This window comes from Meles meles, chromosome 14 (assembly GCF_922984935.1).
Source record: "Meles meles chromosome 14, mMelMel3.1 paternal haplotype, whole genome shotgun sequence".
NCBI classification, from domain to species: domain Eukaryota; kingdom Metazoa; phylum Chordata; class Mammalia; order Carnivora; family Mustelidae; genus Meles; species Meles meles.
The window spans coordinates 27,036,530-27,108,618 of record NC_060079.1 but is presented as its reverse complement, the minus strand read 5'-3'; positions in this window follow the sequence as shown (position 1 = coordinate 27,108,618).

Genomic DNA, 72,089 nt, shown 5'->3' with positions numbered 1-72,089 from the left:
AGTGTTTTTTCCACACTAATTACAATGGTGATGACCTCTTTCATTTTATTAATGTAGTGTATTACATTTATTAATTTGTGTATGATGAATCATCCCTGCCTTGTTGGCATAAATCCCACTTGATCATGAGGAAGGATTTTTTTATTAACATATAATGTATTATTAGCCCCAGGGGTACAGGTCTGTGAATCGCCAGGTTTACACACTTCACAGCATTCACATAGCACATACTGGGAAGGATTTTTTTCAATGTATTATTGAATTTATTTTGCCAATATATGTATATATACTTTTTTTTTTAACTGGTTCCTTATAACGAACATGCTGTATTATTAGCTTCAGGCAGACAAAAACAAATACAAATGATTTCACTTGTGAAATTTAAGAAACAAATCAAAGGAATGGGCAAAAAAAACCCCAAAAACAATAAACCAGACATATGGAGAACAAACAATTGGCTATCAGAGGAGTGGTGACTGGGGCTGGGGAAGTGGGTAAAATAGATAAAGGGAATTAAAAGGTACAAACTTCCAGTTGCAAAATAAGTCACTGAAATGAAAAACAGGGAATATGGTCAATAAGTTTCTAAAAACATAGCTTGCTAATATTTTGATAACTCAGGGAAAAATAAATCTTTCAATGGAGACATTTGCCTCTGATCTTCTTAATGAAGTAATCAAACGTAACGTCCCTGATAGTGTGACAATGACCATCCTGATTAAATGAAGTACGTACATGATGTTGCCGCTAACATTTTTTACAAAAGAAGTTAGTTGAATCTATTAATGAACTATCAGTCAGACAAATTATGTGGTATATTCTGGAAGATTGTCCTGGCCTCTGTCAAAAAAAGAAAGTTATTAAAAAAAAGTCCTGCAGACAATTCTATATTGAAGAATAAAGGGAAAAAAACAACAAAATTTCTTCCCTGATCCTGAGTCAGGAAAAACAAACAAACAAACTTGAAAAAAGACTTTCAAATTCAAGAATAAAATATTTAGGAGTATTTTAGGAATTGTTGAAATTTAGGAACTATTTAGGAGTTATTGAAACTAGTCTCTCTTCCTTTCTTTTTAGTACGACTGTTGGTGTCAATTTCAATAGGTATGAGAGTTGTATTGGGATTGTGTAGGAAAATGTCCTTTGTTTTAATCTTAGGAGCTGATGCTAAAGTATTTAGTGGTAAAGAGGGGAAGTCTGCAGTTAACTTAAAAATGGATCAGGAAAATAAAGAACATCACAGGTGTGCACATAAGAGAGTGAGCAAGAGAGAATGAGAATATATTTCCATAACTGTTAGGAATTGGTGAATTTACATGAAGGGCATATGGTGCTCCTGTGCTATGCTTCCAACGACTTTGTAGCTTTGAAAATGTTTAAAACAAAAAAGGGAAAATATCTTGAATCAAAATATACATAGAGATCTAAATATGAGAGAAATTGAGTTCAGTAGTTCTTATATTAAAATAAAAGGAATTATGTTTGAACAGTTAGTGAACATTTTATGTGGATGACCCTTTCAGCCTGTAAGCGTTGCTCACTAATGTGTAGTTTCGCAGACCTCTTGAAATAACTCTAAACCTATTTAGGCTCAGCTTTCAGGTATGTCTCCTTGGGAAGGGAGTCTCTGATCTATAGAGGTTAGCTTCCTTGTAATCAAAGCTAGTCTGCTAGACCTCTGTGCCAAGTGTAAAGGTATTCTTAATTTCAAAAATAGAAATTATATCCTGTTACAAGTGCTTTGGGAGAAATTGCTCTCTCTTCAACTCTAATGATGTTTGTGTCTATTCTACCTCCGACCTGTCCTATGAACATTTTCAGTTCTATGGAGGAAAAACAACACATACTCTTTAGTTCTGCCTAAAATCAAAATTGGTCTGATTTTATCTGTCTTTCCATGGATACCCTGTTTGCCCTCAACCTTCTGTGATCTTTTATGCTATTGGGACAGATTTTACTTTGCCTTGTAAAAACTTCCTGAGTTCATGCTGTGCGCATGGTCTGTCTTAAGCATGGAGAAGGCTGTAAATGCAGTTTTCTTTTATTGATTGATTGATTGATTGATTGTGTGTAAATACAGTTTTCAATAAAATGGTAACTCCAGGAAGGGGAGTTCTTATTAAAAATGTATGATAATAAATTCATATAAACCACTGTCTGATAGGGGAAGGGAGGGAAAACTGAAGGGGGAGAAAACAGAGGGAGATGAACCATGAGAGACTGTGGACTCTGGGAAACTGAGGGTTTCAGAGGGGACAGGGTGGGGGAGATCAGGTTACCAGGTGATGGGTCTTGAGGGCATGTGTTGAGATGAGCACTGGGTGTTATATACAACTAATGAATCATTGGACACTACATTGAAAACAACATGTACATCCTGATTAAATGAAATAAGTACATGGTATTGCCTCTAACGTTTTTATGAAAGAAGTTAGTTGAATCTATTAATGAATTATCAATCAGACAAATTATGTGGCATATTCTGCAAGAATATATAGTGGCTAACTGAACATAATAAAATGAAGCGTTTTCATCAGGAACGGATGCTGGATTTTGTCAAATGCTTTTTCTGCATCAATTGAGAGGACCATGTGGTTCTTCTCTCTTCTCTTATTAATTTGTTCTATCACATTGATTGATTTGCGAATGTTGAACCAACCTTGTAACCCAGGGATGAATCCCACCTGGTCATGGTGGATAATCTTTTGAATGTGCTGCTGGATCCTGTTTGCTAGGATCTTGTTGAGAATCTTTGCATCCATATTCATCAGTGATATTGGTCTGAAATTCTCCTTTTTGGTAGGGTCTTTGCCTGGTTTGGGGATCAGGGTAATGCTGGCTTCATAAAAAGAGTCTGGAAGTATTCCTTCTGTTTCAATTTTTTGAAACAGCTTCAGGAGAATTGGTGTTATTTCTTCTTTGAAAGTTTGGTAGAATTCCCCAGGGAATCCGTCAGGTCCTGGACTCTTGTTTTTTGGGAGGTTTTTGATCACTGCTTCAATCTCGTTACTAGATATCGGTCTATTCAGGTTGTCAATTTCTTCCTGGTTCAATTTTGGGAGTTTGTAGTTTTCAACAATGCATCCATTTCATCTAGGTTGCTTAGCTTATTGGCATATAACTGTTGGTAATAATTTCTGATGATTGTTTCTATTTCCTTGGTGTTAGTTGTGATCTCTCCCTTTTCATTCATAATTTTATTAATTTGGGCTTTCTCTCTTTTCTTTTGGATTAGTGTGGCCAATGGTTTATTGATCTTATTGATTCTTTCAAAAACCAACATAATAAAATGAAATACAACATTTAAAATATTTTGTCTTGGGGCGCCTGGGTGGCACAGTCAGTTAAGTGTCCCAACTCTTAGTTTCAGTAGAGGTTGTGATCTCAAGAGTATTGGGATCAAGCCCTGAATAGGGCTTTGCACCCCGTGCAGAGTCTGCTTGAGTTTCTCTTTTCTTCTCCCTCTGCCTCTCCTGCTTGTGCTCTCTCTTTCTCTCAACTAAATAAACCTTTAAGAAAAAAGAAAAAAAAGAACTAAAATATTTTCTTATAATAAGTTTTAAAAATTGTTTATGTAAAATAAAGAATTGCATAAAACACATACAACAGTGAATTAAGGCAAGTAATTTATAAATAACCCATGTGAAGAAATAGAATTTTATATTTGCAATTCCCTATTGAAATCACTACCTCTTCCACTTCTTCTAAAAATAACTACTATATTGACATTGAAAATAATCACTTTTTTGCTTTTCTTTATTGTCTTGCCATCAAAGTGTCCAATTTCAAATACTTTGGTACCCTTCCTCCCTGTAGTCTTTCCTTTGTATGTATAATGTCTTTGCAGTACAGAATAATATAGTCCCTTTATGATCTCTTTAATGTACAGGTTTTTCTTTTGCTCTCCTCCTAACCTATTTGTTGAAGAAACTCATATATTTGATCTGTAGAGTTTCACTCAGGGCTGAGTACTCTGGTTGCATCCCCAACATGGGGTTTGGCACATGCCTCTGCCCTTTTCATTTCCTGTATATTGATGCCTGCGATAGAAACTTAATTACATGAGAATTTTTTGACAAGACTTTCATGGGTGGGGCATGTTCTTTAGTGTTGATGTTAACAGCCATTGCTGTACATTGGTCAGATCCAGGCATTTGTTAAGATTGCATAATTTGGATACTCCAATTCTATCTTCATCTATTAATTGAAACCTTAAGAAGTTTACCCTCATCTACTATTTGGTTTTTCCTAGGTGTAGCTAGAATTGGAAAGACAGCATAAATAACCCTTTTTCAGTAGTTACCAGTTTCCAAATTAATGAATGTTTCACCATGATCTCACAAGACCCATCAATTAGGCTATCCCTTTTAATAAATATCATTTTGAATTAAAGGGGTTAAATGCATTTTGTGTCTTAATCTTATTCTTATCAAAAATAAAATTGACCTCTTTTGGCTGTGGAGGTCTTCTTGGGTTGGTTCCTGAGTCTCTGGTATATGCCCCTAGTAGTCTTTAATAGCTTCTTTGCTCTCTGGTGGGATAATAGCTTGTGCTTCATCTTGTACATTTCCTGTTCTAAACATGTATATAGTTCCTTTATGGATGTAATCAGTCATTCCCCAAGGGTCCCTGGTGTTTTTTAGGGAGAAGTGGTTTTTGAGACCATAACCTCAGTGGTAGGGCTCTTCACTGCTACTGGGCTGGTTATTTCTAGGCCAGGAAGAAATATCCCCAAAACATATAAATATTATGTAATGAGAAATATTTGCAAATTAAATTCATGACTAGGTTTCTGTTTAGTAGCTTCTATCTTACATATGAATCTTCTTTCCTCTATGTTGGAAATTTTGATTTTCAAGGAGATAGGATGATTGAATTAGAATATCACATAATTACCCAATTATTTTATTCCACATCATTTACACAGCAGGCTCAGAATTACACAGGACTACTATTATCACACACATAAAAAGAGTTAATATTCCTTGATGCATGTTTCCTCACTATTCCCCATTAAAAGAATTGTAGTTTCTTTATTGTGAGAACATAACTGTGAAATAGTATATTATCACACTTTTAACCATCACTGTGTCCTAGCTCTACAAGTAAGTGCATATTAATGTTCATCTCTTGTCCTTAGGTTAGTGTTTCACTAGTTACTTGGGCATTAAACTTGTTCTCGGGTTGGGCGCCTGGGTGGCTCAGTGGGTTAAGCCGCTGCTTTCGGCTCAGGTCATGATCTCAGGGTCCTGGGATTGAGTCCTGCATCGGGCTCTCTGCTCAGCAGGGAGCCTGCTTCCCTCTCTCTCTCTCTGCCTGCCTCTCTATCTACTTGTGATCTCTCTCTGTCAAATAAATAAATAAAATTAAATTAAAAAAAAACAAAACAAAACTTGTTCTCGGGTAGATCCCTCAGGAAAATCATGGGGAAAATACTGAGTTCTTAATGCATTGATACTAGGTTGATGTAGTCATATTTGCAAATTAGTTGGACTAGATACCAAATCCTTGACTTACATTTGCTTTCCTTGATAACTCAATATCTTATTTGGTTTTCCTTTGGAATAAAACATTGTTATTGAAAAGTCTGAATAAAAATATGATTTCTTGGGGTACCTGGGTGGCTTAGTCGACTAAATGTCTGGCTTCAGCCCAGGTTGTGATCCTGGGATCCTGAGATTGAGCTCTGCATCAGGCTCCCAGTTTAGAGAGGAGTCTACTTCTTCCTCTTCCTGTGCCCCTCCTCCTGCTTGTGTTCTCTCATGTGCTCTCTATCTCTCAAATAAATAAAATCTTTAAAATGTATGATTTTTTTGAGAAGTAATTAGCCTTTGATTGGATATAATTTTTTCTTCTCCAAATCCCAAAATTATTAGAATTTTACTAGGCAAATGGTAATTTCTTCTTAGGTACACTAGTTGTTCCAATATTCAGTTTTAGTATGTAGTTTCAGGGTTGTTTTGTTTGTTTGTTTTAAGAATTGATTTATTTGACAGAGCACAAGCAGGCAGAGCAGCAGGGAGAGGGAGAAGCAGAGTCCCCTTTGAGCAGGGAGCTCATTGCGGGGCTTGATCCCAGAGACCGTGACCTGAGCCCAAGGCAGATGCCTAACTGACTGAGCCACCCAGGCATCCCTGTAATACCAGTTTTTTAATTAAAATTTTGGATCTTCTCTACGTTTGGTATCTATCCCTTTCTCTCAAATCTGTGTTTCTACCTTTTTAAAAATAGACCTTATTTTTAAAAACAGTTTTAGTTTTTCAGTGAAACTGAGTAGCAGAAAGCAGAATTCCCAGATAGCCAATGCCACTGCTGCACACAGCCTTTCTAATCATCAACACCCTTCATCAGGGTATATTTGTTAAAAAAGAACCTACATTGACATATTATCACCCAAAGTCCATAATTTCCATTAGGGTTTTCTTACGTGTTGTACATCCTATGGGTTTTGACATATGTATCCAACAATTGTAGTATCATTCAGAATAGTTTCACTGCCCTAAAAATCTTGTGTTCTGCCTCTTCCTCACTCCCTCACACCAACCTCTGTGAACCACTGATCTTTTCAGTCTGTTACGGCTTTACCTTTTCCAGAATGCCATAGAGTTGAATTACACAGTGTGTAGCCTTTTCAGATTGGCTTACTGCACTTAGTAATATGCCCTGAAAATTCCTCAATGTCTTTTCATGGCTCGATAGCTTTTTTTTCCCCTCCCCCTGGTGCTTAATAATGATCTATTTTTTGGAAGTACCACAGTCTATACATTCACCTACTAACCTCTAGGATGCTTCCAAGTTTTGGCAATTTTAAGACCCTTATTAATACACATCCTATGTAGGTTTTTGTGTGGATACGAATTTTAACTCATTTGGGTAAATATATAAGAGATGCAATTCCTGGATTGTTTGGTAAGAGCCCATTTTGTAAGGAAATGTCTCTTAAAGTGGCTGGGTTTCCAGTTAGTCCCCATCTTCACCAGCATTTAGTGTTGCCAGAGTTTGGGACTTTCATCATCCTGATGGGTATGTAGTGGCATCTAAATGTTTGGTAATTTTCTTCTGGATTTTTAAAATTTCCTTTCCTTTTGCCTTTGATGTCTCTAATGTCTACTTCCTACTATTCCTTCTAGTTGAGTATTCTCTTATAAAATTACTCTTGTATTTCTAATGCCCTTCTAAATTTTATCACCTCATTTCTCTAATCCCGATTTATGTTAATCTTTCATGTCCTATTATTTATATTGCATTTAGCTCATTTTGAAATATCAGTTTCCAGATACCTTTTGGAGCTGGCTTTATGGAATGCTTTTATTCTGGGATTTTAGCAATGGGATCCCAAATGTGTTTCCGGTGAGCCTGTTTTCCAAGTTATAAATGAGGGAGATATTCTTAATCTCTTTGTGGCTAGTTCCAAATATTAGACCAAATTTTAAAATTTAGTGGAAGCACAAATCACTCAGTGAATAAAATATTTCTAAATATACAAATTATAAAAAGTCAACTCAGTGTCTTCCATGTAAACTACATATCCTCCAGGTCACTTAGCAAATCCTCTGAAGCTGTTTCTTGGTGTATAATCATGATGACCATTTTTCTGTATTTCTCAAATTACTATAATAGGAGATTCAACTTTCTGCTTTTCTGTTGCTTGGTTTTATATGAAATTTTCTTTTTCAGAAGGAGTTTTCTAACTTGACACTCTCAAGGTAGCGCTTCTAGTCTTTGGTGTAGCCTTAAAATGTCTGGTTTACTTTCTGAGATCTCCTGGCTCTGTTCTTATGTCCAACTTCTACATGAGTCTTTCCCTTTTTCTCTTGTATGTATATTTCTTAATTTGGACCTTTATTCCTAGTGCTTTATTCTCAGTGTTGGGTTTTGTCCTGCAAGGAAGCTTTGGAAGTTGGTTTTGAGGGTTCATGGTACACAGATTGTTCCAGTCTCTGCAGAACTTGTTGCAAAGGCTCTCATACTCACCTGCTAATAGTGTATGCAGAACCCAGGCAATCCTAGGTGCTATTCTCACACTGGCCTCTGAAATGTCCAGTTACTTCTCTTGGCTATTTTAGGATTCTTAGGACTATAGGATACCTAGTTGCTTACTTATATGTCTTCTGGTGTGGATGGTATGCATATCTTATAGCTATTAAAAGTTTGTCTACATCTGCCCATATTATGGGGGTACATGAAGATACTTGGTCACTTGATTTTGTTGAAGACCTGGATAATTTGCTTTTCTAGCTTGCAATCTTCTTTGTATGGTGCGATTTAAGGAGGTTCGAAAACTAAGCTGCCACTGCCACCATCATCCTGAATCAAATTTTATTATTGTATGTTCAAGAGTATATTAACAGAAGTAGTACATAGTTGAGTCATTTATGGAATTAGTTTCAATAAAAAGATGATTTTTTTAACTTTTTTTGTGGATATGGAAGTATATGAAAAATTTTCTTGAGTTAGGACCACTTATCTAGCACTGTGAACCATGAACTCTTAAGAAGTTGGTTGAGTTGTAACATAAAACAGTGGATTTTTTCTTCATTCAGTCCTCCAACTTTTGCCTTATAGCCTTTTCAAAGAAGGGTAAGAGTGGCAATTCTCTAGGACCACAAACATGGATTTTCTACCATTACAGGAATTTTCCTTTCTGAAATCATAAATCATACTCTATTTCCCAATTCTCTTCACTTCTGGTATATACTTTTTTGAGAAACTCCTTGGGATGCCTGCATGGCTCAGTCAGTTGAGCGTCTGACTCTTGGTTTCAGCTCAGATTGTGACCTCAGGGTCTTGGGATGGAGCCCCACAGGGCTCTGCACTTGGCGTGGAGTCTGCTTGAGACTCTCCACCTCTGCCCTCCTTGGAGGTATTTGATATTTCCTGCTTTAAGGCTGGAGAAAAAAACCAGGATGTGTCTGGAATATCTGCTGTCAGAAGGCAAGAATGCTTTCAAAGCACGTAAGGGGCAGAATAAGGAATGACTATATCTGCTAAAGGGGACTTCCCATGAACATCAAATAATAGCAAAAATGGTATTTAGAAATTTGCATCTGCAAAACGGCATGAATTCCTAATAACACCCCAAGTTAAAAGTTAATAAGTATGCAGAAAGTAGTAATATAAAAGACGCTGATGTATGTGGATGCTTTAAAAGTTGATTTTTACAGCAGAGTCTATTAGATGGGATATTTTCCTTCTATTAATTATAAATATGCATACTTATACTTGTTTCTGTGTAAGCAGGAAAGAAATCTGTATAAAGTAGGAACTCTACCAAGAACAGGAATTAGTAATTCACATTTGTGGATATATAAATAACCTATTATAATGAGTTGTGACCTATAATAATGCAAAAAATAATCAGACCTTTTCCTCAATAAGATGGAAATTTTGTTTCCAGTAAAACAGTTTAATCTCTTATCTCTAAGCCTAATAGCCCAAGAGGTGAACTGTTTATAGAGATTAAATTTTAGGTGCCTCCAGTAATTAAAATAAATCTGGTAAAAAATACATACTCTTAAAAATCAGTAGATTGGGTTCATACATCATACTGACAGGACATTGGATTAGAAACCAAAGTTTAGGAACATATTTCCAGAAAAGTAACCAAGTTTGAAAAAAATGAAACAAACATTTATTATATAAAGGACTCAGTTTATGATATCCTGTGTCACTCATTTGAATCATTATGGCCATTACAGTGACAACTGGGTTTCTAGCCATGGTCATCTAGCCAACAACTCAGAATCTGCCACATTAGTGTGTATGAGACTAATCTTTTTCCTTTGTGTCTGGTTAGATTAACAAAACTCATAAGCATCTAAAAATAACACTAGCAGAGTGTCAAAATAAGGATAGGAATAAGACAAAATTAAACATGTTTAGCATTTTGGTAACTAGCTTTAATGTGTTACAAGTTTTGTAATCATTGTATTTGTATGTAATTTGTCTGCTGTTTTAGATGTTTATTACATTCAAAGGAATCAACCATACTCAATTTGTAATTACAGTTTAAACTGAGGAGATTTAATCAAATTTATAATTGATGTCTAAGTCCTCAGTAAAGTGATTTTTCAGGTTTTTATCAAATATAAGTTTCATAAACTGAGTATGAAAAGACCAGAGTAATGTATATTCCTCTCCTTGAATTAAAAAATCCCTTAGTAATAATCATTGGTTCTCTGTCAAGGAAAATTTTTATTTAAAACCCATCTTTTCTCATATATGTCACTTTAACTTGCTTTTCCAATTTGCTTTTCCCTGCATTTAAGAAGCTGTGGTGGTGAAACCCAACCAGCATGATAACTCCCCACATTGTCATCTATGTTGTATCCACCACCACGCCCTGGTTATCTATTTCAGTCTTGCTAAAATGAGAGCAGGGAAGAATCAAGCACAGTGAAGAAGATGGTTGTGTAGGAGTAAAATTGTCATTTTGAGTATTAAATTTGCAGAATTCTACCTCTGTGCTTAGTTCACAGGGTCTTCAGTAATGGCTGGAAGGAGAGAGAAGTGAGGCATAGAATGTTCTGACATTTACTCTTATGTCTTCACCTGCCCGTTCTACTTGGGGAGATCTTTCCATTTTACCCACGTGCTTTTGGTGGCATTACAATCATAGCCCCTGTTTTCTCCCTACAGAGAAGAGCATGTGTCATGTAAAGCTTCAGAGCTGAACACCCTCTTGGTCACAGAGACTCACTGAATGACTCAAAACTCCTTTGGATTTTTTTTTTTTTTTTTTAATAATGGAGCAGAAGGACAAGATGTCTAACCCTCAAACTCCACTTTGGTCTCACTTTGAAAAGTACGGTTCTGAATGGTGACAATGTCCCTGAGCTCTGATATATTAAGCTCATCCATGGTCAAATGGCGGAATTAGGAGGATTCCTAGAGAAAAGCAAGGTGGGAGCTGCACTCTTGCAAGCGGCAAGAGGCTTACAGGGTGGGAGCCTCAGCTCCTAGCACCTTGAGTCCCTTGTTTTTATAGCACTTATTCCAGTTCAGGAATGTCAGTTGTTATTTATAAATCCACCATTTTTTGTCTTACTGTGATGATGAATTTGGACTTTGCGGACTTCCATTTCTCCTTTACCAACTGGCTTAATGTTAAGCTCTGCCAGTAGGTGGTGCTGTAGGGAGATAGCAAGATGGGAGAAAGAGCACCTGGGCTTTTGTTTGTTTCCTCTGTGTTGCTGTCCCTGTTTGGGGGGCTGGGGAGTCCCCAGATTGGGGGTCAGTGGGTCCTGGAAACGTTTGCTACAGCAGTAACCAGTTCCCATCGTTCTGGAAAGTAGCCTAGATCCTGTTTCCTCTTCACCTTGATTAGCAGCAACATATTTCTGCAAAGGCTAGTTTCTCCTCACATGCCAGAATCCTTACCCTGTGGAGGGAAGGAGCCCCCTCTCTTAAGTTTCCATGTCCCTTATTCACTTTTTTCTCAGTCCTACAGTGGCAGACACTTTCTGAAATTGCTATCCTGTTATACCTTGACGTTCTTTTACAACTTTTAATAATTAACTCCCTTTTACCTAGTTTATCTTTGTATTAATATTTCCCTTGTTCAAATCATTGGTGTGGTTTTGTCTTCTAATTAGACCCCAAGGGATATAGGGAACTAAATTTATTACTTCGTAATAAATACTACTTTTGCTTATGGGAACTCAGTGTGGGTTTCTGTCACTTTAAAGAGAGCCCTGACTAATCTTCCCTTGCATCAGACCTTTGCAGTTATTGTTTGGGCTCATTCATTAAATTATTACTCATTAAAAATCATTAAATCATTAAAAATATATGAGGAACTGGGCCGAGCACTATATTAGAGACTTGGAATATAAAGCTTAGTATGCTAACCTGCTCGCGATGGTAGACAAATAATAAATGTAAACAAATGTAAATAAATGTAAACAAATAATAATGATACTTAAAGTATTGGGTAGACAGAAATATAAACAAAGAATTAAAAAAAAACAATGTGATAGGTACTTCAATAAAAGTATTTACAAAGGCATGAAGAAATAGAGAAAGGAGTAATTAATTTTGCCTATAGGGAAGATGGTCAAAGAACACTTAAAAGAGGAGTCACTTTTAGCGGGAACTTAAGGGATAAATAGATACTAGGAGGGGAAGTGGCAGAGAGAAGATCAAAGCAAGATAAAGAAGTCTAGAGTTGGGCGCCTGGGTGGCTCAGTGGTTAAGCCGCTGCCTTCGGCTCAGGTCATGGTCTCGGGGTCCTGGGATCGAGTCCCGCATTGGGCTCTCTGCTCGGCAGGGAGTCTGCTTTCCTCTCTCTCTGTCTGCCTCTCTGCCTACTTGTGATCTCTGTCTGTCAAATAAAGAAATAAAAATTAAAAAAAAAAAAAAAGTCTAGAGTTGCTTAGTCTGTTGGGAGAAACCTACCTGGTCACTGGACATGAGGGGAAAAGAGATGGGGACTGTAGTATTCCAGTTTGATCAGAAAGGACTATGTTCATTATGTTAAGGAGTTTGGGTATATTGGTAACACGAAGAGGAAGACACACAGGTTTCAGCTATATGCTAGGAACAGTGCCAGATGATTACATGCATTGGTATATTCTTCAAAATGTAGGGTGGGTACTCTTTACTTCATTAACATTTACGAAAGTAAATCCAAGACCATTGAAATAAATTGCCCATGCTTGCACAGTAGTAAATGGTGAAGGATTCTTTAACCCAAATAGACCTGATGCTAAAGCCTACCTTTTTGCCATTAAGCTGAACTGTCTCCGTGGACAATAAATACATGGTAGGGGTATTTTTTTTTTTTTTAACCACTAATCCTCATTATGACCTCTTATCCATTCCCTCTAATTCAGTGGTGTACCAGAGCTGGCTTTTCCCTGTCAGAAAAGCCAACTGTGCATGTTTTTTTCTGATGAGTGGTATGTTGGTAGCTTGAAGTTGGCCATAAAGCAGTAGTGGTGATGCCATGGACATACTACAAAGATTTCTTTATTCTAAAACTGGTTGTTAAATGTACACCAACACATTTCTGCTGCAGGTTGCTGGATTTTTTTTTAAATGGCATTGAATTATGGACCTATTGTTGTTCTACCCATTCTGCTTTCTTGTAAGTCAAATAATTTTTGATCTAGTGCTTAAAAAAACCTCTCCAGGATTCTTTTTCCTTTTTTTTTAAACCCTTCCAGAATTCTTAAAGTACAAATATCTTCACATATGAGCCGACTGTTCATGAGAATAAAGTCAAAATATCTAACAAAAGGCCTGTTTTCTCTTTAACTACCAGTTTGATTACTATTATTTATGATTTATTTATAAACTATTGTTCATTATGAATTTTCTATCACTGTAAAATTAGTCAATCTGGATTGCTATGGCCACTTTACGTGATCAAGTAGTATATATATATATACACACACTTTTAGTAACTGGGATTATATTTACTTTCCCTTTCTATCCTTTCCTTTAAGCCTAAGTATGTGGTTGATACATTTAGGCTCATGTCTCTTGAGTGTTCTTTGTTGGGTTTTTATAATTATATATTAACTGATTTGTAAGGAAGGAACCCCAAAGTCATAGTGGACAGCAAGGAATAACTACGTAAGTACAAAAGTACAAAGCAGCCTCAATGAGACAGTTAATGATTCAAGAACAGCAGTCTGCAGGAGTGTCCATATCCCCAAGTCTTAGAGGCAATGCAACAAGCCCACTGTGTGGGAGGTTATGCTGCAGGAGAGAAACGTAGGGCCCAAGAGCTCACGGTCTTTTAGAGCAAACAGGAAACAAGCCAGTACCAGTAATTACAGAGAGCAACAGATGTCCAAAAAACCACCGCCATCCCAATAGCAGACAGTGATGACCCACTGTCCTTAACATATAAACATCTAACCCAAAGGGTACAGGTCACTATAGTTTAGGGTTTATTCAGTCTGATTTGGATCACTATTACATGGGTTTGATTAAGCCTCATTGGCAGTGTTCCTGAGACATACAAATTGGATTGTCATACATGATATAACCTAAGATTTCTTGGGCCTCAGGAGACAAATACAAATTTTTATGAGTCCTTTTGAAACAAGGTTGTGACAGTCCATGTTTGTCCTATATGGGAGAGGGGAGATCCCACACTGGGAGCCTTTGACAATAGTATCAAGCACAGAAAAATTCCTGGTTGGTCATGCTCATAAGAATTTTTCTGTTCCCACAGCATGTGAATGAGAACCATGAAACCATTAGAGGATCAGATTCCCAGTTCAGATGTTGTTGACTCAGACTACTTCAGAGTTTGCCTAGTTGTGGTGCTAGGTCTAGGGGACAAGTTGATAATTATTCATTTTTCTCTCTCTCCATACCTCTCAGGCTCCTAAGGTCATCTCTTCTTAGGTGCTAGAGTTTTTGTCCTTCTTCAGCTATGTAGTTTTAATGTATTAGCCACTCCTTTCCTTTGCCTGGCCTGATGGGTCAGGCATCAAATGGACTGTGGCACAGTGGTAGACTTGTAATGACTTACCGTGCCTCTGTCACTTCCCAAGTGGGCTACACCAAGCAGGGATAGGGTAGAGTTCACACATTCTGCCAGCTGCTCAATTTGCCCATGATCTGTGATCTGTCATACTTAATAACTGAAACCAAGAGTAGTCCAAGCAACAGATGGGAGTCATTCACTCTAACTGCCACTCTGAGATGAAATTCTTCAGGCCTCCCAGATACTAGAGTCCGGGGGTGGGGTTAGTCCACAATGATGACAGTCTGGTGATTGATGATCTTTTTCAGTCAACTATTTAAATGTTCATTTCACCTTTTGGTTATGCCAGCAACTGCAGGACCATAAGGGTGTGAAGTACCTATTGAATGCCATGCCCATTTTCCCACGGTTGAGTCCCTTTTCTCATTAATAGGATGTCACTGTCTTACTCTAAAAGCCCAGATACCCCAAAACAAGTTGCAGTTGAATTGGTAGTGCTACTCTGTGGTCATAACTGGAGTAATTGTCAATGGTTTCCAGATAATATTGGTAGCAATAAGATAGCAATAGGGGATCAATGTGGTCTCTTCGCTAGGAATGGGTAGAGGCTTTGAGCTATGTACCTTCCCTGGGGTATGAGACTTATGTCCCTCTGGGCACAGAGATCTGGGGTCACCCCAAGTCCTCCCTTCTGATAAGGACTGTCAAATTTGGCAGAATATATGGTCAGAAAGTGGAGCTACTGAAGGAATAGTTTGTTCTAAGGAAGCTACCCAGCTCCCAGCTTCTTAATTTCTCCAGTGGAAAAACATTGACCTCCAAGGAGGAATCTTCTTCTCTAAAGGCACTTTCAGTTCCACTGGTCTTGGGGAAGTCATCCTGGGAGGGACATAATACAGTCACTGAAACAAACATTCAAAGTAGGAAGCCTTATTGCAAAGCATAATTTTGTCTCAACTGAATTGTCTGCAAATGCTGGAATCATGGTTTCCATAGTGAGCTGGCCTATGTGTTGCCATTCACCTAAGAGGATAACCTCTCTAATTCCCTCATCACAGAAATGCACTAGCCACGTCTCTAACAGATCCTAAATTTGTTGATCAAAGTGGTTCCACATTTCTCTCCCCTCCTCTCACTGTGGGTCTGTATCTTGGTATTCTGTTTTGAAGTCTGCTGTAGTGATTCTAGTGGTGGTTAAAACAGGGTGTGGTTGTACTTTCCTCCCTGATGCGGGCCCAGGGTGCTTTCTCATAGCATTATTCCATATAGCAAGAATACCATGGCACTGGTTCAACAGCTTCTTTCTTTTTATCGTTGTTGTTGTTCATAGATTTATAAGAGGAGAGAGAGCATGAGGAGAGGTTGGGGGAGAGGGAGAGAGTGTCCAGTAGACTCCCTACTGAGCAAGGAGCCTGAGGACGTGGGGCTCAATTTCAGGACCCTGAGGTCATGACCCGAGCTGAAATCAAGTTAGCAGCTCAACCAGCTGAGCAACCCTGGCACCCCTGGGTGGCCTGGTGTATATCCTATTTTTAATCATTCAACCTCTATTCATTGACCCAACTTTTTGTTCATTAGCAGTTGGGACAGTGGGGGATAACTGATTCCTTTCAGCCTCAGCCCAGCACTTGGATGGCAGTTTTATCCTAGAATTTGACCCATGAGGCTCTTGCCTTTTCTTTTCCAAATGTTATTGTCTTGGCACCAACTTTGCTATTTTAGAAGAATCCCAACCCCATAGCTATGTCATAACTTAAGTGCCCCCTCCCCCCAAAAAAGACAGTAAGACACAATGGATCAGAGCAAGACCGCTTACTACGCACAGTACATCAGAGTAGGGGATGTCAGTATGGTAGTGCTCGTTTCACAGTCCCTAAATCCTGCAGGGCATGGTGATGGGTCTAAACTAGGGCTATACTCTTAGTACGTTGTGACATGAACACTGGACCAAGGGTGCAGCACTTTTTGCAGTAAGCAGCAAACAAAACAATCTCTCCTGTGAGGTGTAACACAGTAGTCACTCTGTGTTCCCCTTAACTTAATTGCTTGTGTGACGAGCTATAGAAATTGCTCAGGGGACTATCATGACTTGTGGTTTGGCAGACTCTGCAGGGATGTGTAGGAGGGAGCACTCGGGGCCCATAGCAGATTGCCTCTCCTAATGCTTATATGTCTGTGTTTTTAGAACTATCTGTTTACACATGACAAGTGGTTACATTTTAGGGGGCTTTTATATGGATAGAGGTACAATTGCATGTGACTGTCCCTAAATTCCCAGTTACTAAGAACATTGCCCCCATTGGTAAGCAGGTAGTGAAGAGGAATTTTGAGGCCATTAAACCAGGAAACCTTTTCTCCTGTCTTCTATTCTCTTACCATTTTTCCTATATGCCTTATGACAAATTTAAAAAGATAAACTGATTTTGAATCTCTGTTGATCTCAGGAGCTTTGTTACACGTATGCCATTACTTGGACCACTGCAGTATCACTCAGCTAACTTCCTTCTAGATTGGCTGTTACACAAACTCTGGTCTAATCTTAAAGTACCTCTTGCAGTCACTCTTCTGTTGTGGACTTGCTATTCCCTTCAGAGAAAGTGTACAGACTTCCAATCTGAATATTCAAAGTTTTCTATAAAGGTAATCAAATGTCTGGCTACTGCTTTTTAGAGTAGTAAGGGGAGAGAACTCACTATCCTGAAAGATTTCTATTTCAGTTCCTTTATTCATGATACTATCTAGAGATCAACTGTACAGTTCACTAGTTTGCATTTACTCAGTTGTTCCTTATCCTTTACAGTCTAGAACATGCCCCACTTCATGACAACAAAAAGGAAGATAGCTTACAACAGTGAGTTTTCATGTCTGACACTTAACATTTCTTTTCAACTCTGCCTTTACTTGCCAACTAAATTGCAAAGTCCCTGTGGGTTGCATATTCTATTTACCACATGGATTGTCTACCACTGTAGCTTGTCTAAAGTGGTAAATACGTATTCTGTGGTGGATGGATGGATGGATGGATTTTTTTTCCTTTTGTCAATAATTGAGGAGTTTCAGGTGAGATAACTATTTGTTTCTTGATGTTAATTTCATCCTAAGTTCTACCTATTTTAAGTATTGTAGGATGAATTTTCATACTTTCCTTTAATGGATTTCAGTATGGTAGTTTTTCATATGATAGACTTCTCATAGAATTTTATATTTTCTCCATGTATTTTCTCTGAGGATTAAATTCCTAGTTACTCTGAATGGGGTCCATCTGTTCTCTCACTGACTGAATTATGTGTTATACTAACTTTGCTTTGAATGATTCTCAAAACTAACTGGTACCGCTAAGAGAAAGGCAAGTGAACTCTGTGAAGAACTCAAACGGACTTGGATATACCTAAATTCAGAGTACATGTTGTAATGGCTACCTGGTTAGTGACTACCATACAATGCAATAACCCCGGACTGACTGAATGCTTTGGGTAAACAGTGTTTTTAGAAAAACATGTTTGGCATAAACTGCTTACATTCCTTATTCACTAAATAGAGTATTTCTTCTTTTGTCAAGATCAGGCCCCCTCAAGTATTTATTTGAGAAGGAGAAAAACAGTTTATTCATTGAGTTCAGAATCATCTGATCCCTTAGCAGCCATGAAACTATTTTTATGATCTTTCAAAGTCCTAATGACATTAGGACAATAGTAAAAAATATAGACTGTGTACCATCAACAAATCAAAAAAATATTTATAGACTGTCTTCCCACACAGAGGAGAGGAAAGTGAGGCCATCTGCAGAGACCAAGATTTACTGAAGTGAAGAGGGAGGAGTGGAGTGATAAAGAAAATGATCCTGCCATTTTGCAATGTATCTGGAAAGAAGAAAGGGCACCTATGTGAAGTGTGAGGAGTGGTGAGGTGAGGTGAGACAAGGCTGGCCTGAGGAGTTTTTGTAGTAACTTCATAAGGTACTTTTTTTTTTTTAAAGTTTTAATTTTTTTAGTAACCTCTGCACCCAACCTGGGGCTCAAACTCATGACCCTGAGATCCAGGGTCATATCCTCTTCTGACTGAGCCAGTCAGGCACCTCCATGAGGCATTTTTAGGCTCAGAAAAAGCTAGAATGATTAGAAGAAGATGAACTGCATGAAATAGCCATTCCTCCTTGAATGTTAAAGCACCAATATCAACACATTTATGCAAGCTAAATTTAACTTGTTAAAACTGTGCTAATTCATACAAATGTTATAATTTATATAAAAGTCTCTGACTGGAGTGTCAAAATATTTAACAACTGACAATGGCCAGTGACTAATCAGGACCCTGGTCACAGTGACACTTTTAGGCAGTCATGTGTTAATTTTTAATTTAGGATCCTGGAGATGTCAGGGTGATGGGAAGGGAAGGCCTGATAAGGCAAGGAGGCACTGGAGATGCTGGGCAGTGATTACAGTATGAATATATTGTAATATGTTACGAACTAATATGGATATTCTAGTGTGTACTGTGTGAGTATTGATCAGTGTTGATTCTAAAAATTCTAGCTGTGGAATATTTTCTCAGGAAGTGAACCCAAATGTTTAAAAAACCTATGTGCATGCTGATACTCACTGTGATAATTTAGAACATATATTCCCTAAGGGACTGTTTACATTTTGATGTATTTAATCAGAGTCTTATGAAGTTTATGAAATTGTTATGAAGGCTTTGTGATAATATACAAATGACGATCGTATACTGTTGAGTTATAATGTGTGTTGCACACATGCATTTAAAATAGACACTATCAAGTGGCCAGTTAGCTCAGTTGGTTAGAGCATGGTGCTGATAAAATAGACACTATAGGAATGGTTTTCTGTCACTTGCTGTTTGAGGTTCTGTTAAGAATGGGCACGATGGAAACTGCAAAACTCTTTTCATATACAGTTGAGTTAAACCAAATCTTTTAAAATTGTGCAGAAGGTTTTTAAAAACCTAAATGCAGAATTTTAAAGTAATCTTCCACAAAGTTGATCTTTCATGTTTTGGTCCACATTCTACTAGCACACATATTCTACCACCCAAGCCAACAACATAGGGTTCATTCTTGTTTGCTCTTTCCCCCATCCCATCTTATCCATGAACAAATCACTATCAGCAGCCTTTTCAAAATCTATTCTTAATCTGCTCTCTCTCCCAGCCCCCATTACCACCATCTTATTTAAATAGCCACCATCTTTTGTCTGAATTCCTATCGTAGTCTAGCAGCATCCACTCCTACCCTCTCCCCAGGACCTACCAGCTTTTCTTCACATAACAGCTGGAGTGATCATTTTGACATGTCAGCCAGATCATGTCACTCTCCTTCAAATCCTCAAGTATCATGTTATCTCCTTGGAATAAATTTTGTATTCCTTTCCAGAGGCTATGTGGCTTGCCTGACCTATTCACTGTCTACATCTGCAACCTCATCTTTACCATTCTTCCCCACATATGATGGCCCTTGGGCCATCCTTTCTGATTTTTTCCCTAGTGCATGTTAAGCCCATCATGCTCCCAAATGTATGTTCTAACTACTACTGTCTCAAATGCTTTGCCATTTCTACCTCCAACCACAAACTCCTCTCATTCAGGTCTGAGCCCAAATAATTGGTGGTATTACATTTGTTAAAATTTTAGACATTTTTTATGTAGGATTCTTCACATCCTACCAAATGTTATGAAATACTTATTTTTAACAGAAAGGAATTGAATGAATAGCATGAAAAAACCCTTCTCCTTATAGGCTTGATATGCATATATATTTTTTCTGGTCAATTACTTCTGTGGCTTCTCATTTTAGGAACAGTTGGAGGGTAGAAAAAATGATTTGTTCTTTGAGCATTACAGTTGTATTTGTCAACAAGCATTCATTTACTGCTAGACTTTATTTAATCTATTTAAAAAGGGGCCAAACTGTGTGTATAATAAAAGAGACAAAAGATGAATGAAGTGTGCAGCTGCTTGACATTTCATATTGCTAAGCTTCCAGCAGAGAAAGTTTGAGACACATGTTTTCCTATCTGAGAAGCTACTAGAATGGTGAGAATGGTAGAAATTGGACTAAAGATAATGGACGTAATTAAAACTTGGCATCTGTAATTGAATATTTTCAATTTAAGTATATATACCATGGTTGCATTGGTCTTGCTAATCAACATTATAGCTGTTACAATTATCATTTTATTAATCATATAATCGCTATATTCCAAGAGAGAATTTCCTTTTATTATAAAAGTCAATTTTCTAACTTTCTAAAGTGCAAAGTAGACATTTTAATTTGTATCTACAAGTTGAAAAGGCACTTGAAAAGGATAAGCACATTTTATTCCAAAGAGACAGGATATTTTCTGAGTTTGCCATTCTTAGAAATCTCAGAAATTCATTTTGCAATGGGTTGCAATAGCTATTCCACCTTCATTGTGACCTTCTTTTTGTCTCTTCTCAACTTACATCATAGATCTTAATTTTTAGGTTGTTGGGACTTTATAACTTATGACAATCATACAGTGTAGCCTCTCATGTCATGGGAGAGGAAATTGTAGTTGAGGATGTAGGGTCATATTAACAGCTCCATTGGGAGGACATGATAGGAGTGATAGTACAAAGATGGTAGAAAAAGAAGCACCAGACTGACTTCTCCCCAAAAGAGACATTGATTATACCAATTCCCTTTGTGAGACATCCAGAAACCAGTTAAGAGACACCTGCACCCCAGGTGAATGTGAAACCAGTTGTACCAAACCTTGTAGGAGAATTCATGGCACACACTCTGTCCTCCTTCCCACAGCTCAGTGGTATTACCAGGAGAAAAAGTCCAGCCCCTGACTTCTCCTTGAAGAGGGAGAGAGAAGACAAGACTATACATCAAACATGTAGATGTTTTGAGGAGCTACTGGAGGAACTAGCTTTTGTGTTACCTGAATCTATTAACAAGAAAGGCAAGAAAGGATACAAGGTTGGGGGAAGCTAAGAACAAAAGTGATGGGTTGAAATAATACATACTATAATCTCTCCCCCTGGCTCAGTATGGAGTGAATGGGACAAAACTTCCAACTCCCAGCTTCTTCCTGGGGAGGGAAAGAGTTGGCACCTGTGTCCAACATTTCTACATTTTAGGGGGAGATTATATATATGTGTGTGTGTGTGTATCAGATATCTGTATATATACACATATATCTGATTGATCTAGGAGCCCTGATGGAACCTGGGGTACTTGCGATTTCTAGAGACCACTGAGAACAAGAGCACTATGGAGCTTGTTGCTGTTCTATATGACCTTGAGGAGAAGAGATGAGCTTGGTAGTCTCTTGGGTGGGAGAGGGGAAAGAAAGGGTAGAGCAGGTATTTCATGTTCCAGATTTTTTTGAGGGGGTGCCTGAAGAACTAATTTCTGTCTTGTTTGACTTGGAGCACTGTTGGGACTTGGCTTACTCTTGAAACCTGGAGGCCATGAAACAAAAAAATTGCGTGGTGTGGGTAGTGGCAGCTCCAGAGAAACTGCACCTTTATAGGGACACCAGAGAAAGGAAGAGATAATGAGTTCTGGGGGTGGGCAGGCAGGCATATATCTCTAATTCATAATTTACATGTAAAAATGCAGAGAACATACACTCATTGAAAAGGTTTGAGAGGTCGCCACAATCTTTAGCCAGGCTAACTGGTGAATCTTTGCCTGTACGAGGCCAGTCCCTAAAGACTAGGAGAGTTGGCTGTTCTTTTTCTCAAATGTTTGGATCTTAACACAAAGTTACAAGGCATGTGAAGAATGATGGAGACATGGCCCAAAGGAATAAGAGTAAGTTTCCAGAAACCAACGCCAAAGAAAGAGAGGAATATGAATAACCTGACACCTCATAATGACATAAAGATAGTCAATGAGCTTAAGAAAATAATGTATGAAAAAAGTAAGAATGTAAGCAAAGAGAATGTAAAAAAGAAATAAATTTGGAACTGCAGAATAGCTAAATGAAAAAATTCACTAGAAGAATTCAACAACAGACTTGACCAAGCAGAAAAACGACTTGGTGAACCAAGATTGGGTAATTTCAAATGACCTATCAGAGAAACAACAAAAAAAGTGAAGTAAGCCAGGGAGTGAAGAACATCAACAGGTAGACTAATGTACACATTGCTGAAGTCCCAGAAGAATGAGGGGGAAAGAGCAGAAAGTGTATTTGAATAAATAGTGGTTGAAAACTGCCCAGATCTGAGGAAGGAGATCATCAAATTTAAGAAGTCCATAGATGCCCACCTAGAAAACAAAGTTCAAACAAAACAAAGTTACTGAAAGAAACATAATATAATCAAGTTTTCAAAGACAAAAATTAAAAAAAAAAATTGAAAGCAAGAGAAAAGTGGCTCATTATAGGCAAGGGAGCTTCCATAAGACTACATGTGCTTGCTTTTTTAATCCCCCCCCCGCCCGAAGAAACATTACAGGCCAGAAGGTAGTGAGATATTATATTTAAAGTGCTGAGAGAAAAAAAAAAGAAGACTTTAAACAAAATATTTCTGTATGTATAGACACAATACAATGTATCACCTTTATCATGTTTAGAACACCATTATTAATTAAGAACTGTGTTAAGAATGTATTGCCTCCATCATAATATTTGGTCATTAGGAAATTCCAAACCTGTATTAGCTCTTTGATGGGGCAGGAACAGTATGGCAAAGAATTATAAAGGAAAAATGTTAAAATGTACCATTAAACTTCTTCCTCTTAAAAAAAAAAAAATAAATAAAGTGCTGAGAGAGACATACTGTCAACCAGGAATCCTGTATCTAGCAAAATTCTTCCAGAAATGGAGATGTAAAGGCTTTTCCAGAGAGACAAAACCTGACAGATTTCATCACTGCTAGATCTGCCTTATAAGATAGGCTAAAGGGAGTCCTTCAAGTTGGAACTGAGGATTCTAGACAGCAACACAAAAGCATATGAAAGTATAAAGTTCAGTGTTAAAAGTAAATAGACAAAGAGAGAACACTGCTTTACTGGTGCATAAACCCCTTCTAATTCTCATGTGGAAGTTAGAAGACAAAACATTAAAAATATAGCCATAATGTGTTAATGGATAAGATTTAAAAAATGTTATTTGTGACATCCATAACAGTGTGGGGAGAGTAAGAGCAGAAGTTTTGCACGTGATTGACAGTAAGTTACCAACTTAAAATAGATTGTGGTTGCCAGAGGGCTTACATAAAACAAAGAATATACCTACAGAAGATTAAAAAAAGAAAACAAGAATGAAATCAAAGTATTATACTACAAAACAAAGCACAAAGGAAGACTTTACGGGAGGAAAAGAAGACACATGAACTACAAGACAGAAAACAGCAAAATGGCAATAGTATATCGTTTGTTGTCAGTACTTAGTTCAAGTGTAAACGAATTAAACTCCTTAATCAAAAGACAGATTGTTTGAATGGATTAAAAAAACGAGTTCTATATATATGCTATCTACAAGAGACTCACTTTCCATTTAAGGATGCACATTGGGCTAAAAATGAAAGGTTGGAAAAATTATTTGTGCAAGCAGAAAGCAAGAGTAGTGGTGGCCCAACTCAAAGCAGGCAAAATAGACCAAATCAAAAACTACCACAAGGGACTAAAACACATTATCTAAGAGTCAATCCCCTAGGAAACTGTAAAAAGTATAAATGTACTCAACATTAGAGAATGAAAATAAATGCAGCAAATGACAGAAATAAAGGGAGAAATTAAATCTATTGTTTGATATGTAAAACTTCACTTCTGATAATGGCTAGAGTGTCCAGACAAATGATCAATGAGGAAAGAGAGGACATGAACAATGCTATAGGCCAAATGGACCACACAGACATACATAGAATATTCTACTAATCGAACATTGTCCAGGATAGTTGATATATTAGGTCACAAAATAGGTTTTAACAAGAAAACTAAAATTATACCAAGTATTCTTCCCTACTTCAATAAAATGAAACTAGAAATTAGTAGCAGAAGAAAAATAGGAAAATAAAAATACTTGTAAATTAAACAACACACTCTTGAAGAACAGACCAAAGAAGAAATCATGAGAGAAGTTAGAAGCTATTTTCAGATAAGCAAAACATACCAGAACACTGGGATGCAGCAAAAGCCGTACTAAGAGGGAAGTTTTTAGTGATAAATGCCTAAGTTAAGAAGAGAAATCTCAAATATTCTAACTTTACAATTCAAAAAAAAAAAAAAAAAAGAACAAGCTAAGCTCAAAGTTGGTAGAAGTAAGGAAATGATAACGATCAGAGCAGAAATAAATGTAATAGGGAATTAAGCAACAGAAAAGATGAATAAAACTAAGAGTTGATTATTTGGTAAAAATGACTAATCATTAGTTAAAAGAACCAAGAAAATAAGAGAAGACTCAGAATCAAATGAAAAAGACCTAACAATTGATGCCATAGAGATAGTTTTATAAGACTACTATGAAAAATTAGGACAGAAAGTTGGAAAATATAGAGGAAATGGGTAAATTCCTAGTAACAGGCAGCATACCAAGACTGATTCATGAAGAAACAAAAAATTTGAAGACACCTATAACTAGTAAGAAGATTAAATTAATAATCAAAAACCTTTCAACACAAAAATTCCTAGACCAGATGGATTCACTGGAGAGTTCTACCAAACATTTGAAGAAGCATTTATGCCAGTCATTCTTAAACTCCTCCAAAAAGGGGAGGGGTGCTTCTAATCTCATTTTATGAGTCTAGCATTACCCTGGTAGATAGCAACCTTCCCCCCACCCCCAACCCGTGACAGTATCCTTGAGGACTATTTTCTGAAAATTTTCAACAAAATACTAGCAAACGGTATTCAGTAACACATTGAATGGGTCTACAGCATGACCTAGTGAGATTTATCTCTGGGAAGTGAAGGTTATTCAGTGTATGAATATCAGTGTTAAATAACACATTAACAGAATGACAAAAATCACCTCTCAATAGACGTAGAAAAAGCAATGGGCAAAATAAACCAGGCTTTCATGTTAGAACATTCAAAATAGGAATAGAATGAAATTACCTCAACATAACAAAAGCCTTTATGAAAATCCCATAGATAATACACTTGGTAAAAAAACTGAAAGCTTTTCCACTAAGATCAGGAATGAGTCAAGGATGCCCCTTTTGCTAGTTCTATTCAATGTAGTACTGTAAGTACAGGTGGGGTAAATAAGCAAGAAAAAAATCCAAATTAATAAGACCTATGTAGAAAACCCTGAAGATCCTTAAAAAGCTGTTGGATCTAATAAATGAATTTAGCAAAGTTGAAGATAGATGATCAATATACAAAAATTACTTGCATTTCTATATACTAACAACAATTTAAGATAGAAGTTAATGGAAAAACTTAATTATGATAACATAAAAAATAAAGCATTTTGGAATAATGTTAACCAAGGAGGTGAGAGACTCCTATACTGAAAACTATAAAAGACTGTTAATAGAAAATTTAAAACATAAATAAATGGAAAGCTATCCCATATTCATGGATTGGAAGACTTAATGTTAAAATGTACATACTATCTAAAGAATGTACAGATTCAGTGTAATCCTGATCAAAATTCCAATGGTGTATTTTGTAGAAATAGAAAAAATCCTAAAATTCATGTGGAGCCATAAAAGGTCTTCAATAACCAAAACAATTTTGAGGAAGAGCAAAGCTTGACTCCTTCTATTTCCTGATATAAAAACCTGGCCTAAAGCTACAGTAATCCTGTATCCTAACATAGGACCTGAAACGATAAAACTTCTATAAGAAAATAGAAGAAAAGATTAATGGTCGTGGTCTTGGCACTGATTGCTTTGATACGACACCAAAAGCACAGGCAACAAAAAATTGGGCTAGTGGGACTATGGGTGGTCCCTAACTTAGAATGGTTCTACTTAAAATTTTTCAAGTTTTTGCAGTTAAGAAAGTGATAGGCATCCAGTGGAAACTATACTCAGAATTTTGAACTTTGTGGGGGGCTAATGACAGGAAATACAATACTCTAGCATGATGCTGGGCAACAGCAACTCCCAGTCAGCTATGTGATCCTGAGTAAATAACTGATAAACTTAAAACCATCCTGTACCAGTACAGCCATTTTGTTTTTCACTTTAAGTACAATATTCAACAAATCACATGAGATCTTCAATACCATATTATAAAATAGATTTGGGTTAGATGATTTTGCCCAATGGTAAACTATAAGTATTCTGAGCATGTTCAAGGTGGTCTAAGATAAGTTGCTAGCATTGGTAGGTTGAGTGTGTTAAATGTCTTTTCAATTGACAGTATTTTCAACTTATGTTGGGTTTATTGGGATGTAACCCCATTTTAAGTCAAGGTAGATTAGTGCATTAAACTAAAAAGCTGGTTTTTTGACAAATATTCTGCAGAGGGGAAAAAGCAGCTTATGGAATGGGAGAAACTATTTCCAAACCATCTATCTGATAAGGAGTTAATATCCAATGTGTGTAAGAAATTCAATCAACTTGATAGTAAAATATCCAAATAACTTGAATTAATAAAAGAAAGGGACTGAATAGGCCAAGAATTAGTGACTAACAGGTATAATTAAAGATACTTTTTGTTTGTTTGTTTGTTTGTTTGTTTTAAAGGTACTTAACATCACTAATCATCAGGAGAAATACCAATCTGGGGCGCCTGGGTGACTCAGTGGGTTAAAGTTTCTGCCTTCCGCTCAGGTCATGATCTCAGGGACCTGGGATGGAGCCCCGCATCAGGCTCTCTGCTCAGCAGGGAGCCTGCTTCCCCCTCTCTCTCTGCCTGCCTCTCTACCTACTTGTGATGTCTCTCTCTTTGTGTCAAATAAATAAAACAAAAAAAAATACAAATCAATACTGTGAGCTATCATCTCTCACCTGTTAGGGTGGCTATTAAAAGAAGTATTGGTTTGTATGCAGAGAAAATGGATCTCTTCTCTAATGTTGGTAGAAATGCAAAATGGTACAGATGCAATGAAAAATGGCATAGAGGTTTAAAAAAAGAAAAAAAAGCTACCCTGTATGTAATCCAGCAGTCCCACTTCATGGTATTTACCTGAAAGAATTAAAAGCAGGATTTTGTATTGATATTTATATAGTTATGTTTATTGAAGTATTGTTCACATTAACCAAGACATGGAAGCAGCTTAAGTGTCCAGCAGATGAATGGATTTAGAAAATGTGGCATATATTTACAATGGAATACTTTGACTTAAAAAAGAACTCCTGTTATTTTCTATCATACGGATGGTTCTTGAGGACATTATGCCAAGTGAAATAACCCAGTCACAGACAAAGACTGCATGAGTCTACTTCTGTGAGGTGTCTAATAGGACGGAGGTGCTGTGGAGTTCAGTGGTTATAGTTTCAGTCATGCCAGATGAAAAAGTTCTAGAGATCTGCTGTGTAACACTGTGCATATAGTTAATACTGTACACTTAAAAATTGTTGATCTCATGTTGCATTTTCTACCATAATAAAAAAGAATGTACCAATAAGTAACAGATCTATCACATTAGTCACTTTTGTCTACCAGATTTCTGGGAAAATGAGAAAGTAAGTGAGAGAAAAGTGAAAAAATGTTAAATGTGGGGCTTGAAGATTGATAGGTTAAGTATGATCTGATTTCCTGAAGCTCCTGGTATAGGCAAAACTGATTAATGACTCATGAAATAATGTTCATAATGTTAGTGACATCATTTTTTAAATATTTTATTGATTTATTTGACAGGGGGAGAGAGAGAGATCACAAGTAGGCAGAGAGGGGGAAACGGGTTCCCCTCTGAGCAGGGAGCCCAATGTGGGGCTTGATCCCAGGACCCTGAGATCATGACCTGAGCCGAAGGCAGAGGCTTAATCCACTGAGCCACCCAGACGCCCAGTGACATCGTTTTTAAAACAAATCATTGCTTTTTAAAAACAAACATTTTGTGGCACCTGGGTGGCTCAGTCGGTTAAGCATCTGCCGTCCACTCAGGTCATCGAGCACCACATTAGGTTCCCTGCTCAGTGGAGAGCCGGCTTCTCCCTCTCCCTTTGCCTGCTGCTCTGCCTACTGGTGCTCTTCTCTCTATCTCTCTGTCAAATAAATAAATTAAATATTTGAAAAAAATGAAAAAAAACCCCAAACATTTTAACATATACAGAAATGTAATAAAGAATATATAATATATATTTTAAAATTAGATATATACAGTGTATTATAATATACATACATATGCATAAACACACAACATATAAAATAGTCCCTGGGGACAATAAGAAGGGGTAAGTAAAAGGCAAATATAAAATAGTCCCTGGGGACAATAAGAAGGGGTAAGTAAAAGGGAAGAGATAGAGTCTGTCTGAGTCTGTCTGAAATGAGAAATGGGTGCTCTTTCCCTTTACTTTGATGGAGAGAGAATGATTGGCTTTAGGATGGGAAGGGGAGGTCCAGGAAGAGCGGGCCTGGCCAGGAGTGTTCATCACACCCCTTGTCCTGAGGAGCAGCAGCATGGCAGAACAGATGTTGGCACTAGGCACTGGGAAACATAGTTCTTACTCTGTAGCTAACACCCAGTTAAGGCACAAGGCGGGATGTCCCTGAACCTACTTTCTTTATTTGTAAAATGAAGATGGAATGTTCCTGACTTCTCCATGTCCTGGTCTTTTCATTACAGTGTCAATTTCAAATGTTTCCTTCTCAGACTGTCCTTGATACTGACTTGGTAAATATGGCTGTCAAACTTCTTAGATCTGTCCTAGATCAAATCTTTAATTTCAGGTCTCTTCTGTAAACTCCATGCTATTGTGGTTTCTGATAGGCAAGCTTGGCCAGAAGAATGAAGGAGCAGAGAAGTGATGAACTTTTAGGAGTGTCATTCCATTCAGGTATCAGGCTCTGTGTCTTTGGGTGACAGCATATTCTACTGAGTGGAGGCAGCATGAATGGTCTTTTGCATAGAACACCAAATGAGCCCGTAGAAGGAAGGATTCTACTATTTAACCCATTCTGCTGAAACCCATTTAATCCATTCTGCTGAAGTTTCCTTGGGATGTAATTTATTAGTATCCATCATTGATCCTTATAGGTCATTATACCAATTCCCTTAAGAATGTTATGAGGGCATGGGTAGGGGCAGAGAAACCCTGTATGAGATTTTGTAGAAATGCGGGACTTCTGATTGCCATGAACTATAAAATCATCATTAAAAAAACAGACCTAACATTCATCAAGCACATACTATAATCTAGCCATACATTCGTTCCCTTATTTGGTCACCAAACTGCATATTCATCAATTCTCTCTACCACTGCAAGTTTTGACTAGCATTCTAATGTCCTAACCTATGGCAGATCCTAAATTCCTTATATCCATCTTCCGTATTTGTTTCCATCTGACTCATCCGCAGTCCTTCTGCCTCTTAAACATCTATGTCATTTCTCTGGATTTTTAGCTTTGTATTATGGCTGGACATGCACATTTCTCTCCAGGAAGGCCTTCGGACATTGAGGAACTTTTGGGTATAGTAATGGGAACTTTGTATTGTAGGTCACACCTTCTGTGTCAGAGAAGTTCTGTTAAGGAGCACATTATACATACCCATTAACCTGAAAGTGTGTTTACTGAGTATATTTTCAGTTGCCGAATTATCATTTTAATGCATTTTAGATTAATATGCATTTGTATCTTCAAACATTTTGTAATAGGAAAAAAGTCAAATAGTTAATGCAGAAATCTGCCAACTGGCTTATCATATAATACCTTAATTCTCCCCACCTCCCTGGAGACTGTGAAATTATGACATTTATGTAACTGATGGCATTTTTCTTGGTGACCATGAAAGTAAAAACTAGACTGAAGGTAAAACTAAGATTTAGTTTTTGTGCTGGATTTAATTAGTTAGGAAATGAATTTTAGTCTCACAGTCTTTGGAGAGAAATGTATTTGTTCATTAAATATAGCTCAAATGATTATATTTTTTCTGTTTTAGAATAAGGCACAAATGATGATAATACCTAAGTTTTATGTTGCTTCTTATAGTCATCAGTGTTTTCATAGCTATAATCTTAATTAGAAATGGTCTCTTTCTCAAAAAAGCTTACATTGAATAATTTGGAGGAGAAAAACTAACAGATATGTAGCCATTAAAGTATTAGATGATGTTGAATGTGAATCTAAATATCAGAGGAGAAAGGTCAGTATAGGTTGAATAAATCTCATTAAATGAGAGTTAGCCTACTCTTGCCTCTGATTGGCTTTGCAAAAAAGTATTAGTTGAACTTCCCTTTACTCAGACCGTGGAAATGGTATCCTAGCTCACCAATCTTAGATTTTAAGAATGCTAGAGGTGCTCATATTCTCCAGATATAGAACAAAGCTGTATCTAATTACCTTTGATTAATTCATTTTAATAATCATAGACATGCAATTATGGAATAAAATCATTACCAAAAGATACATCAAATAATCTATTTTGCTTTCATTCTTAGGAAAACACAGATGAATTGTCCCACTGCAGTATATTATTTTCTTTCTGTATGCTTCTACCATGGGGCTGGGTTCTCTCCAAAGAACCACTTGAAGATCTTGCAGTTTGTTAGTTTTCCATCAGTTTCCTAACTGCAAAGCCTCATTACCTCAAGTTATACAATTTATCCTCTCTGGGAAATGTGGGCAGCAGGAGGAAAATTCAGACTGAGAATTAGCTCAGTTTTACATTAGGAAAAATGGGAATTCATTTGTGAGCTCTTTTTGCTTGAACTGCATTCTGTTAGTAAGCCCCACTCTGAGACTGTTTATTACATAGCAATCATGTTACTCACTGCAGCTCAAGGGCTAGAGGGAGAATGATGCCCCAGGAAGGGACCCTGTTTGTTTCTCCGGGTATTGCATTTGTGTAAGATTAATTGGGAAAGCAGTGCTCAGGCATTTCTTAGGCATTTAAAAACGAGTGTCTTTAAACGCAAAAAGATTTATTGTATGAAGTCTTGTTGTTTTATATAGAACAGAGGTCAGTGATGCTCAAACCTGTAGAACCCAACACACTTCGGATCCCTGGGCCTCTTAAAGATTCTGAGTCAATAACTCTGGGAGGGAGCCTGGGCATCTGCATTTTTCACAAATGCTTCAGATTATTCTAGTATAGTTGGCCCACCTTTCTTTAGAAATGCTGGCCTGGAGTCATTGAAATTTTGAGGATTAATATGATTTACTGCAATTAACCCCCAAATAAATATTATTTATTTATTAGGAATAAATTTAATTATTAGGAATAATTAAGCCCATAGTTTTGTGATATATTAAGATTGGTTAGTTGGAGTTTATTTTTTTAATTTAATTTTTTAAATATTTTTATTTATTTCTTTATTTGACAGAGATCACAAGTAGGCAGAGAGGCAGGCAGAGAGAGGGGGAAGCAGGCTCCCCACTGAGCAGAAAGCCCAATGTGGAGTTCAATCTCAGGACCCTAAGATCATGACCTGAGCCAAAGGCAGAGACTTAACCCACTGAACCACCCAGGTGCCTCTGGAGTTGTTTTTTTAAATTTTTATTTATTTATTTTTTAAATGTCGATGATATTACTTTTGAGAGAGGTTTCACCTTTGGAAGACTGCTTTTATACTATATTACTATTAATCATGTGCTGTTGCTTCTGAAGTAAAAACCTGATTTTATATTGAATAATTGGCTCATAATGGCTAATAAATGGCTAATATATATATTTATAATATATAAGAATATATTTATAAATATATAATTTATATAAATATATAAATATATACTAAATATATGTATTTGAGTTATTCTAAATCCACATTATCTTTTTAATTTTGTGAGATTACTTAATCAATTGATTTATTAATGCTGTCAGGATAGGGAAATGCTTCAGTAATAACCTCTAATATCATTTTTTTGAAGAGCTAATATCAATACGCGATTAACAAAGTCCAAAGTTCACATCAGGTTTACTCTTTGTTTCATATCCTGTGGGTTTTAACAGATGCATAATGACATGTATCTGCCATTACAGCATCATACAGAACAGTTTCACTGACCTTAAAAATTCCCTGTGCTCCATGTATTCTTCCCTTCCCTTTTGTCTTTTGCAGATTATCATAGAGTTGTAATCATATAGTGTATAGGCTTTAGATTGGCTTCTTTCACTGAGTAAAATGAATATAAGTTTCCTTCATGGTTTTTTTTCACGGCTTAATAGCTTATTTTAAGTTAAGTACTACTCCATTGTCTGAGTATTCCATAGTTTATCCATTCACTTATTTAAGAACATCTTTGTTGCTTCTAAATTTTTGCAATTATGACTAAAGATGTTATAAACATTCATGTGCAGGTTTTTGTGTGGATACATATTTTCAGCTCATTTAGGTAAATACCAAGGAGCATGATGACGGAATTATGTTAGAGCAAAATTTCAATATTTTAAAGTAAAAGTTTTTAATGTTTATGGAAGCTACATGTTTGTCTTGAATTAAATTGGGGAATCTTCTCTGGTCTACTCACTGAGACTCAGGCTCGAAAGCACGTCTCAGTCTAACATGGGCTTCCATGATCAGGTCAGCAGAAGAAATGGAAGTGGGGAACTCTGGAAGGTCTTACACCAGCAGTTTAATAATCTAGCTTGGAAATGGCCCACATCATTCATGCTCCCTGGTCTCATAGTTTCACCCCTATAACTGGGAGGCTGGAAATTTAGTTGCCCGTGTTCCCAAATGGAAGAGATAACTGGATTTCAGTGGGTAGCGGTAATAAGTAACACATACTTTGTTTACTCTCCTATACACATAAGAACTATACGCACTCCTCTCTGAGGATCACACCCCAAAAGTCCCATTTAGTCATGACATTGAGAACTATTCCTTCAGTGTACTTTTTGCGGAGGCATTTTTTTCCCCAACCAACAGAATTGACTGTTCAGAGGTTTTAATCTTAGGTGAGGTGGTTAAACTTGGGTTTAATTCTTCCTTCAGTCTATAGTTGTAGTTGGCATTTGTTGCTCAAGACATTTCTCATTTTTTCCTTTATGCGTTATGGTTGAGAAGCAGTTGTCTCTTCCAAACTTACAAGTTCTTACAGTATGTACTTAGTCATTTACCTGATTGATACTTCTGCTTGCAACGTGGCTCATTTTTTCCTGACTTTATCTCCTCCTTGTAGTTCCTCTATTATAGTTAAGTTGTGTCCTCCAAAAAAGATCTGAAGATGTAACCCCTCAGTGCCTCAGACAGTGACCTTATTTGGAAAGTGTCTTTGCAGAGGTAATGAAGTTAAAATGAGTAATTAGAAGGAACTGTAATATAGTACAATATGTATAGTACAATATGTCTTCATAAAAAGGGGAAATTTGGACAGGCAGGCATGCACACACAGACCAGAAGAATGCCATGTGAAGATGAGGACTGATTAGAGTAGTACATACCAAGGAACACCAAAGATAGCAAAACACCAGAAGCTACAAGGAAAGCATGAAATACATTGTCCTTCACAGGCCGGGAAGAAACTGACCTTATCTACCCCTTGATCCTGGATTTTCTAGTCTCTAGAACTGAGATAATACATTTCTATTTTTTTAAACCACTCAGTTGGTAGTGGTCTATTATGGCAGCCCTAGCAAATTATACACCTTGTAACTGAAACCAACCATCTTAAGAATATAGTATTACTGTTCTGATTTCTAACCACTTCTAGAGATACATGATCACCAAGTATATTTATCAATTTACCAAATTATTATAGGTAATAACTTTGCCAGATATTATCACTGTAAATTATGGATTGCCATATTCCTAGTAGAGTTTCTGCTTTATTTAGGATAGGTGATGCTGCTGTAACAATCAACCCTGAGAGCTCAACCATAATATCCTATTGTCCATTACACTACATATCTGTTATAGGTTGCCTGGCATGCTCTGCTGTGTCTGCTGTCCTCATTCAGGGAGCCAGGTTGATTAAAAGTTCATTTCAGTGTGATCCCAGGATCAAAAAGAATAAAGGTTTCCTACTGTCAATTAAATGTTTCATTGACTTATAACCTATAGGCCAGAACTAATTATACGTCCTTACCCAACTATAAGGGGAACAGCAAGTTTGGTCTTTCCTGTGCTCAGAAAGGAGAAGATACTAGTGTGACACAGAAAACTACCACCAAATAACCCCCAAATTCTAATCTAGAAATAGCTAGTGGTTGAATTTATTCATTCAACATTTATTAAGTCCTTATGTACCTAACACTATAATAGGTATTGGTGATAAAGAGTTAAATTGAATGCTTTCTCTGTCCTTAGGGCTTTATAGTCTGGTGGAGGGGATGGACATTGATCAAATGTGAAATTGCAACTATGATAATTTCTGGGAGGTCAGGAAAAATTCCTTAAGGAGGTGATGCTTGAGCTGCGGTCTAAAGGATGAGTAATAGTAAACCAATGAAAGATAATGACCGCAGTTTTCAGGAAAAAGAAATAACATCTACAAATGTTCTGGGGTAGGAGGGAACACTAGATTGCATGGTGTGAAGGTGGTTAGGAACCGCGTCATGAAAGATAAGACTGAACGGATAGGTAGGCAACATACCTTGCAAGGATTTTTAGGTTGTGGGAAGGTATTTTGTTTTCATCTTAATACAAACTAGCATCAGTTACAGGATTTTATTCAGAAATATAGCATGGTTCTCTGCAGTTGATGGCTGATGGTTGTCTGCAGCAAGCCCTTCCTTGACACAGGACTAGACAACTCATCTCTATGTCTACCTCATTCAAGTAACATGTGGTTAGAACCAGGATTGGAACCAAATATGCTGAGTCCAAGTTCAGTGTTTACTTGATTACTTTGTTTACCTCATTATTGGGACCCTGGAAAACCAAGGCATCAAGGTTAGAGTTAGAAAAAACTGCAAAGTATAGTGGAAAACTTTGAAGAATAAGATAATAAGAGATAAATACAATTAGTTCTTCCCCCAAACAATATCTTTGGCAAATGAATCTTTTTTTTCTTTTTTTCTCCAGGGCTTTTCCCTTTCTCTGTAAGCTTTCATATAAGAACATTTGACTTTTTCCCTCCAATCTGACTATTCATAACCTATTTAAAATTGATCTATAGTCTTACAGTCTTCAAATTAATTCCAGGCATAAGCCAGGAGAAGGTCATCTTTTCACAATTAGTACAGGTTGCCAGGGTTTTTTCCCCCACCCCTGCCTGGTTTAAAGGGGCAGCTTCAATTTCATTGCTTTGTAGTTCCTGCCTTTGACATGCATTAACTCAGGCTGATTCCCCTGACCTGGTTATCACACACCTTGCTCCGCCTGGAGGCCGCCAAGGCTATGGAGGCAAAGGCATATAGCCATTTAATCATTGTGATGCAACTAACTGCTCTGCCAGTTGCCTGTGGGAACAAGATCTACCTATTCCTTGTCCTAGGGCATTTCCTTTATGGGCCTTAGCCCTCGTTGGTCTCGAGGCAAAAAAAAAAAAAAAAAAAAAAAAAAGGTGCAATGAAAGTGCCATCCAGTCCCTGTGCTGAGTAGTGCCTTTTTGGAATGATTTGATTTGCTATAGAAATTGTTTATATGTTTTTTTCCCCCTAGCTCTCTAGGCCTCCAAGCGGCCCCTTTGTATGTTCCTACTTGATCTAGTTCTTAAGCTAATGAACTCTGGGGACCATAATTTTTATCTTTTGCTAAATCTCTAGGTTTAGAAAACCCTTATACTGAATTTTACTCTGCTTTGAGATGTTTGCTTTCTCCCTATGGGGATGTTCTGCAGCCTGTGCCTTGTAATTATCATGTTTCCTTACGTATTTTAGTTTTCCCAGGTGATCAAGCACTTAGATTTGTGGCTTTTGTCTCCCAGGTAGGTGAGCTTCTATCTTTTGGCATGGAAATGTTTAGATTGTAATCTAGCATTGACGGAAAGTTCTGAAAATGTTTTATATAAGTCCATCTTTACTGTTCAGAGAAAATTTAATAAATATTTTTTGATATTTCATGTCAGGATTGTGAGGTCAGGATCCCCTATTCTGGTCCTTACAGCTGTCCTTACAAGGAGGACATAGGGATGAATAATTAAATACAAGTCATAGAGCAAGATCACCTGTGCGTGAATCCTGATTTTTTTTTTTTTGCCCTACAGTAGCTGATAATAGAGACACATCACTTAACTTTCCTAAGCCTCTGTTTTCTCATCTGTAAATAGGCATGAAAGTAATAAAATCATCTCACAGGATTGTCCTTGAATTTTATGATGTAAGGCATGTAAGGAACTTACTATGGTGCCTGAAACACAAGATACGGTTTTACTAAAATGTAGTATTGAGCATCTGTCACAAACTAGACATTATGTCTTAGATACATAATCTCTTAAAATTCTTAAGCTTTGCTAAAAATGTCTGTAACTTACTGATAAGGAAACTATATTTGAATTACTCATGGTCATGAAGCTAGTAAATTCTGGAGCTGGGATTTCCATTTGCATCTGACTCTGGAGTGTCAGCCAGTTTATATTATACTGCAATGCCTCAAGCGTTCTGCTTATTGTAGTCATTGCACAGTTGTGTAAAATGGATTCTCTGAAGGGTGCCTGGGATGTGTGTGGCATGCTTATTTCTTTTGGGGCTCCCTGGAGCGCTGTGTGGTTCTACACGTGGTTTCTCATACCAACTCTGTTATGGACTAAGTGTTTTTTCTTTCAAAATTAATGTGTTGAATCCCTAATCCGGAATACCATGGTATTAGGAGGTAAGGCTTCTGGAAAGTAGGTCCTGAGCGTAAGACTCCCTTGATGGGATTAGTAACTTTGCAAAAAGAGGAAGAATGCTACATCTCCCTTAGTTTGTCCTGTGAGGGTATAGCCAGAAGGTGGCTGTCTGTAAATCAGGAAGAGGTTTCTCACCTGGAACCAAATCTGCCAGCATCTTGCTCTTGAACTTCCTAGCCCCAGAACTGTGAGAAATAAATGTCTGTTGTTTATACTACCCGATGTATGGTACTTTTGTTAAAGCAGCTCAAGCTGACTAAGAAACTCCCCTAGGATTATCCTCTTTTAAGCTGCCAATGATTTCATTGGACCTAATCCCAATCTCTTATCTGTGGCCCTTACTGTCCTATGTTTATTGCCCAGCAGAGTTATTTTGGTCATAATCTATCAGATAGGTTTCATTTCACATATATTAAGCATCTACTAAGTGCACTATGCTAGGCTTTCACTTTTTGTTTTTTTAACCTCAAAAGAATCATATTATACCTACTTTATTGTTGATAAATGTGTACCAGCTGGGAAGTGGAAGAACCAAACCTGGGGGTTAATTTAGTAATTGGTACCGGCATTATTAATGGGAATTATGATTTGTTTGATAAGCTTGAAGGTAGTGAGGATCCATTTATTGTATTACAGGGGGAGAAATGGGTATTCCATGTTGCCGTGCTTTATTTATTTATTTATTCATCTGGAGTACCTATGAAGACAGAGTTTGGGTGGACCTGAAGGCATCTCCCACAGGGTAGTATGGATGTGTAAGGAATACTGACCAGTGGACTGTTGGCTTCTGACTGGGCTCCAAAGCTCAGAGAAATTAAAGCTCAGAGCTTTATCTCCTATCACTTTCCCCCTTACTTTTACATTGAATATGTATATAATTTAGTCCATAGCCTACAGAATATCAAGACAAGGTTATGTCTGAACTAGACAATGAATGTGTAACCACTCAGATGGGCAGAGGGATTAATAAATCAATGGATCTCTACTTTTTGTGAAAAAGTTCTTAAATTCATATAAGGCAAAGTTGGACTAAGTTAGGCAGGAGTGTGTTATTTTCTTGAAGTTCCATTCTAATAAGAAAAGTGTGGAAAAATGTTATGTTATAGGAACAGACTATGACCGATACTGTGGTTTGGCTCATCCAACACCCATTCTAGTTCCCTTTTTGTTTGCTTTCCTCTGCTAGTGAGGTTGTAAAGGAAACACACACACACACACACACACACACACACACACACACACAACCACCTTTTATTTTTTTAAATTCCCCTGCAGTTTACAGTGCCAGCAAGTGGACTGGTTTCTACCAAACCAATGGAGCATATAAGACTGGGAAAGCAGGCAGGAGCCTTGTGGCAGTGAACAAGGAGGAACTGCAGGGGTGGAAGTGTCTGAATGGGTAGAGTTGGCCGTGGTGGAGGTTCTGGCGCTCCTTCCTCACTGGCGACACCTATAGGAATTTACTAGTCCAGCATCTATGGGAATTTGCGGGCTGTCCTCTTGGCTGGGCAAGACTGGCTACAGTATGCCCTAGTGTGTAGCCAGCAAGTCTGGTTCTCAAGCACCTGTAGAGATTCTGTCTTTGACAAAATCTACTTCTGCTTACACTTTCCACAATGGGGTGTCACTTTCAACTAAACACTGCTCAATATATTAGGCCTTCTGATTCCAGTTTCCTAGTCTTTCTACTTTATTATAGCCGCTTTTCAAGAAAAAAATACATAGTTGGATTAATCACGTAAATCCTATTTGTAAGATTAAGTTAGTATATGTGCTGTGGAAGTGAGCACTGTAAGATTAAATAGATGTAAAGCACATGGAACACTTTGTAACAAATAATTTGATTTTCACCCTGGGGGCTTTGAATTGATTTCTAGATTCAAGACCATTCTAGAGGGTTGTGGTTCCTGATAATTTGTAGGAGTCCATTGTAAAAAGTAATAGCTATATTTCCATAAAGAAAAACTTGTTTCTCTTACTATCTAAAGCCAGGTTTGTTATTTATTACATTTTGAAGACAATGAATTTATAGATTCCTCCAGGATTTTAGAATGGCTAACTACTCCTCAGGCTTGTTACTATTTTGTTTTAATTTCTTTTGTTTTCTTATATTACTTGACTACCCATAATACCTTCATGGCTATTTTTAGAATAAGTTAGAGTTGTGAATGTGAAGAGTGAACTTTTCCTTTTTCTGCTGGAGCCAACAGTATAAAAATTCCAGCATGAATTAGTATTTTCATTCACACAGTCTCAGCTCTGAGACCTACAAAGAGCTCAGAAACACTGGTTCCCATAGGGAAGTGGAAGAAAGTTGGGTCTATGTGGGTTATTGGCTACTACTTAAGGGGAGTAATCAGAGAGGCATGAATAACTCAGCTTAGTGTTGACACCTAAGAATGTCTCATTTGTTAGATGGAGCCTGGTAGCCTGAGTCCGGTAGTAGGGACTACTGAAAGTTCAGGTTGGTGGTTGTGGTCTAGTTAGTTCATGAAAGGAGGTCAGTTAATGTCTAGGATTAAGCAAAGGATCCTGCTTTAGAGGAAGGAATATTGTCAGAAGCATTTCAGATTATAAGGGCCCTAACCAGGTGGCTGAGGTTAGGGCAGAGTTAAATCAGGTGGGAATAAAAGTGGTGTAGGGAAATCAAGACAGGTGTTCACAGCCGGCTATTGGACGAGAATGGCAGATGCATGTGCACGTACACATTTGTGCACGTGCACGTTTGTGCATGTACACGTTTGTGCACATGTATGCCCCTGTGGAGCTCCAGCAGAAATAAGACCATGGTCTTAGTGAAGGAGGAGATGAGTGGGGCAATCCACAAGTTGTGAGTTTTACTTTAGGCTGGGAATTCCTATCTATAAAAGTGAGACTGTCTCCACACTCCTGCTAGTTAAGATGAAGTGGCTTGTTTACTTCCTGTCAAGACTACTGTTTCAAGAACCTAGAAGAGCCCTGTAGTAATGCCATAAGTAAGCCTATGAGGGAGGCTACATAGGCAGCGGCTGACAGATGGGTCATGGAGGGAGTGGAAGGCACTCTGTTTTGAAATGGGAAACAATAAAATTAATTTGCATGTCCTCTATGAATGAGATATTAGCCGTCACTTTCAGGCCAATTATGTTGGCCATCACATTGTAATTGTGGCAGTTACAGTCACTTTAATTAGTGAGTTTTTGTGAGTAATTTAACACTTCACTGAAAAAAAGACCATTCTGAGGGGAAAATAGGTATACTCTAAATAATATTCATAGCTCTGTAAAAGAAAATCAGACAACAAACAACAGAGAAATTACTCCATAATTTTTAAGTGACATTTTAATTAGATATTTAAAATTGAAAAATAGAAACACTGCTATCCAGGGTGGTGATGAATAAGTTGGGCTTACATTTTGGCATCATCTTTTGTTCACTCTTCTTGCTAGTTCTTGAGTTCCGATATGTTATTAAATATGATCTTTTTCTTATTTTCTCTTTAGTTTCCCCTCCACTGTCTCCATCCCCTACTTCCAGAGTTCTATTGGATTTAAGCTCTAGCACCTGTTGATGCTTTTGTGAGAAATTCCAGTTCTTTCTCTCAGCAGCCCAACCTACATAATACTAGCAATTTAAACTTCAAAAATAATTGTTTGGTTCTTAGTATTTTTGTTGAAAAGAAACAATAAGATCTTCATACCTTCCTTTTGACCAGTTCCACAGTGCTTAGACTTGCTTTCAAAGTTCTTCACAAGGCTATCCTTAGTCTTTTTCAGTTCTTTTATTTGAACTTTTTGTCATATCCTGTATCCTGAAAATGTTTTTCTGAGAACCTATACATATATATAAATATATATAGATCTTCTCATTTTCTGTAAGTGGTCAATATAAGTCATCTTACTTAGAAGCCTATACTTTATTGTTCTTTTTAATTTATATACAATTAGAGAAGAGTTCTACTTCAGTCTCAAGATAAATACTCTTAAAATTCAGGAAGAAGTTGACCATCTGTTATAGGCTGAATTATGTCCTCCCCAAACAAATTGAAATCCTAACCCCTGAGAATGTTACCCTATTTGGAGATAAGGTCTTTAAAGAGGTTATTGGGTTAAAATGAGATTGTTAGGGTGGACCTTAATTCAAGGTGTTATTCAGTTATTATTGGTGTTATTCTAAGAAAAGGAGATTTGTACTGAGGGATGTGTCTGAGGAAGATGGGCAGGAAGAAACCATCTTCCGCAGGCCAAGGTGAGAGTCTTCAGAAGAAGCCAATCCTGCTGACATCTTGATCTAAGACTTTGGTCTCCAGAAATCTAAGAAAATTTCTGATGTTTAAGCCACTTAGTCTGTGGTGGGAGGCCTAGCAAACTAATATACAATCTCTTTTCAAAAGGCAGTGTGTTGGGGCGTCTGGGTGGCTCAGTGGATTAAGCCTCTGCCTTTGGCTCAGGTCATGATCTCAGGATCCTGTGATTGAGTCCCGCATCAGGCTCTCTGCTCAGCAGGGAGCCTGCTTCCTCCCGCCTCCCCACCTGCTTCTCTGCCTACTTGTGATACCTCTCTCTCTTTATCAAATAAATAAATAAAATCTTTATTAAAAAAAAAAAAGTCAGTGTGTCTACTCAGATCTCCCTGGTGCCATTCCTGATCTCACTTCTAAGGGTCATGCACAGGGAGGAATGAGTTCCTCACTCCCAGTCTCTTCCTCAAGGTGTTTCACTAAAACTAAGGTACTTCCCTGAGTAAACCATGTCTGTGTGCCATACTGTTTTGTTTTTGTTTTTGTTGTTATCCTTTTTTTACGTTTACTCAGTGCCAGATTAATCTTTGTCCTGAAAAGCAGAGTAAAAACTTTGTAATTTTAAAACTCCCAAATCCCAATTCAAAGTCCTCCTTGAGCAGTCTTTCTCCCACATACTTTTTTTTTCATTAAAAAAATTTTTTATAAGTAGCCTCCATGCCCAACATGTGGCCTGAACTCATGTCCCTGAGATTAAGAGTTATATGCTCTACCAACTGAGCCAGCCAGGCATCTCCTCACATATTTTTTTTTTATGATTTTATTTATGAGGGAGAGAGAGAGAGAGAGAATAAGCAGGGGGCGGGGCAAGGAACAAGCAGTCTCCCCAGTGAGCAAGGAGCCCATTGTGGGGCTCATGTATTCTTAACACATACTACTTATTGGTATTATGTGCCTTCCACACACAACTGTAATTCACTGTGCATGGCTCTCTCATAGTGTTCGTAACATAATATTGCAGAGTCTAGGAAGGCATGTTCAGAGAAGTCATGAACAGTTTCAAGTTCTTACTTTGCTTTTGTCATTGAAGCAGACTCAGTACGTTAGTGTATTTTGTAAACAGATCCAACTTCACACTGAATTAATGATTAATGGATAATTCAGATTTACTGGGGAGGTGGAGTGGGAGTGAGGCCAACTTGGCAATGATACCATTCTGCATGCTGTCTTCTCTTCCCCTTCAGCCATTTGATGCCTCCTTAAAAAATCTCCACTACTGAACACAGTGACAAAGTGCTCATCCCTGACTTGTATGCTGTACCCCAAAGTAAAGGAATAAGGAAACAAAACTTTGAAGGAACTGACATAATTTCCTTTGATTGTAGATGGATCTATAAGTGTTCTCCACATTATATTTAGAATAGGAGAATGGACCCATTTCATCTGAAAAATTAGGAGAGCTCATACTTACTAGACCCTAGACCTATGTATGGAAAAGAGAAAGAAAGATCATACTGAAACCACTATAACACAAATGGCCCTATTCTCATACCCACAGTAAGCTTAATAACCCAGCAGAGTAACTTCAAGAGATACTTACCATATGGGACAGAAACACTTAGTAAAGTTTTTGTGATTTTTTTTTTTTGGCTAGGGCTTAACAATGAAAAGGCATAAGAATGCCAGCCTGCAGAAAATAGCTGTGAGAACAGTTCGAAAGGTGTTTTATGGATCCTCAACTCAATTTTATATTGGATGGCCTGCTACTATGGAAAACTAGAGAACAATCCATGACTTCATGACTTCACCTAACCTAACTCACTTCTACCCACAGAACACTTTCTATCACCTTTCCGCTTGGGTGATAAATGGTTCCAGAGCTACTTTTCTTAGGAAACAGAAGTGTAATCCAAAGACTCTTACCTCTCAGAAGTGCCTAGCTCTAACTTGATTTAACCAAGTAGAAAAGTGCTTTATTGGACCCATATGTGATATCTGGCCAATTATCTCCAGTCTCAGTGCTCCCTATTATCTTAGGCACTATTTAAGCCAGTTGTAACTTTACAAAGCTACTTTCTGAGGTTTTGCCCTAAACAAATTGTCTTCTCCTTGTTCAGCCCTTCTAACTTTCTTTGAATTTATAGGTATAATATAGGTCGTTCAATTTATAAAAATCATGGATGACATAAAGCATTTTTTTCCAGACCCAGACTAAAATGAGTTAACATGTTTTGGGGCATATTGATGTTCTGAATTGAGATTGCTGCTGAATGATGATCCAAATGGAATCCCACATTGTCTCTGTCAAGTTCCTGGATATAGGACACATCTGGTCATTTGAATATCTCTTTGCATCATTCTGTTTATGAGTCAGTGTTTGCTTCTTGAGTCCAAGACTGATCTAGTTATATCCTGGTTATGGTGGAAATGGTCAGTGGCTGTGTTAACAAGGACAAGTAACTTAAGCTCTCTGAGTCAGCCTTAGAACTATGAGAATGAATTTACAACGGGAGGTTTTCTAAAGTGATAAGAAAAGGGAGGCCTATAGTCAGGAAGACACCTGTCTAAAGTATAGTCAGGCTGAGACCATCTTGCTTGCCATTCTTCGCTTCCCCTGTTGTGTCTTTCCTGAAGGCAGGAAAACCACAGGGCAGAGGGGATGAGACTACCCAGCAGGTAATTCTTCATAGTATTACACCTGCATTTTTCAGGGCTGAAGTCTATATATTTAGGAGATTTCATTAGGTAAATGTGTAAGATCATCAGCTGAGTTGTATAAAACTATTTTTACTTTGTTTTACCTTTAAAGAGTTTATTTTTTAAAAAATATTCATATAGTAAACTACATAAATCTTAGTCATACCTCTCACTATATGTTTATATAGGTATGTATCCATGCAAAACTACCAAGCATGAATTAAAACTTATTAGAATTCTTTGGGCACCTGGGTGGCTAAGTGGGTTAAGCCTCTGCCTTCAGGTTGGGTCATGATCCCAGGGTCCTGGGATCAAGCCCCGCATCAGGCTTTCTGCTCAGCGGGGAACCTGCTTTCCTTCCTCTCTCTCTGCCTGCTTCTCTGCCTACTTGATCTCTATCAAATAAAATAAATAAAATCTTAAAAAAATAAAACTTGTTAGAATTCTGTTAGGCCTCTGTTGCCTCTTTTAGTGAATACTACCTAAAGGCAACCATTATCCTGGGTTATAGATCTATCTATCTATATACATAGATGGATGTATAAGTTACCTATCTATATATACATATATGACCTACATCACCATGGGTAGGTTGTGCCTATTTTTAACTCCATATACATAGAATCATAATGTATGTGCCCTTTTGCTCATTTGTGCTATTGTGTCTAGAACTAGTTTGGACATGTTTCTTGTTTAGTATTCCATTCTGTGAATAAATAGTTCTTTCATTCTGTTGATGAACATTGGAGTTTTGTATCCAGTTTTGGGCTATTTTGAATATAGCTGTTTTGAAAGTTTCAGTATATAACTTTTTGCAGACTGCACATTTATTTCTATTGGTATTGTCAGGTGTGAAATTACTAGTCATAGAGTAGTCCTGTGTTTTGCTTCAATACATATGACCCACTGTGCTTTGCACAACTTACACTTTCATTAGCAATAGGAGTTTTAATCACTTAATATCACATCCCACTGTCAGTTAATTTTAGCCTTGTTGCTGACTTGAAAGGGTATCATTGTGATTATAATTCCCAGTCTTCAGATGAATAATGATATAGAGGACAATGTTCATGTTCGTTGGACATCTGAATATTGTTTGTTTTAGGAGGGCTGCCTATTTAAGTCTCTTACCAATTTTTTTCTGCCAAGTCATCTTTTCCTTAATGTTTTATAGATCTACATATATTCTAGATTTGAATTCTTCTTTAGATACATGTATTGCATCCATCTTTTCTCAGTTGGTGTCTCACCTTTTTACTCTTTACAGTACATTTCGAAGAACATAAGTTCTACAGTTCAATGAAGTCTAATTGGTTAATGTTACTTTTTCTTTCTCATACGTTTTGAGAAATCATTACCTATCCAAATTCATGAAGATAATGAGCAGTACTTTTTAATAAAATGCTTATTTTTTTAGCTTCCACATTTAGGACTATACACAATCCTTAAAAAAGGAATAAGGTGCTTTATTTCACTGGCTAGGAACATTAATGCAGTATAGAATAGAAATGGTGTATTTGCCATCTTTATTCAAAATCATGCTAATTTAAAAAAATAAAATGAGGTAAAGTACCTACAATTTGATATAAAAGGCCAGAAATGTTAAATGTTAATAAAATTCAATCAAATTCAGTTTTATGTTGTGGAATGCTTGCCTAAAAAATCAGCACTTGCAAAGAATGTTTAAAGCATATAAATCTCCCAAATTTCCTACGTATTGCCTCATAAAATGCCAAGTTGCTTATATTTCAGTTCATCAAATCACTTTTGCTCTGATAAAATATAAGAGAAACAGTAAGAAATTAACTACATCATAATATGGTGGATCACCACTGGTGCCCAGCTTTGACAACACCCTGCAAGTCATCTTATGCTTAAAGGCATGGAATGCAGCCCCAGTAACAGAACACAGCATGTGGACTAAACAGGACATATAACTAAACTGTCTAAGGAGTTAAGAGTTAGAGAATCCGGTAGTATATATTATCCTTCCATCATAGTCTTAACTTTTACTGAAGAGCAAATCAGATAAAGTAGAAGTTCTTTTCACCTTTAGGCTTAATAGAAATTTTAGGACTTCTTCCAGTGTTGACTTGGATAGAAAAGTGGATAGAAAAGGGAATTGCTTTTCTATGTTATAGCATTGAGGTAGCAGGTTAATGGAAACTCCATTTTTAGAGAGTTTTAATCATTTATGCATAGAGTTTTTCATTCAACAGATACTTAGACATTTCCTACAATACGTATTGCATTCTGAATTCAATACTGCCTTTCTGCCTTTCTTAAAGGAGCTTAGGACTTGAGGGTAAGAAGCACATATATAAAAAACTCCAAGAAAGTGATGAGTTTCTGCTATTTGTTTACATAAATTTATGCCTTAGACAAGTTCCTTGAATGCAAGAACATAAATTATCTTACGACTAATAATTAAATCCTTTCGAAGCAGGAAGTGGTATGTTCCCAATGCCCACCTCATTTTATTCCAGCCTTTATTAATATGTTTAGCAATCCATATGGGCCAAGTACAATGTTAGGCATTAGGGATACAGCTGCAAACAACAGTGTCTCTGGGGTCACATAGCTTACCTTGGAGGAGGTATTTGGTATTGGTCTTGAAGTATGAAAAACATTTCTGAACATGCAGTGACCAAACAGAAGAATATTCTATGCAAAGTCAACAGTGAGGCAAAGACATGAAACAAGACATTCTAAAGCAGTATGGGGGGCAATTAATAGCTCAGGCTGACTAGAAAATAGGATGAATGAAAGAGAATCTGCAATTTATGCCATGATTATTAGTGTTCTTCTTTCTGCTTGGGTTTTCAATCACATGAGAAATAAAACAGTGGGTAAATATGGAATTAGATTGGCAAATGTAGCTTGGTATAAAAGCCTATAGACCTGAGTTGAACCTTGGGATCAGCCAGATTTACCCACTGTGTTATAGGGAGAGCTGGATAGGGAAGGCCTGCCCCTGGCAAGAATGAGCCTTTGTTCAACCTACGATATGGTGTGATTCTATATGGGTAGAATCTCCGAAGAGGAAAAAGGGATTGGGTTGGGTTGGGTCAAGTTTCCCTAACTGTTTTTCCTGCACTTGTCAGATAAATCATTCCATATATGCAACATTAGGAAAGTATACAGATGAATAGAGTCAGTTATACTAGAGAGCTTAATGCTCTTTTCACTGGGAAAATAAGACAAAACAGTAGTAGGAGGTTAGTAGTGCTTCTTGTTAACATTTCTTAGTCCCTTCCCCCCCCCCTTTTTTTTTTAACCCATTGTACTTAATTATTAAGCCTATGGTAAGAAATGGGGAAACCCACACACTCAAGAAAGGAAACCAACAGTTTCTCAGGACAGCCTTGCTTACACCTTCTTGAAACTCTTACCTTCATAACAGCACTGGTTTTTTTTGAGTACTTTCCAAGACTGCTAGTGAGCAGATGCTTTGTTTCCAGGATCTGAAAATTAAATACCTAAGACTAATCCATTCTCAAGACTAAAAATCTGTTCTCTATTCTATTTCCCTTACAAATTAGTCTGGCCACATTATCCAACATAGCTTATCAACGGTCCTCAATGAGACTGAATGGCAATATTAAGATACTTGTAAAATAAAATTTATAAAGATTCACCAATATGAAATGCCAGCAACATGGAATTTCCCCTAATCCAAATCTTAAAGCCCCACATCACATTTCTGTGTCCTTGGGTGTTAAAAGTCCAAAGTCTATTTCTGATAAACTTTCTTACCAAGAAGTTCTCCCAGGTTCAGCCACAGAAGTTCTTGATACTTAGAGGGAGATGTCAGTTCTTTAGCATCTTCATCCTGAGTTATCCCTGCTTGAAGCTGGTGTAGGTCCTTTAGGATCAGAAGTTGTGTTGGTTCAATGAATGAACATTCTCACCTTTCAAAAGACCACACTGTTCATGGGACATATATGGTAGTCCAGCCCTGGCTCTACTCCTGAAATGTAGTGCCTAGTTCTGAAAGCAACCATCCCAGGTGGAATTATCTCATAATCTTGTACTTAATTTTGTCTGAGACCATGGAAGCAAGTCAGTGGTGTAGGAAAAAGGAGTTAACCCCTCACTGGTGTATGCCCATCGATGCCAGTTGTCTGGAATCCATGGACTGTGAACGTAAACTCTGTTGGGAGTGCCCTCTGAACTTTCAACTTGGCAATTTGCCTGGAGGTGATTAAGGGATGAGGATAGTAACTCTGATAAAGGTCCTGATAAAATTATCATTATGGTAACACCGTTTACTGAATAATGTGTGCTAAGCACTTTCCTGAGAATATTATATACATGTATTTGTATGTGTGTGTATATATAAATTATATAATATCATTACCTCAAAAAATAATACTCTTCATCCCCAAACAGCTTTAAATGATATGGGAAATAAAAACCAAACCTAAGATGAAAGCAAAAAATACCATTTTTGTTTCAAAAAGAGAAGGAGAGACAGGAGACAAGTTTATAATATTGTATCTTAATCTGAGAACCAAGTGGACCTCTAGAATTAGGCTGCCTTACTACCCTAGTTCCAAATGGTTCAGAGTGAGGCATACTTTGTTGGACAAGTCCCTACAATTTAACGTTTGGAGGTACTGTCAAAAATTCCTGTTCTCCAGTGGAAGGGAACATGGGATAGAGTAGAGTCAAACATGTTCTTTTATTTTTCTGAAATTTACTTATCAGATTGATATCTCTACTCCTTGTAGTGAAGTATTGGAGTAATGCTATTTGAGCTCTGTTCACTAGACAGACACATAAGGAGTGGGGAAGAAACATTGTCTAAAAAATGACAACTAATTGGAAGTTTATCTTTCACAAATTTTCCTAATTAAGTAATGTGAAATATTACTGTGAAAAATTGACAGTTTTTTTTAGTGGGGTAGTGACATGATGCCCTTTATTTGTTTCAGAAGGACTATTTTGGAAGCTGCAGGTAAAAAGATTTCAGGAAAGAAGACACTGGAGGTAGAGAAACCATTTAAGAGTCTACGAAAGAAATGATGTGGTTAGGATAGTGGCCATTGAGAGAATCGGGAGAATGTGTATGTGAGAGTTTTTATACCGTGAAGAGAGATAAGTCTTGGCAGTAGATTGTGTATAGTAGAGGAATGGGGAAGCCGATATAGATTGGAGATGGAAGATGATGCTGTTCCAGAACCGTAATATTCCCTTATATGAGGATTCTCATCCTCATATCTCGTAAAAAAAATAGAACTCATTTCAGTGAGGGGGCGTGGGTTGTCTTTATTTTATAGATGGAAAACTGTATCAAATGCAAGTTGCATACTTTGTTCAAATTCATAGTTAGGTTCTGGCATTATCATGGACATTTTATCAAGTGCATTCTCATTTTCCTTGAGGATTTCCTGCATAGTGGCGTACACATTTCTTGCATTAAAACACTTGACTACTTACTGCCTTGCTTTCACCTGAGGAGTTACGCTTAGGGTTTTAATGTGGAAAAGCCTTGCTTGTAGCCATTTATATGCACTTGCCTTGGTCAGACTTGGAGCTTAGAATCATCTCTTTTAATTTGTCCCATTTTTACCCAGAGACCCTCAGTAGTTAGGGGTGAAAAGACCTCCATTTGGGGAGAAAATGAAGTGAGATGATCCTTCTGGTACTAACCATGTCATCTTCTCTGTTTGCCTCTGCCTAACCATGCCGATTGTCTAGTGGAGGAAAACTAGGAGGGAGAAGAATAATTCTGGAGTCATATATGCCATTACAGAAGGGGGTAATTTAGTTCATTTATCCTTAAACAGATGTTTAAGTGCCTAATATGTAACACTGTTTAAACATTGGGAATTACATCTGTGACCAAAACAAAATCTCCTACTCTCATAAAGCTTACCTCCTAGTAGGTAGGGGGAGATGAATAAGTAAACTTATAGTATATCAGATGGTAAATGGTATGGTGAGAAGAAAAAGGGGTAGGGAGTGGTGGGGTAGGGCTGGTGTTGCCTCATTGCCCAAGACACCCCCTATGGAAGTAACATGTGGGAGATGGAAACACCTGGAAATTGTGAGCTTCTTTAGGTGACTAATATGGATAGAGATTAAAGAATGAACAAGATTAGTCCTGGGGATCTTGAGTCAAATGGTGGTGGTGTGTAGCTCCACACAGATTGAGTGTCTTGTTGCAATCATGGGATTCTCCTCATTCTTGGGAATGAGGTCCACTTCTTCAAAAGATACTCTCCTTTGAAAAACAAACAAACAAAAAACAAAACAAAAAACCCAGCAAGTTAAGAATGGTTCTTAATTGTTGCAAAAAGACACAATCAGCAAACATCCTATGATATTACTGTAAAAACACTAAAAATGAGAAGAAATCAGAACACTGATATTGCACAATATTATTCCTGCTTAGGTAGATACCCTTCAGTTCTAAGATGACAGTATCTTTCAGGCTCTAAAGAGAGCACATTGTTTAAAAAGATTATCTTTGTTTTCTACCAATTGATCCCTAGCAATAATTGTTTCAGAGAATATAGTAAGAGCAGTATTTCTACCTTCTTACCCTATGGCTTTTGTTTGTTCTCATTAGATAACATGGACTAATAAATAAAAGATAATGGGGCTCCTGGGTGGTTCAGTGGGTTAAAGCCTCTGCCTTTGGCTCAGGTCATGATCTCAGGGTCCTGGGATCAAGCCTGCATAGGGCTCTCTGCTCAGCAAGGGGACTGCTTCCTCCTATCTCTCTGCCTGCCTCTCTGCCTACTTATGATCTCTGTCAAATAAATAAATAAAATATTTAAAATAAATAAATAAAAGATTGTAAATATGATTTTAATGGCTTTGCCATTGTTGCCATTGCTCTGAGTTACAGAATATAGTAGTGCTCTACCAGACCATCTAAATTCCAGTATCTAAAATTTTACATTGCAAAAGTTCCATGATTTCATTTATAGATCCAAAATGTCTTGGAAACAATGGCTACTCACAGGATAAGAGAAGATAGACTAGTTCCTTAAAAAAAAACAAAAAACAAAAAACCCAAAAACGTAACACTATGTTTCTAGTGATAAAAGTTAAAATGGTTTCTACAGGGTGAGGTTGTGGCCAGGAATTGACTGGAAAAAAGCACAGAAGACTTTTTGGAGTGCTGAAAAGCTTTTATATTTTTTTGGGTGGTTGATAGAAGTTAAATACAACAATCAAAACATCAAAATGGAATACCTGAGACTTAGGCAATTTACTTGGTTAATTATACCTCATTAGGTTAATTATATCGCAGTTGGAAAAAAGAATTGGAGGGTAGGGAAAATACAGGTGATGTGGAAGAGAAAGTGTACTACAGAGAAAAAAGGGTTAAGGATAAACTTTTAAAATTTAAGCTCCATTTTATAAATTTCATTAACTGTGCAGTATTAAAACTTTTTCTGGAAACTTTATTGCACAATTCTATCATTACATCATCCTATTCCTTCCTTCATTCTCTATGACTGATGAAGTTCACAGTAGTAGGGATGTTATCTGTTGAAGCCAATATATTTACAATTTCAGTTGCAAAGAATGTTTGAATTGAGCCTATTTTCATGGTCATTCAATTTTAATTTTACCAGTTCTATTAAGAGAAACATTAGTCTGGCTTTTTTTTTTCATGCAAAATAATCTGCCATTTTTTTCTTGAAATAATTTCTAAAATGTTAATGCCAGTATAATATATTAGTTGCAGGTGTACACACAGTATTTCAACAGTTCCCTACATTCCTCCATTCTCACCTTGATAAATGTACTCTTTTTTTTTTTAAGATTTTATTTATTTGAAAGAGAGAGATCACAAGTAGACAGAGAGGCAGGCAGAGAGAGAGGGGAAAGCAGGCTTCCCGCCGAGGAGAGAGCCCGATGCGGGACTCGATCCCAGGACCCTGAGATCATGACCTGAGCCGAAGGCAGTGGCTCAACCCACTGAGCCACCCAGGCGCCCTGATAAATGTACTCTTAATACCCTTCACTTATTTCACCCATCCCTCCACCCTCCTCCCCTCTGATAAAAATCTGTTTGTTCTCTGTAGTTAAGAATCTGTTTTGTTTGTTTGTTTTTAATATCTTGTTATCTTTGTTTTGATTCTTAAATTCCTTGTAAGAGTGAAATCATGTGGTATGTGTCTTTCTCTGGCTTATTTCATTTAGTATTATAGCCTCTAGCTCTAGCCATTCTGTTGCAAATGGCAAGATTCCATCCATTTTTATGGCCAAATAGTATTCCATTGTATATATGCACCAGTTATTCTTATCCATTCACCTATGGATGGACACTTGGGTTGCTTCCAGAATTTAGCTATTGTAAATAATCCTTCAGTAAAAATGGGGGTGCATATATTCCTTCAAATTAGTGCTTTAATTTTCTTTGGGTAAATACTCAGTAGTGGAATTCCTGGATCATATGGTAATTGTTTTTTAGTATTTTGAGGAACCTCCATACTGTTTTCTACAGTGGCTGCATCAATTTAGATTCCCATCAACAGTGTATAAACATTCTTTTTTCTCCACCTCCTCACCAACACTTGTTTCTTGTGTTCTTGATTTTAGCCATTCTGACAGGTGTGAGGTGATATCTCATTATGGTTTTGATTTGCATTTCCCTGATGAGTGATGTTGAGCATTGTTTCATGTGTCTGTTGGTGATGTGTAAGTTGTCTTCGGAGAATTGTCTATTCATGTTTTCCATCCATTTTTACTAGGCTTATTTCTGTTTTTTTTTTTTGGTGTTGAGTTGTTTAAGTTCTTTATTTTGGATACTACCTCTTTATCAGATATGTCATTTGCAAATGTCTTCTCTCATTCAGTAAGTCATCTCTTTTGTTTTGTTGTTACCTTTGCTGTGCAGAAGCCTTTTATTTTGATGTAGCTGAAATGATTTTTTGCCTTTGTTTCCCTTGCCTCAGGAGAAATACCTTAAAAAAATGTTGCTAAAGTGGTCCAGTTTCATTCTTTTGCATGTAGCTTTCCAGTTTTCCCAGCACTATCTGTGAAGAGACTGCCTTTTCCCCATTATATATTTTTGCCTCCTTTGTCAAAGGTTAGTTATGGTTTTATTTCTGGGCTCTTTAGTCTGTTCCATTGATCTGTGTGACTGTTTTTGTGCCAGTTCCACTCTGTTTTGATTACTACAGCGTGTAGTTTATCTTGAAGTTTGGAATTGTGATACCTTCAGTTTTGTTCTTATTCAAGATTGCATTGGCTATTTGGGTTCTTTTGTGGTTCCATACAAATCTTAGGATTTTGTTTTCTGTTTGTTGAAAATGGTGTTGGCATTTTGAGAGGGATTGTATTAAATGTGTAGATTGCTATGGGTAGTATAGACATTTTAAAAATACTCTTGCAGGGGCGCCTGGGTGGCTCAGTGGGTTAAAGCCTCTGCCTTCGGCTCAGGTCATGATCCCAGCCAGGGTCCTGGGATTGAGCCCCACATTGCACTCTCTGCTCAGCAGGGAGCCTGCTTCCTCCTCTCTCTCTGCCTGCCTCTCTGCCTACTTGAGATCTCTGTCTGTCCAATAAATAATAAGAAAAAAATCTTTAAAAAAATACTCTTGCAGTCCATGAGCATGGAATCTTTCCATTTATTTATGTTCCATTAATTTTCTTTTATCAGTGTTTTCTAGTTTTCAGGATATAGGTCTTTCACCTCCTTAGTTAAGTTAATTCCAAGGTCTTTTATTCTTTTGGTACAACTGTAAATGGGATTTTCTTAATTTCTCTTTCAGCTGCTTCATTATTAGTGTACAGAAATGGTAAAGGATTTCTGTATATTGATTTTTGTATCCTACAACCTTATTGAATTCATTTTCCAGGTCTAGTAGGTTTTTTAGGTGGAGTCTTTTCTATATATAGTATCGTGTCATCTGCAAATAGAAGTTTTACTTCTTCATTACTGATTAGGATGCCTCTTATTTCTTTTCATTGTCTGATTGCTATCCAGGATTTTCAGTACTCTGTTGAATAAAAGTGGTGAGAGTGGACATTCTTGTCTTGTCCCTGACCTTAGGGGAAAGCTCTCAGTTTTCAACTATTGAGTATGATGTTAGCTGTGGGTTTTTCATATATGAGTGTTCCTTTTAAGCCTACTTTCTTGAGGGTTTTGTTAGGAATGGATGTTGTACTTTGTGTGAAATGCTTTTTCTGTATCTTTTGAAATGATCTTGTGGTTTTTATACCTTCTTTTGTTGGTGCAATTTATTATATTGCTTGACTTGAACCACTCTTGCATCCAAGGAATAAATTCCAGTTGACTGTGGTGAACGGTATTTTTAATGTATTGTTGTCGGAGTTGGTTTGCTAACATTTTGAGTTCATCAGAGATAATGGCCTGTAGTTCTTTGTGTGTGTGATGTCTTTATCTGGTTTTGGTATCAGAGGAATGCTGGCCTCACAGAATGAATTTGGAAGCGTTCCTTACTTTTCCTTATTTTGGAATAGTTTGAGAAGAATAGGTATTAACTCTTATTTAAATATTTGGTAAAATTCACCTGTGAAGCTGTCTGGTCCTGGACGATTGTTTGCTGATTTTTTCCCCTTTAATTTCATTGCTGATAATTGGTCTGTTCAAATTTTCTATTTTTTCCTGCTTCATTGTTAGGAAGTTATTGGTTTCTAGGAATTTATCCATTTCTTCCAGATTGTACAAATTTCTAACATATAATTTTCAAAATCTCTTAAAAATTTTTATACTTCAGTGGTGTCATTTTTTATTTCTTTCATTTGTGATTTTGAGTTCTCTCACTCTCTTTTTTTTAAAAGATTATTTATTTAATTGACAGACAGAGATCACAAGCAGACAGAGAGGCAGGCAGAGAGAGAGGCAGAGAGAGAGGGAAGCAGGCTCGCTGCTGAGCAGAGAGCCCGATGCGGGACTCGATCCCAGGACCCTGAGATCATGACCTGAGCTGAAGGCAGCAGCTTAATCCACTGAGCCACCCAGGCGCCCCATTTCTCTCACTCTCTCTTGACTGGCTAAAGTATTGATTCTGTTTTTTGTTTTTTTGTTTGTTTGCTTGTTTTCAGAGAATTGGCTCCTATATTTATTAATCTATTCTACTTTTTAAGTTTCTATTTCATTTATTTTTGCTATTTCCTTCCTTTCACTGGTTTTGGATTTTGTTCTTTTTTTCCACTAGTTCCTTTAGATGTAAGGTTAAATTGTTTATTTGGGATTCTTCTTGAGGTAGGCTTGTATTGCTATAAGCTTCCCTCTTGGAACCACTTTTACTGTATCCCAAGGAATTTAGAAATTTTTAAAAATTCTTTTAAATTTTAAATTTTTAAAATTCTTTTAAATTTTTAAATTAAATTCTTTTAAATTTTGTCTTCATGTATTTTTTTTTTATTTCCTCTGATTTCTTGGTTGATCCATCCATTGTTTTAGTAGGATGTTACTTAACCTCTGTGAATTTGTGTTCTTTCCGTGTTTTCTCTTGTGCTTGATTTCTAGTATTGTGGTCAGAAGACATATAGTATGACTTCATCTTTTAAACTTGTTGAGACTTGTGGTCCAGTGTGTGATCAATTCTGGAGAATGTTCCGTGTGCACTCAAATAATGTGTATTCTGTTTCAGGATGGCATGTTATGAACATATCTGTTAGATCCATTTGGTCTAACATGTCATTAAGAGTCTCTGTTTCCTTGTTGATTTACTGTTTGCATGATCTGACCATTGGTGTAAGTGGGGTGTTTAAGTCCCCTCCATTATTATATTACTATGGACTATTTCCTTTGTTTGTTAATAGATTCTCTATATATTGGGTACACCAATGTTGGGTGCATAAATATTTGCAACTGTTCGTCTTATTGAATTATTCCTTTTATGATCATGTAGTGTCCTTTTGATCTCTAAGAGCCGATTTGTCTGATACAAATATTGCTGCCCCAGGTTTCTTTTCACACCCAGTTCCATAATGTTTTTCCATATCTCCCCTTCAATCTACAGGTGTCTTAGGTTTGAAATGAGCCTCTTGTGGGCAGCATACAGATGGGTATTTTTTATCCATTCGGTCACCCTATGTCTTCTGATTGGAGTCTTTAGTCCATGTACATTCAAAATAATAGCTGCATACTTCCTTTTTTTTTCTTTCAGTTTTTGCAGTTCTCTTTTCTATTCTTTTGCTCCCTTTTCATTTAATTGCCTTTCTTCAGTGATATACTTGGATCCCTTTCTCTTTATTTTTTGCATATCTATTACCAGTTTTTGATTTGTGGTTACCATTAGCTTCATACATGACACTTCATGCACATAGCTGTCTATATTAAGTTGGTAATTGCTTAGGTTTGAACCCATTGGATAAACATAAAATTTTTACTCCTATCCCCATGACACATTTTATGTATATGGTATTATACTCTGCATCTTTTTAGTTTGTAAATCCTTTAACTGATTTTTATAAATACACTTAATTTTACTATTTGTGTGCTTCCTACCATTCTTACCACCTCTTATGTTCTTTCCTTTCTGTGCAGAGTCCCCTTCAACTCTTCATGTAATGCTGGTTTAGTGGTGATGAATTCCTTTTATCATATTTTATTTTATTATGAAAATAACTTTTGGTTGTCTGGGGAAACTTTCTCTCCTATCCTGAATGATGGCCTTGCTGGATAAAATATTCTTGGTTGCAGGTTTTTTTCTTTCGGCACTTTGTGTATATCGTGCCATTCTCTTCTGACCTGCAAAGTTTCTGCTGAAAAATCAGCTGATAGCCTTATCAGGCTTAGTTTCTTGTATGTAACTGTTTTCTCCTGCTGTGTTTAAAATTCTCCTTATCACTGCTTTTTGCCATTTCATTACTGTGTGTCTCAGTGTGGGCCTCCTTGGTTTGATTTTGTTGGGGTCTCTTTCTGCCTTCATGATCTGGATTTTATTTCCTTCCCTAGAATAGGAAGGTTATCAGCCACTATTTCTTCAAATATTCGGCTTCCTTTTCTCTCTTCTCTTTCTGGGATCTCTATAATGAGAATGCTGTTACATTTGATGGTGTTAGTGTGTTCTTTTTATCTGTTCTCATTTTTAAATCAATGTTTTTTCTTTCTCCTGTTCAATTTGATGTCCATAACTCTTGTCTTCCATGTTGTTGATTTGTTCTTCTCCTTCCTCTAGTCTACTATTTCTTCTATCTCATGTACTTTTAATTTCAATTATTGAGTTGTCTGGTTTTTTATTTTCTGAAGGTTTCCCTGAGGTTCTCCACTCTTTACTCCAGAACAAAGATTATCTTAATGACAATCACTGTATATTCAGGCATCTCATCTCTGTTTCATTTAGCTCTCTTGCTGTGATTTTGTTCTTTTCTTTCATTTGGGATGTACTCTTCTGTCCCCTCAGTTTGACTAACTCTCTGTGTGTGTTTCTATGTGTTAGGAAAGTCAGGTACATCTCCTGGTCTTGAAAGTATTGGCCTTGGGTGCCTGAATGGCTCAGTTGTTAAGCATCTGCCTTCAGCTTGCGCCATGATCTCGGAATCCTGGGATTGAGTCCCATGTTGGGCTCCCTGCTTGGCAGGAAGCCTGATTCTCCCTCTTCTTCTCCCACTCCCCTTCCTTGTGTCCCTCTTTCACTGTTTGTCTCTCTCTCTCTCTGTCAAATAAATAAACAAAAATCTTAAAAAAAGAAAAAGAAAGAAAGAAAGTGGCCTCATGAGGAAGTGCTTCCTGTAGTGTTCTGCAGTGCAATATCCCCTGTTCATGAGATCTGGTGCTTCAGCAGTCTCTCCTGAGTATGTCACATGCACCCCACTATTGTGGTTGAGCTCCTTTTACCTTCTGTCCAGGTATCTGCAATGGCTTTCTCTGCCTGTTGTGGGTACAGTTCAGTTCCTGTATTGTCAGTGGGCCAGTCTTCGGCTGCCTTCAGCTTGAGTTGGGTCAAACCAGGCTTTTGCCAGAGCTTCAGTAGCACCCATTTGCAGGGTGCTCTCCCTGTGTCATCCCCTGAGTAGCTTCTATTGGTGGGTGGGACCTGCAGTCAGACCAGGTGTCTGCCCTCATCCACTTCCGGGGCCACACTTGAACTGGTGTGTGTGGTTTTCTTCCTCTCCTCTCAGGGCAGGAGTCACTTTGGAGTGGCACTGACCCTTGTCATGGCTGATTGCACTCTCTCAGTGTACCCTAGGCATTTTTTCAAACTGGTGCTTTTATACTGTATATCAGTGGGGTTTTTTGTTTCCTATTCTCGCCCTAGATTTTCCAGAGAAGAGCCCGCTGATTTTTAAGGTTCTAGATATTAAGCTCCTTGATTGTAAAAACTCAAATTATGCCCCAGTGGTTTCCAAAGCCAAATATTAAGGAGATTCATCCTTCTAATGAGGGTCCCCTGTGCCTGATGAGCCTGGTGTGAGGTGTGTCCTTCCCTCTTGCAGATAGTCCCACATGTCACCTGAGCTCCTAAGCGCTTCTCTGCCCTTCTTAACCTCTTCAATACTGCTTCTTCACATTGGTGGTGGAGTCTGTTCTGCCAGTCTTCACATCAATTTCTGGGGTTTTCACACTGATATGGGTTATTTGTACTGAAGTGTATCCATGAGAGGAGGTGAGGTTAGGGTCCTCTTACTGTGCCATCTTCATCAGGATAGCATTCATTCATTTTGGGTGCGGGTTTGAGTTGCTCTTGTAAGCCGACTTGGCAAGTATACCCAGCTCCTTACCTTGAACATGCACAGTCTGTGATAGTGTAAAGTTGAAGGTCAGGAATTAATACCCTAGGTGAAAAAGTTCTCATTAGTCACTACATTAAACTTTAAAAAGTAAATAAAGGACATTGTTTTAGCAGAAGGAAGAAGGGGGAGAAGGAGGGAAGAGATTAAGGGATTGAGGAAGAGAAAAAAGTCTTGGGATAGTAGGTAGAAAAATGATGGAGTCCTTGGACTGACACAGTGACTTCTGGTTCTTGAGATGAATGCCAGGCTTCTCTGAATTGATAATCCTTTTGGTGCATCTACTCTGGTTCATCTTATGGGCAATGTGCTTGAACATTTGTTACATTTCTAGCCACTGGTCTCGATTTTGATGACCTCACACACTGTGGCCTCTTTGTTTCCTCAGACTTTGGTCTACCCACTGGCTCTTTGAGCTTATTCACACTATAGTCACTATAGTTAACTATAGTCAAGATGTTGTATGTCACATTCCTAGGACTTACCATATGGAATTTTGTACCTTTGTATCATCTTCCTCCAATTCCCCTTCCCCACTCACCACCTGGGGACCAAAAATCTGATCCTTTCTTTCCCCCTATGAGTTTGGTGTTAAATGAGCCCATACAGTATTTTTCTGAAAACCTTTGATTTTGACCTGTTCGCTTTCACAGCATTTCTCTTTGTTCCCAATCCACTGAGCTGGAAGAGGCAAGCTTTAGGCTATCAATTTATCTCTGTAATTTTCTCTTCCTACCCTTAGTATAAAGGTAAACTTAATTGTCTGGTTTCCTAGGCTTATCTCTTGAGAAGAGATAAAAGAATTTAGAAAAAAAATTCACTAACAATGCCTGTTGTCTCACTGCAAATTCAAAACTCATCATGCAAATATTAGAAGATGAATATTAACACCAGCTTTTCACCCATCAGAATTGCTTTTATAGGGGCACCTGGGTGGCTCAGTGGGTTAAGCCTCTGCCTTCGGCTTGGGTCATGATCTTAGGTCCTGGGGTCAAACCCCGCATCAGGCTCTCTGCTCAACAGGGAGCCTGCTTCCTCCTCTCTCTCTGCCTGCCTCTCTGCCTACTTATGATCTCTCTGTCAAATAAATAAATAAAATCTTAAAAAAAAAAAAGAATTGCTTTTATAAAAATTTTTGTCCTCTACTCTGACCCCTGCCTCCTTTCCCTAACCCTAGACAGATGGATGACTCAGGTTAAATAGATTATTTTACTGGTCATCAAGCTGTCCTGTGTTTCAAAGGCATTCACTTCTTTGGCTTTGAAATGGAGTGGTTCTGCAAAGCAGTTTTCTGTTTTGTCAGCAGGGGCAATAGAGGGAGACTGAACATAGGAAAAGGGAGAAGAAACTTAGTCCTTCCCATTGGGTTCCTATCCTTGTTACATTGCTTCAGCAATGATTTCTAACATTAACAGCTGCAGTTAGTTTGATTTGTGAGTTTCTTTCCACACTTCCAGAATCAGGCTTATTCATGCCACCACCTTGGAGGTCCAAATCTCTACTCCCTAGATGTGTCACTGAGCTTCCACCATCTCCCTGCATTCCAGCCGCAGAGGTGGTAGCTGCTTCCTGAAGTTCATATGTTTGTGCTCCCTCTGTTTGTTCCTTCTCTACCTTCTCAATCTTTCCATATTGAGCCAGTTCATCTCTGTTAAAACAATCAGTTTATGGGGCACCTGAGTGGCTCAGTCGGTTAAGCGTCTGCCTTCGGGTCAGGTCATGATCCCAGGGTCCTGGGATCAAGCCCTGCATAGGCTGCTTCTTCCTCTGCCTCTGCTCTTGCTGCTGCCATGCTTGCTCTTTGTCAAATAAATAAATCTTTTAAAAAAGATAACTAGTTTATCTTACTGACTCAACTGAAAAGTTATGTATATATAAATGCCCCAGAGAAAATCATATAAATATATGTAGCAGAACTGTGGGGAAAAAATAGTTCATTTACCAGAGTTCCTGTTGGTGATAGCATGGCATTTTGGGAGAAGAATATACTGGAAATCTATTGGCATGAGAGGTAAGCCCCCAAACAACAAGTTTGAGTATCAGAAGTTTTTCTGATGCTTGATATTAATAAAGGTCAGTGCTCGGGGTGCCTGGGTGGCTCAGTTGGTTAAACATCAGCCTTCGGCTCAGGTCATGATCCCAGAATCCTGGGATCGAGCCCCACATTGGGCTCCCTGCTCCGTGGGGAGCCTGGTTCTCCCTCTCCCTCTACCTGCTGCTCTGCCTGCTTATATTCTCTCTCTCTCTGTCTTTTTCAAATAAATAAATAAATAAAATCTTAAGAAAAAAAAAAGGTCAGTGCTGTTAATGAGAGGTTCTTTTGTTGATCACTGATGGTTTTACATGTTTATGAGTGAAATTGTTTTGTATACCCAAGGAGGAAAAAGAAGCAAGTAGGCAGGAGTCTAGGAAGGAAACAGAGGAGAAACACTCCCATGGTAGCCGAGTGACAAGTAATGTAGCGGTGTGGAAACACATAATGGGAAGTGTGACCTTCTCCTAAATTGTCTACTAAATTTTCATAAAGCTTATATTGCTTGTGCTTGATGTGCGTTTTCTTTCTTTCTTTCTTTCTGTCTGTCTGTCTGTCTGTCTGTCTGTCTTTCTTTCTTTCTTTCTTTCTTTCTTTCTTTCTTTCTTTCTTTCAAGAGTTTATTTGAGAGAGAGCAAGCACAAGTGGGCGAAGGAACAGAAGGAGAAGAAGACGCCCCACTGAGCAGGGACCCTGATGCTGGGCCAGATCCTGGGACCTTAGGATCATGACCTAAGACAAAAGCAGATGCTTCCCCCACTGAGCCACCCAGGCTTCCCAAGTAAACTTCCAGTCTAAAGTTCAATGTCCACATTTGTGGTGGGGCAAAAGTGGGGGTTCTTGAGGTCTAGGGTGTTGTAGTTTAGAGCTCTGGTTGAAGCAGTTGCCAATGGCTAGACTGTGGATTTAGTCAGACCTGGTTTTTTACCCTAAGCCCACTGCTTATTGACTGTGTGGGTTAGGCTATGTTGCTCCCATGTCTCTGAGCCTCATTTTTTCCTAATGCGTAAAATGGAATAATGCCATCTTCGTATGGTTGCTGTGAGGATCACATGAAAAAAAAATAGATATAAAGTGCTTGGTACAGAGCCTGGCATGTAATAACTTCTTGAACGTAAACTTCTTAAGCATCATTTCTTCAGTTACCTGAAGAAGGCTTTAGCCTTCTCTCACCTGTTTACTTCCACTTTTCATTGGCATAATTCAGTCTACATAGATCACTTATTTATTATTGATCCCAGGCATACCTTGGAGATATTGAAGTTTTGGTTCTAGACCACTGCAATAAAGTGACCATCACAAAAAAGTGAGTCAAATAAATCTGGTTTCTTAGTGCACATAAAGTTATGGTTACAATATACTATAGCCCATTAAGTGTGCAGAAGCATTGTATTTTAAAAAAAACCCCACACCTTAATTACTTTATTGCTAAAAGATGTCAACTGTCATCTGAGCTTTCAGTGAGTTGTAATCACTGATCAAATTGTCATAACAAATATAATAATAATGAAAAAGTTTGAAATATTTTAAGAATTGCCAAAATGTGTTACAGAAACATGAAGTGAGCAAATGCTGTTGGAAACAGGGCATGGATAGACTTGCTACATGCAGGATTCCCACAAACTTTCAATTTGTTAAAAAGAAAAAAGAAAAATACACCCCAAACCACAGAAAAATACCCCAAAACTCCACAGGAAAAAAAAACCCAACAAAAAACCTTTGCAACATCTGCAAAGAACAATAAAACAAGATGTGCCTGTATAAATATCGCATTGCATTTGTTTCCCATTTATTTTTCCTATTAGATCCTGAGCCCCTTATAGCCAGAATTCATATCTTTGTTTGTTCATCACCTTCAATTCCTGGAATATAAAGAAAGGTTAATGAATGTTTAGTGAATGGATGAATTTTGAAAAATTATTTCCTAGGAGAGTTTCTGAAAAATGACCTTTATTTATCAGACTTTTTTTTATGATGCCATTATAGGAAGCAGGAGACACCTTTTTCTTTTTTATAGTGGGGTTCCATGGCAATGTTCTGCTGCTTTTGTTCTCTCCCAAAATCAGGATATAGATGAAGAAATCGGGAGCAATTCATGAGGCATATGACTATTGAGATAACTTGTAAAAGAGATGCGTGGCATTCCAGGCAGCAGTAAACATATGGCATGGAAAGGGTAAATTAGATAAAGGAGGTTGAAGGTTAGTGAGTAAATGACCATGACTAGGTGAGAGTGTGGGAGTGTAATTATCACAGGAGATAATGCTAGGAATACAGGTTTGGCACCATATTCTGGAAATTTTTGAATGTCTGCCCATGGAGTTTGGATTGTATTGTCTGTTTTAGAGAGCTATTGACTACTTTTCAATAGGGTCATACCATGATATGAGGTGTTGTGAAAAGCTGTTGGGAACAGTGTGTAGAATTGAATAAAGGGAGTAAGAAGAAAGAAGGCATTTATTTCCTTCAACACAGAAGGAGACGAGGAAGGTGGGCTGGAGCTGAGGTAGCAGCACAGGAGTGGAAAGTCAAGGATACTTGGGAAGAGTACTCCAGTGGTTGAGATGGGAGGAAAAACCCTGAAAAGAGGCTTTGCAGAGAGGGAGGAAATGAGGATGACAGAATTCGAGTCTTAGAGACCAGGGGAAGGCTGCTTTTAATAAGTGGAAAGGCAGGATAAAACATAAATTAAGAAAGGAGTTTCTCCTTCAAATATGATGCTTTTGTGGTGGTGAGGTCTTGCTAATGGTGGAGATGAGAGTGAATGATCAGTCTGGGTCATTGCACTTGGGGGACATCTGCATGCAAGATCGAAACTGGGAGCACAGGTGACTGAAAATGAAAATGATGGTGTTGGAAGCTTTATAAGTGGAATCAAAAGTGTGTTTTTTTTTTTTGTTTGTTTGTTTTGTTTTTTTTTTGTTAAACAAAGGAGCATGGAGACTTTCTTAGGAAGAATTTGTCACTGGATGACATCATTGAGTTCTTTTTTTTTTTTTCTCCCTAAGGTGGAGAGAGAAGGTTCAATGACCTTGCATATTAAGGCATGATGTTCATTCTTTTATCTCTCCATGCAATAAGAATTTTCATTCTGTGATAGCACCACCGTCAAACAACAGAATCTATCATTAGATTCTGGGAGTATGGAGGGTTGGGGGGCAGGGGAAGAGATTCACGTTTGGGGAATAGAGGGAGAGAGAGAGTGAACACATGTAGAACTGGGATTAGAGGGAATGTGTTAGAGAGTGAAATAAAAGTCCCCGAGTTTGTCAAGGTGCCTGGCAAACGTAATTATTTAAATTGGTGCAAAGCCATTTTGCTTTCCTACAAAATGGACACTGAACCATATCATTTTCCCCAGGCAAACACTGAAAACCTTGGCATCTTATCTGGATGTCAGTCCAGAAGAAACGCTCCATGTGTCATCAGCAAACCCCTGTGTATTTGCATTGGTTTCTTGATGGTGTCCCGCCTATTGCTTTTTTCAAAGTTGGCAACTGAGGAAGAGAGCTAGAAGCTCTACCTTTAAAAATAACCTTACTGCCTGTTGCACTCTGCACTCTTGATTGCCTTTGGGAGCCATTCAAACAGAAAAGGCTTATTTTCTTTGAGAATTAAATATCAGTAGGAATGGGAGACACATCTTAAGGGGACTGCCAATGAGTCACGCCCTTGTATAATTGCCTCCCCTTGCGCTTGGGTGGAATCTGTGCTTTGCTTCTAAGTAATAGAATATGGCAGAGTTGATGGGATGTCATTCCCATAACTGTTACATAAGACTCCATTTGAACAGGCTGGAGAGTTTGATTGTAAGAAAGCAAATGGCCATAAATGGCACTGCTTATGGGCTGGCCACATGGCAGGCAGCTGCAGCCAGCCCCCAGGATTCTCAGGGCCTCCATCCTATAGCCAAAAGGACTGAATTCTGTCAACAACCACATGAGCTTGGAAGAGAACCCTAAGTTCCAGATAAGAATAGAGCCTTGGGGCTGGGCTGGGGAGCAGGAAGAATAGAGTGTGTCAGATCCTAAGCAGAAGTCCTAGGTAAGCTGTGGCCAGACCCCTAACCTACGAAAACCATGAGACAATACATGTGTATTTTTTCCAGCTGCTAATTTTCCAGGATTTGTTACATAGCAGCTAAAAACTATTCTATCAGGGAAAGTGTTGATTTAATGATGAAGATCCCTATATAATATCCTTTGATGTGTAGTTAACTAGAAAATGAATCTGAAATCTCAGTTGTGTTTAAAAAAAAAAAAAAAGACAAAAAACAACCTAAAGCAGAACACTAGAACCCCATAATTCATCACTTCAAGAAGAGCCCGTTGGGAGATAGCAAGTTTGTTCCAGGTGTACCTGACCAGTTATAAGAGCTCAGTGACCGACCCACTGTAAGCAGACAAAGATAGGTCAACGCTCTTATTCTGCTTGGGCTCTGAGAATATTGCTATGACCCAGGTTCAACTTCTACACTTAATGACCTTCTGACATTGTTTCAAATAATGGAGTCTTTTTCTTAGGTTCCTGAAGATGAAGCAGCATGAAATGTACAAAGTCATCAGTCTCATTCCCACCTTCTGTTACTGTTTCATTCTATTTAACTTTATTTCTCAGAACTCTATCAGGTTGCTTGTGTTCTAAGGAAAGTCAGTATTAACTGACTAAATGAGCATTACTTAAGTGGCAAAACAAGCTTTTCTACTGATGAACTTATTTTATCCAGTTTCAATGAAGGCCCTAATGCTATGGTTCAGAACAAGTCAGCTATACCATCACTAACAAAGGACATCGTTGTTTTGGTAATAGTATCATTAGGATTTGGGAATGAGTGCCCATATGAGACTTCAGAATAGACTCTTGGATTTTAAGATTTTTTTAAGTTTTTTTTAAATTTATTCATGAGAGACCGAATGAGAGAGAGGCAGAGAGAGACCCAGAAGGAGAAACAGGATCCTCACAGAGCAGGGAGGCTGACTTGGGACTCAATCCCCTGACCCCAGGATCACAACCTATACCAAAGTCAGACCTTTAACCGACTGAGCCACCCAGGCATTCTGGCTTCTGAATTTTAGTCTCCTTGGAAAGATAGGGTATCAGTATTACCTTAACTTTGCAGATGAAGCCCTGAGGCCCAGAAGAGGGTAGGTGATTTCTCCATTGCTATGGAATCTAGCCCCCTTCTTTATCCACTAATCATGTCTGGCTTGGGCAAACCATGTGCTTTGGCTGGGTCTGAGTTACTTATCTGCTAAAGTGAACATAGGCAATCTTGCCTATGAGAGGGATTTGGCCGGATAATCTGTTGGCTCTTTCAAAGCCATGAAAACCATTGTATATTGGAATCAACTGTAGCTTCTCCAGTGATTTAACACTTCCAAAGCTTGCCTAAAATAGAATCCTACTTAGAAAGAATTTTCAAAGCTCAACAGCAAAAGTACAATCCAATTAGAAAATGGACAAAGCTCATGAACAGACATTTCACCAAGGAGGATATACCCATGGCAAATAAGCACATGACAAGATATTCAACATCATTAACCATTACAGAAATGCAAATTAAAACCACAATGAGATATGGTTACATGATTATCAGAATGGCTAAATAAGATGAAATTCTGGCAAGGATGTAAAGAGATTAGATCACTTATACATTGCTTCTAGGGACTTAGTCATACAGCCATTCAGGAAATGAGTTTGGTAGTTTCTTCTAAAACTAAATGTTCCAGGTACCTGGGTGGTTCAGTGGTTAGGCATCTGCCTTTGGCTTAGGTCATGATCCCAGGGTTCTGGGATCAAGCCCTGCATCAGGCTCCCCGCTTGGTGGGAAGCCTGCTTCCCCCTCTCCCACTCTCCCTGCTTGTGTTTCCTCTCGCTGTATCTCTTTCTGTCAAATAAATAAAATCTTAAAAAAAAATAAATGTTTAATTAGCATATGATCTAGCAATCAGACTTGTGGGCATTTTCCCTGGAAAAATCCATTTCAGCACTATAAAAGGGAATGAGCTACTGAAACACACAGCATTTTGGCTCAGTCACAAGGGCATTGTGCTGAGTCAAAAAGTCAATCCCAAAAGGTTACATACTATGTGATTTCATTCATGCAACTTTTGGAAATTATAAAATTGGAGAAATGGAGGATAGATGACTGGTGGCAGCGTAGGTCAGAGTTACAAAAGGGCAACCAGAAGAATCCTTCTGGCAATGGAACTGTTTTATATCTTGTCTGTAGTTGCAGATACAAGAAACTTATAAAATTGTACAGAACGTAATACACGTATACCAACTGAATAATAGAAAAATCTGAGTAAGGCTAGTGGATTTTATCAATTTCAATTAGCATTTTAGCAGATGTTACCACTGGTGGAAATTAGGTAAAGGATATACAGAATTTCTCTGTATTATTTCTTACACTTGTATATGAATCTACACTTTAAGTTTAATAAGAATTAGAGTGATAAGAACTCTTTGAGAACTAAGAAGTGAAAGCATCAACAGGAATTTATTAAGCCTTTATTGCATGTCGCTATGCTAACTACTGCCCCTGTCCTACAGCCTTTCAGTTTGGTGATATAATCTTAAGACTGTCAGGATTATAAAATTAATGTAGTGCTATTAGAAGGTGTTTTTTGGCCAACTTGGCCAATTAATAGTTAATTAAGGATCACAAAAGGGTATTTAAAACCACAATGACAAATATTGACTTGAATCTTTTGGCCTTTGATTGATGGTACAACTAAGGCACTAGGAAATAAGTTGGAAGACTTTAAGTCTAATTCAAAAACTGACATTGTTAAATAGAAACACCTTATTTTTTTTAAAGATTTTATTTATTTGACAGAGATCACAAGTAGGCAGAGAGGCAGGCAGAGAGAGAGGAAGGGAAGCAGGCTCTCTGCTGAGCAGAGGGCCCGATGTGGGGCTCGATCCCAGGATTCTGAGACCATGACCTGAGCCGAAGGCAGAGTCTTAACCCACTGAGCCACCCAAGCACCCCGAATCTAAAGATTAATAGATGGACTGTATCCACGGAGGAATGCTCTGTGCCAGTGCGATTCTCTATTCAAAGAACTAGGATATTATTAACTACACGTAACAAAATTTAGAGTCAACATTTACTAAAAACAGAAATCATCATGTACTTTGTGCTAGTTCACATTTAGCATAATAGCTGTCAAAATGGCAGCTCCTTTCTCCTGAGAACAAGCTTGCTATGAGCTTAATTTTCCCAGTGATTAATCCATGAATATTTCTAAAGGTGGTTAATATGCGAAGCTATGGTAGCAACAGATGCTGGGATGGGCTTTGGCTTAGCTGTCAGTCTCTCCTGAAGTAGGTCATGTATGGGATAACTTCAGGAGTATTCTATTTCTTAAAAAACTGAGCTATGCAAATTAGTTAAAAAATTGATGTGCATAGATAACAGTGCTTTTGAGATCACATTCACTCTCCTTACATAGTCTCATTCTTCGTCTCCTGCAAAGTCAAGAATAATGCTGTAGCTGGCATCCATAGGGGGCTTTGCATCCAAAAACCCCAAAGCACTTCCCTATTCAATCTTGCATCAGTATTTATTGTTGTCATGATGCCTTCTTTTTTTTTTTTTTATACTTGGTGGGATCTTTTATTATTTATTTTTAAAAAAAGATTTTATTGCATTTATTTGTCAGAAAGAAAGAGAGAGAGAGAGAGAGAGCGCACACAAGCAGAGGGAGTGGCAGGCAGAAGCAGGCTCTCTGCTGAGCAAGGAGCCTGATGCAGGACTCAATCCCAGGACTCTGGGATCATGACCTAGCCAAAGGTAGATGCTTAACCAACTGAGCCACCCAGGTGCACTGGTGGGCTCTTATTTCTAAAACAATTGTATCCTTTAGTCCTGGAAAATTTACTTGTAGTAATTCTTTTTTTTTTTTCAGTGTATTCATTGTTTTTGCACCACATCCAGTGCTCCATGCAATACGTGCCCTCCCTATTACCCACCACCTGGTTCCCCAACCTCCCACCCCCCGCCCCTTCAAAACCCTCAGGTTGTTTTTCAGTCCATAGTCTCTCGTGGTTCATCTCCCCTTCCACTTTCCCTCAACTCCCTTCTCCTCTCCATCTCCCCATGTCCTCCATGTTCTTTGTTATTCTCCACAAATAAGTGAAACCGTATGATACTTGACTCTCTCTGCTTGACTTATTTCACTCAGCATAATCTCCTCCAGTCCCGTCCATGTTGCTACAAAAGTTGGGTATTCATCCTTTCTGATGGAGGCATAATACTCCATCGTGCATACGGACCATATCTTCCTTATCCATTCGTCTGTTGAAGGGCATCTTGGTTCTTTCCACAGTTTGGCAACTGTGGCCATTGCTGCTATAAACATTGGGGTACAGATGCCTCTTCTTTTCACTACATCTGTATCTTTGGGGTAAATGCCCAGTAGTGCAATTGCAGGGTCATAGGAAAGCTCTATTTTTAATTTCTTGAGGAATCTCCACACTGTTCTCCAAAGTGGCTACACCAACTTGAATTCCCACCAGCAGTGTAAGAGGGTTCCCCTTTCTCATGATGCCTTCTTTTAGACCATTTCATGTCTCTGTGCTCATGCTTTTGATCACTTCACCTTATTTTTTACTTCCTTGTTGTTGTCGGATTCTCTTTTTATTTGTATTCCTAGAGGTTGATGTACCCTGGGATCTTTATCACCCACCATTTAAAAACCTAGCAAATGGGGCATCCAGGGTTGGAGATATTTCGATAATTCTATTTGGGAAATCAGACTGGGATGTTGAGGCTTGAAAGGGGATTACAGCTCCAAATGTTGCTGAAGTCACTCATTATTCACACTTTCTCGCCTCTTGGAGGCCAGTCTAAGATTGAATCCAGGGATGGACTGGCTTTCAGCCAGTTTCTAGCAACTCAGCCACTTCCCTTATCCATTCCCCTTCAGTTTCCCTTGGGTTAAACTATTAAATGTGACGGCACTCATTTTCTCTGGCTTGATGCCTGGAATCTCTTCAGGAAGAGAAATTATCTCTTTGTCCAGTCATTCCCTTGCTTTTAACTCAGGGAATTTGAAAGCTGGCATCTAGGAGTCTTTTTCTGACTGCCAACTAATCAAAAAAGACAGTGCTGGAGGAGGGGGGTTTGTTCATCCCTGCTCCTCCCCTGTGTCCTACTTTTAATTGAATGTCTGTCAGGTATTGAAAAGCACTATGGAAATGCACTGTCTGACAAAGGAATTAGATGGCCGGGAAGTAAATCTGGGAATGTTGAGTTATTTGTCGAATCAAATGAACAACAGAGCATCAAAAGCTTCAAGCATGTGAAAGTGCCTATGAATCAGAGCAAAAGAAAGTTAAATTGCTTCCCTTTCTCTGAAGAAGAAGGAAAGGGGCCCCTAAACACCATCTTTTGTACGCAGAGCCAAGAACTGAACCAATATTGGACGGAGTGAATTAGGCAGAAAGCGCACAGCACAATAAGCCACAGATTATAGGTTTATGGTTTGTGGAGAGAAGATAAGAGGAAGAGAAGACCAGAATAAATTGTGACTCCTGAAAGAGGGAGAGAGAACCAGGAATGGAATTTACGTTTACGATGTATCCAGGGAAAAGAGCAGCTGCAGAAGAGGAATTTACAAATGAGGAGCTAGATGATTGTCCGAGGGGTTTTGATGGTAAACTAATTTTTAAAAAGAGTCACAACAAGGCAGGAAAACGTACGAATGTAAAAAATACCTAGATAAAGTATGAAAGGAACCATTTGGAAGCTTCTGGCACTAAATGATTAGATCAACAGGACACGAATAGAAAGATGCTGAATGAAGGAAACAAAATTCCATGGTCAAGTTAAAAATAATTCTTACACTAGTCTGTACAAATGGCAATTTGGGGTCCATAGTATAGCAAGAACATATCACCTAAATGTCTAAATGTGGTTGTAGGCTAAATCTTAAAATAATGAGAAAACTCAACATCAGTGAGGTGATCAAGGCAAGCTAAGTTATAAACTCCTCAGAGTAGAATTAGAAAGTCCTTTAAAAATTTTAAGTCCTTAAGTCGGAATGGCCGACTTTGATATGAAATTGCATAGTTTTATTCATCAGATTGATATACTTTTTCCTGTCCATGTCCAGATGTTGAAAAGTAGATGAGCTGCATACAAGCACAGAAGGGTGAATATCTAAGTATCTTGTGGTAAGAAGTAGTTGTCAAATTGATGAATTTCAAGTCTGTTCTTAGTAATTTCATTAATAATCTGGACAAAATAGAGTATGAGTTTTGGATAGGTCTGAATTTTTAGTACAAGCATGGGCCTGGATACCCTTGAGAAAGTTATATAATGTCCCTGAGCCAGTTTCCTTATTGTAAAATAGTGATAACAATAGCTATTTCATGACATTGTCTCTACGGGGGGTTATAAACCTATCGGGAGAGTGTAAGTGAAATGCCAAATGCGGTAAGCAGTCAGGGTTTGTGACTTCCTTTTTTTCTTATACCTGTTCTGAGCATGGCCTTGCTGGTTATGCCACTTTATTTTTGTGTGTATTATCTTGTTCTCTTTGAGCTCAGTAATCTTAAAAAAATTGTACTGGTTAGTTTAAGATAGGTTGTGATGCAGATATCAAATGAACATGTTAATAAATGGAAGAATGCAGATGTAAGCCCCTGAACTAATTTCAACAATGAAGAACTTGACAAAATTTAAAACCCCAAAGGATGTCTTTAATAGGTGAACTTGACTTTTAAGCTACTGGATTGATAGAAGATCACAGCAAGCTCTTGGTGGCATCGGTGGTAGCTGTTTCCAAATGCAGTCAGGCCTTACCTTCTGGGAAAATCTGGTCCTTAATTCCTCAAGACAAGTGGTCTGTAGATCTTGACACAGGTTAGTTTTACTACAAACCAAGGTTTGTAGGGCAGCAACCAAGATACATAAGCTTAAAACAAGTTAATCCTTAAAACGGGTTGGCGTGCTGTTTAAATAGTAAGGAAGACACCTTTCCAAGGTTGAGTCAAGCTGAGGGGAATGTTAAGGTAGGTTTGGTCATGCTGGTGAGCTGTCCTTTCTCATGATCTCCAGATGGGTGCTAAGTCCTCGTAGACAGAGAGTCCCGTGCAAGTGACTGAGCCGCAGGCTCAAATCAAAAGCCCAGCTACAGCACTGTTTACTTTCCAACAAAGAACTCACCAATGGGCCTGGAGCTTGAGTCCTTTGCTACGCGATAGAATTCTCTGGGGAGGTTTTAAATGCTCTCACTACCTGGGCTCT